The 72,089-nt window shown below is 41.4% G+C and overlaps 1 protein-coding gene across 1 annotated transcript; it reads left to right on the top strand.

Moving 5' to 3' along the window:
- Positions 1-16,504: 16,504 nt before the first annotated feature.
- Positions 16,505-23,682, top strand: LOC148134815 (putative G protein-coupled receptor 139). The gene is made up of 2 exons (XM_087985371.1): positions 16,505-16,636; positions 22,207-23,682. Exons 1-2 carry the CDS (start codon positions 16,525-16,527, stop codon positions 23,106-23,108), a joined length of 1,014 nt encoding a protein of 337 aa, XP_087841497.1. The 5' UTR covers positions 16,505-16,524; the 3' UTR covers positions 23,109-23,682.
- The last annotated feature ends 48,407 nt before the right edge of the window (positions 23,683-72,089 follow it).

Here is a 72,089-nt window from a genome sequence, read left to right as displayed (position 1 = left end):
GATAGGTCAGACTGGGGTGGGGGCGGAGAGGTCGGGAAGAAGATTGCAGGTTAGGAAGGCGGTGCTGAATTTGATGGATTTGACTGAGACAGGCTGGGGGGAGGGGAAATGAGGAAACTGGTGAAATCAGAGTTCATCCCTTGTGGTTGGAGGGTTCCTAGCCGGAGGATGAGGCGTTCTTCCTCCAACCGTCGTTTCGCTGTGGTCTGACGATGGAGGAGTCCAAAGACCTGCATATCCTTGGTGGAGTGGGAGGGGGAATTGAAATGTTGAGCTACAGGGTGGTTGGGTTGGTTGGTCCAGGTGTCCCAGAGGTGTTCTCTGAAATGCTCCGCAAGTAGGCGGCCTGTCTCCGCAATATAGAGGAGGCCACATCGTGTGCAAAGGATGCAATAGATGATATGTGTGGAGCTTCAGGTGAATCTGTGGCGGATATGGAAGTTTCTTTTGGGGCCTTGGAGGGAGGTGAGGGGGGAGGTGTGTGCGCAAGTCTTGCACCTCCTGCGGTTGCAGGGGAAGGTGCCGGGAGTGGAGGTTGGGTTGGTGGGGGGTGTGGATCTGACTAGGGAGTCACGGAGGGAGTGGTCTTTGCGGAATGCTGATAGGGGAGGGGAGGGAAATATATCCTTGGTGGTGGGGTCCGTTTGGAGGTGGCGGAAATGACTGCGGATGATGCGCTGTACTTGGAGGTTCGTGGGGTGGTAGGTGAGGACCAGTGGGGTTCTGTCCTGGTGGCGGTTGGAGGGGCGGGGTTCAAGGGCGGAGGATCGGGAAGTGGAAGAGATGCGGTGATTCACCAGTTTCCTCATTTCCCCTCCCCCCAGCTTGTCTCAGTCAAATCCATCAAATTCAGCACCGCCTTCCTAACCTGCAATCTTCTTCCAGACCTCTCCGCCCCCACCCCAGTCTGACCTGTCACCCTCACCTTGACCTCTTTCCACCTATCACATTTCCGACGCCTCTCCCCCAAGTCCCTCCTCCCTATCTTTTATCTTAGCCAGCTGGACCAACTTTCCTCATTCCTGAAGAAGGGCTAATGCCCGAAACGTCGATTCTCCTGTTCCCGAGATGCTGCCTGACCTGCTGCACTTTTCCAGCAACACATTTCCATCTCTGATCTCCAGCATCTTCAGACCTCACTTTCTCCTGTTTAAAAAATATCCCCCACTACTTTTCAGGTGAACCTGGAGTTTTCATAAACAATGTACCAACAGTCTGCGTTGTGAAAAAGAGCGACTAGACAGAGATTGGATGGGTCATCTTCGTTTGGTTTGTGACAGCCTCAACTCCATTAATTCCATTTGCGTTAATTCTTATTCTCAACATTCTGACTGTCAGACATATTTTTGTAGCCAGCCATGTCCGTAAGCAGCTAAGGGGCAGAACAAGGCAGAGAATCGCAGTGACCCAGAAATTAGATTAGATTAGATTAGATTACTTACAGTGTGGAAACAGGCCCTTCGGCCCGCCGAAGCGCAACCCACCCATACATCTACCCCTTACCTAACTCTACGGGCAATTTAGCATGGCCAATTCACCTGACCTGCACATCTTTGGTATGTGGGAGGAAACCGGAGCACCCGGAGGAAACCCACGCAGAGCAGAATGAAGTCCGCAATCTTACTTTTCACTATATCTGGCAACTTATTACTTCTGTGGTTGACGTATCTTATTGAATTTGTGTTTTATAATGTAACAGGAACAGACCACAGAGATTACAGAGATACTGAATATATCCTTCAGCAAGCCGGATATATCCTGGTGAATTTAAGTTGCTGCACGAACACATTTATTTACGTTGTTACACAATCGAAGTTCAGAGGTCAATTCCAGAGCATGGTCAAATATCCGATTACCTCATTTGTTCAACTAATTAGCAAAGTAAAAAAGAAGAGGATTTGTGCGATAGGAGTAACAATGTCTTGAATATTTACCTTACAGAACCGTGCGTGAGACCATTTGGATTTTTAAATCTCGCAATACCTTTGTTTGACTTAAGTTTAATAGAAGTTCGCCAGACTGTCTATGAGTTAATGGGGCTGTCATATGAGGAGACGGAGTCTGGTATCTACAAAGAATGAGCAGCGATCTCAATTGAACCTGTGCAATTCTTACACAGCCTTAAAGTGTTCGTTTCGATTTTGTAATTTACACATACTTCTTCTGTTGTTCCTACTCCCCCTTCGCAGATGTCTATTGAATTTGCACATGGGGGAACTATTGATCTGATGGAATAAATGTTAATTTCTTTAATAGGCAGCTTAAACCTCTTTTTATTTCCTTTAATGACTCCATGGTACTTCGAGGTAGCTTCATGTCAGTGAGAAGCTCATCCATTGGCAGGAGCGTGGTTCACCATTCATTAACACAAGGGGAACACATCCTTGTTGAATATCCCTGTTCTCAGAGAGAAAGCTTAGTGTTGACACAGGAAACCGCCAAACTCTTCCAAGACAACACAATATTTATTTACAACGTTACCTGCCTCAGATCATTTTTTGTTTTAGCATCTCTCATGCTACTAATATTCTCCCGATTTCCAGACCCATATTTTTTGCTATTTAGAAGATGATAATTTTGTTCATTTATATTTGGTTTGTCGTATCATCGCATGTAAAAAGGTGTTTGTGGGGTTGGGATAGGGATTGTCCTGGCCCTATTGTTCATCTACTCCTTCGTGTCTGAATAAAACTGGCTAACTTGTTCCCTGACTCCTGGCTGTGCCTCAAATGTATGTTGGTTTCGCACTCATAATATTGACAGATGGGGAGCGAAAGTCAGGACATGTTATAGCCACAGTAATGCTTTTATCCTCCAACATAAGCAACTCTAAAGAATGATAGTTCGCAGTGCATGCCTGCCTGTCAGTAACATTTGTGCCTGTGCCGTTTCCCATTGGCATTGCTGAACCTGCGGTCCTGATAGAAATGTAACATTCAGACTTAAGGGAATTGTCAGGGGATTTTTAAATATTGATCCTTTGATATCTGCTGGCATCAACGTAAACATATCCACAAAATACTAAAATAAAGCAAAGTACTGCAAAATAAGAAGACCCGAAACAAATACAAATATACCAGCATATCTTCGTATCGTTGTACTAACAAGGGCGGCATGGTGGCTCAGTGGTTAACACTGCTACCTCACAGCTCCAGGATTCTAGGTTCCGTTCCAGCCTTGGGTGACTCTCTATGTGGAATTTTCAGATTCTCCCTGTGTCTGTGTTTGTTTCCTCCAACAGTCCGAAGATGTGCAGGTAGGCGATTTGCCCATAGTGTCAGGTGTATTAGTCAGAGGGAAAATCACTCTGGGTGGGTTTCTCTTCGGAGGGTCGGTGTGGACTTCTTGGATGCAAGACCTATTTCAATACTGTAGGTAATCTAATCTAATCTGGAGAGAAACATATGCCTATTGTTCTTCTGATATTCTTCTTTATCAGACTAGAAAGTTTCACAATGTTTCCTCTGCATAGATGCGAAAAGGCCTCCTGAGCTTCTCCAGCAATTGCTAATTGAGTTAGTTGTATCTAACACGAAGGTGCTGCAGTTGCCCTCTTGCCAACCTGGTCCCGCTAATGTGTTGACCATCAGGTTGAAGAAGCACATTGTTTGAAGAAGCACACAATATACAACATTTGAGTTTTGTGAATGCCTGGATCCAGAGTGGCCTGATCTCACCACCTTTTACGCCCCACTGAAATGCGTCAGGATCGACTTAAGTACTGTTTCAGGCCGTTAAAGAAACAGAAACAAAGAAACAACCGCATTTCAATAATTCGGGAGGAACTTATTCCCCACAGATTGTGAGGAGGAAATTGGAAATAATAGTTCTGCAAGTCGACTATTTTCTACACTGAGGTAACACATTGCCCAATATTGGCAGGATGTTAATTGTGGGTGATTCAGAACAGATGTAGCAATTTAAACGTGACCCTCAGTGTGGGCCTGTGGAGCAGCAGCAGCAGGCCTGTATTCTTCGCGAGAGCTGTCCACTGTTCTTTTGGCACTTTTGCTTCACATATACCGTTCTTCCATTGATAACCGAGAAGATAAAGGGAAGCAATACAAGTTGCTCACATGTTACCGCGTATGTCTCGTTTGTATGTTACTGTTTTCTGTGGGAGAGAATACCACACATTCATCGTCTCTGGTTATAAATTGTTCTCCTGATCTCAGCTCTAAAGAGCGTGATCTGTGAGCTTAAACTGTGATCGCAGGATCTTGACTCATTCATCATCACGTGTTTATCTTGTGCAGTCTCTCACTGTTACTGTAGGTTTCTTTGACATCCTGCAAACCTTCAAATCTCCAATCAATGTAGTCCTAAATAATTCAGTATCTCTTCTTTGATCAGTCCTCCAGACAGAGAATTGTGTCTGACCTCAATTTGTCTGGTACAGACAATTCAGTTCAATTGAACGTTTAAGATTACTAATTCCATGCTGCACTATTCGTTTCACATGTCCATAGCGAATACACATCCTCATGCTCTGGAAAGAATATTGAATAAATGAAACCAAAATAATCAATTACAAACTGGACAGCAGGGGTTTTCCAGCTGCGGTGGTAAACCGGGTTTGAACCGCTCTGTCGGCATTCACCGGAAACAGTTCCCCAATGAATTGTTACTGCTATCAACTGAAATCTGAGAGGGACCAGACACATCAATGTGGTGGTTGCAATAACATGATAGGTCCTGGCAATAATTTGGCATTTAGTTAAACTTTAACTTCCAAAGAAGTTATCCATAATGCCCAAGCAGTCGGAATGATGGAATTCCATCCTTTTGTCTCGATGAGTGAAACTCAAGGAATATTTCAAAAACTCACCAAGCGTTCATTGACGCCAATTTGGACACATGGAAACTCTACCCATGGAAGTACAAAGCTCTCCGATTAATAGGGACAGCACCACCTCCCAGTTTCCTGGCAAAACACAACTAATCTGGTTGCCGAATAATACATCTTCTTTGACTGCCACTGAGTTTCAATACCATGTAAATCCCTTTTTAAAAGTCATTCTTTGTGGAATCACAGAACACCAATGGATGAGTTCAGCAAGTTGCAAGATCGTCTCCTCAATAACGTCTTCGATTCAGTCGTAACTGGCATTCTATCAAGTGAATGAGGAACAGGACAAAAAGCGGATTATAGGGATGTCCAAAAAAATTACCAAAGAATTTGCATAGATTAAAAGTTTCAAATTTGATGCTGGGAAAGAAAAGACTCTAAACGGTGTGGAGTGCACAAAGGTTTGGAGAATTTACTGACAATCAATTTAGGTTAGCAAAACAATATGAAGAAATTCGTAACAATTTTCACAATGCGTTGGTGCTCATGGAGCAATAGATTAGTCGGAACAGGCATGGAAATGCACTGAATACCAAGAGACACAAATCGCCAAAGGAGGCCAGGAAATCACCAAAATGTGACAATCTACTCACCTCATCTTGAAATACCATTTCAGATTCCTTCTGCGAAATGGTAAAGGTTGTCAGACAATTGTTACTGAATTAACTCAGCGCCAAAGGCACTGCGGCTCTCACGACACTCCAGAACTGTAGACCTCGACTATCAGAAACTCGCCCGTTGTTTCCCAAGGCGTCAACCTCATCTGCGATGAGCAATACAGGAGTCTAATGCTACTATTTCAAGTACATCTGTACCTCCAAAATAGATGCAGAACCTCGATAAATAGACGCAAATAATCAACATGATTTTCTCCTCGTTCTGAAAATGTGTCATCGGATGTAAGAACATTGGAACATAAGAATTAGGAGTGGGAATAGGTAATGCAACGCTTCGCCATTTACCATAACCATGACCGTATTTATACTAGTGTCACCTCAACTTTTCTAATGTTCCTCCCTCACCTTTTATCCCGCTTTTCATCATAAACATACGTATTTTTTTCTTGATCGTGTTGATTGATTTTGCCTACACTGCACTCAGAGGCAGTGAATTCCAAAAGATTTTCAAATCTGTGAGAAAATAAGTTTATCCTCATCTTACTGTTGAACCAACCTCCACTCTATATTTACGACGTTTTCTTTGAGACTGTAACACAAGAGAAAACATCTTTTTAACGTCTGCTTTATCAATCCTCTTTAGCATTTTATGGAGCACAATCAGATCCTCTCTCACTCTTCTAAACTTCAGCGATTAAAAGCCCAAGATATTCCATCACTCCTCTTACTTCATCCTTTTCATCCATGAGATCAACCTGATTAAACTCCCGTGAACTGCTTTCGATGCTATCACAAGTAAGGAGAACAAAATTGGACACAATGTTCCTCGTGTTGTCTCACAGAAATATAACAACGCTGCTTGTCGTTTATTATCCAGTTCTTTTGCAATAAGTATCAAGATTCCATCTTGCTTTTTTTTATTAAATATTACACGTCCATATCTAATTTCTCATATTCACTTACTAGGACAACAATAGTCCTCTGCATTGACACACTTATCTGTTTGACATTTGAACATTCATTTTCCGTTTTAAGAATTTATTTCTGCCAAATGGACACTCCTTGCACTTATCGACATGAAATTTCAACTTTCAGATACTGGCAGATTCTCCTACCTGTATACATCTCCACTAATTTTAGCTACTCATCACTGTCGGCTTTCCCACCTACTTTATTATGATCCGCAAAAGTTGCGTTTTGACACTTGTTACTGCTTACAGATCACTTATATAAACTGCAAATAGTTAATGGCGGTACTCCACTCATTACAGTCTACCATGCATAGAAATAAACAAATTATTACGAACTATTTAGAAACATTGGAGAAATATATTTGATTTAGCCCAACCAAAAAATAAAGTTGAGGCATAACAGTGGTGAATTAAACATTGGCGAGCTATTTATGATGAAAGAAATCACGTTATTTTGAATTACCTTCCGTTTGTCCTCAGCATTTTGAAAGTAATTCACTGTATAAATTCCTCACGTGTTGGTTTGCCTTCTTGCAGGGAAAGAAAGACGCAGAGTATTGGACGACAGAAAACGAATTCAGATAAATGGTGCAAAAAAAAGTTCATCCTTGGAGATGTCGCTTGTTTTAAGATCTAACGTGCCCACTGGTCTCCTTCTACCCGGTAATAATCCCATGGCTCTGTGATATTTCTCTCTCTCTCTCTCTCTCTTTCTGTTTCTATTTCTTTCTCTATCTGTTTCCCTTCTTACTTTCTCTTCCTCTCTGTCGTCCTCTCATTAGTTGTCTATCTGTGCATTTATCTAACTGACTACCTTTCGTTCTGTAGGCTATACAGCTACTATTAAAGAAATAAACCTGAAACCTACATTCAAGAACATGCAAAAATTAACAAGTATTTATTGTATAAGGCAGAGATTGGAAATGTTAAAGTCATGAAAACGCACATTTAAACGGAAATTATTTGATCCCACACATACAAGTTCAAATTCTTCATTCATTCATAACGTATCCATTTCTGCTTCCTTTCATAAAATTCATTAAAATATCGTCAGCACTGTCATAGAGAACAGAAATAAACTGCCGTGTCTGTGTCACTCGAAAAACACTGAACTTTATAAATCAAATTTCACTGCCTTTTTTCGATGCAATTTTTGCTCATGTTACTTATTTGGAATCGTGTTGATTGTGTGTGTCAGTAATAAACTTCATCTCGGATATGTGATATTACAAAAGTCCGTTTCAAACCTTTTGAGCATCTTTGAATGTTTCATATTTTATTGCATTCTGAATTCAGGAATTAAAAAGGCTGGTTTGATTTCATTTGTTGTCCGCGTATATTAATATCATCTCTGACATTCCTTCACCACGTAGCAATCCCACATTTCAAGTGAAAATCGCCAGTTTACACCTCAGCAGCTTTGACTCCCACACTGCTCTAATGTATTTTTCTGCACAATGTTAATGTTTAGTAATTTTATGCTTTCTCCCTATCTCTGACCACATTTATTAAATTCATTGTCCTTGCATTAATATGCTTTAATGTCCCCTGTACGTTCTCCTAGCTCACTCCTTCGTCACTTAAATTCATACGTTGTTATGAGGATGTGGAATTGCACGATACCATTAAAGAGTGAAGGACTTAGCAAGCACACAGAGTGATGGAGAATTACAATGTAACATTTGCTGCAGCAATAGGCACTGGCTGAGTTGCTATGATGGCAAAAACAAATACGAATTCGGCCCATTTGTTTAAATCGTGCCCCAAATGTCAACCTCGAATCAAGTTTGACTTTAGTATATTGACAATATTAAAACCAATGAAACAATCTGATGCTTTGCGGTTTAAGACTGGGAAAAATAGATTTTATTGATCTGCTAGTTGTCTACTTTTCGAAAAAGCTCAACATCCAACAGAGGAATAATTTATGATAGAAAAAGAACTGTTGAGATTGGTACTCACCTTACAACTTTATAATGTGAATGTCACGAACAATGCGTTGGAGATGAATGTATACTTGGATCACAATCATCTTACATTCTTAGAAAGCTTTAACGATCAGAATATGGGCCTATGTCGTTGGAGTCTTATGATACAGACGTTTCGTTTTTTACATGTAGCAGGTCACAGGAATGTAATCGCAGATGCAGTATTGCAGATGTAATTGATAAAGTTTAGATGCCAGTTGCATTTGTTTAGTGTTTAAACACACACACACACACGCACACACACACACACACACAGAGTTATCTGAGAATAAACTTAAGGAGAAGTTAAAGTTATCCGTATGTTAGCGTAATGTGTTTAAAAAATATGAAAAAAGAGGCCATCTTTTCATTATGGTGGTTCCATTTTTGTTAAAGGGGAGGGCCGTTACGAAGGTGTAGAAGTACACTGTACCTTTAAGAGAGTGGAGGAATTAACAAGCATACAGAGTGCTGTTAAATTTACAGTGTATCATTTGGTCCAGCAGGTAGCACTTGCTGAGTTTTGACGATACAAAATCAAATCAGATTCGGCCAATCCGTTTACATTGTATCCGAAAATAACAAACTACAATCAAGTTTGAATGTAGTCTATTGACAATTAAAAAAAACAATTAAACGATCCAATGCTTTGGGATATAAGACTGGTTAAAATTGAACAGTTGAGGGGAGAAGTGTCAAGCTACCAGCATGGACAGCCTGCCCGAAACAAACCTCTTTTCAAAGTATATATATCTATCAATGAGCTGTGAAACAGAAGTCCCTGAGAAGACGAGCATCGACAGAGGAAGATACAAAGGGAAAATTCGAGAACTGCCTGGTTTTGAAATTTGATTTTTTGGGAAATCTTGCTCGGGGGTTTGATCAGATAAGTATTGTAGAAGGGAAAGTAAAAGATACCCGGAAGGAAGTAGTTGTAAGTAGTTGTTATTTAATTAGTCTCTGTCATACTATAAGAAATAAAGTTGTTAATTTTTACTTTAAATAGTTCTTGGCCTCTCGAATTTTTATAGATTACTGCACGGGATAAACCTTTTCTGTGTTGCCTGTATAAATTAAGCCTGGGTAGCGGGGTGTGTGTATTCTGTCGTTGTCGTTACATATGGCACAGTAGACGATGCATAAACACCAGAAGAAATATGGACTGTCTCTCTGCAGTTGGGAGACCTCCAACGCACACAGATCCCATCTCTCCCGCAGATCCAGTTTCCAAAACTAAAAACGTGAAAGTTACGAACATTATTCGAACCATGCAGTCATTGACTCTCAGGCTTCAGTTTAACATTCATATCCAAGTAAGACAGTGGAAATTACTCTATTTCATTTCCTGATGGCAATAAATACACTTTCCATCGCTCCTCAAATGCTGACAATAGAAGATTCCTTTTCCTCTCTATGTTGTTTATAGTAAGTATTACTACGACTATGAACTCTCAATCGTTTCTTTCAGTGCTCTGAGGCAACATCTGTGACGTATTTAATCACAGATCAAAGGACGAAAGACTCCAACTTGATTTGGGCCTCCTGCCAGGTTAACATCTCCAACAATCGAGTGACAGTTCTCTCTAACTCTTTCAGCATTCTTTGTGCACCTCAGTATCACTGATGCAGTTGCCATTACTGAGATTATTTCTGACTGCAGCTGACCGGAAGGCACAACCAAATAGAGATTAGATTAGATTACTTACAGAGTGGAAACAGGGCCTTCGGCTCAACATGTCCACACCGACCTGCCGAAGAGCAACCCACCCATACCCATTCCCCTACATTTACCCCTTCACCTAACACTTACGGACAATTTAGCATGGTCAATTCATTTAATCTGCACATTTGTGGACTGTGGGAGGAAACAGGACACTTGGAGAAAACCCACGCAGACACGAGGAGAATGTCAGGTGCCTGAGGCGGGAATTGAACCCGGATCTCTGGCACTGTGAGGCAGCAGTGCTTCCGTGCCGCCCACTTTTTAACTTAACATGCACGAATCTGCCTGGATCGGCTCGAACCATTGATCTTTCTGTCAACAGTCGAACACGCTAACAGATTGCAGCACAGAAACTCCAGAGGTTGAGATCTGGAAACATTCCCAGGAAGCAGTGAAACCAATCAGATGAATTTACATTTGTATCACGAGGACAGACATCAAATTCGAAGCTGTGTGATCACTGATGGTTAAACATTAGCATTGGCAGCACTATGTGAGGTAGTGATTAACTCTGTCACTTGCAACCTATCAGGAGTTTTTGAATGATGATAGAACTTCTTATAATTGCACCTTGCTTGTGGAAGCTGTGTTCCTTTAAAATGTAATTCAAACCTTAAGAGCACATGCGAACCGTCATGACCAATCATGCGAGTAGCACTTACTTTTCTCACAATCATCATCTACTTTCCTTCAGCTTGCATCTCTGAATTGTTTTCTAGTGCTGAATTGAAGTATTGATACTTGCTAATTCGACTGTCGTGAAAGAAGCATTGCAATTCAACTGGTCATTGTGAGGAAGCATCTCGATCTATATTCAAGTGGTCTCCATCTTACCATGTGGATAAGATGAGTGCTCTCTTAAATGTCTGGCTTTGTGTAAAAATAAAAGTCCGCCGAGAGGTTTGTTTCTGACGCTTGCTCGAGAAATGCGGGATTGGTGTATTATACCATTGACATTGGATTGGGAGACGTTGACTGTTTACGAGCAGCAATATATTGCTGTAATTATAGAGGGGCTTTGGTGAGAACACGCACAGAACATTGAGTACAATTTGAAACGACTTATCTTAGAAAGGATGCTTTGGCTATGAAGAGATTGCAGCAAAGATTGATTCTTGGGACGATAGGTCAGATGTGTGAAAATGTATTGTATTCGTTTGGACTATATTCACTATATGGGAGTTAAGAAAATGAGAGCGGAGGAGGGATGACATAAAAACACACAAAAATTGAACAGGTTCACACAAGGTATGTACATAAAGGATTGCTTGCTCTGACCTTTCGGGGGATGGTGATGAAAGGTAGTGGTATGTGGAAGGCATAACCTGCAATCAGAGGGCCACAGTCCAAAGAAACAGTGTCTGTCTGCAATGAGTGGAAATGTCTTCACACAGTCAGTGGGGAGTGAAGGTATCACATTTTCTGCCACAGAGAACGGACAATGATAAAACATTTAATATTTCCAAGCAGGAGTTAGATAAATTTCTTGGGATCAATGTGACCGAATGATATGTGGGTGCAACCAGAGATCTTGAGTTTGAGTTGAATAATCGACCATGATCCCATTGTATAGTGGAGCAGGAACGAATCGTTGAATTAACTCTCCAACTCCCATTGTCTCTGCTTCCATTTTGTCCATGTTGGGTCGAGAAGCAATGTTGGCACCAGGGATTGAATTGAGTTTATCTGGGGAGTAGTGTTCTGCTGTTTGTTGGTTTCAAGGTGAGCGATCACGCCAAATCGGATGACATCTTAGCCCTAGAGTTTTGTCATGGAGTGGGGAGCATCTAATCCAGTTGATGGGGTGGGAAGGGAGGGCAGCTTTTAATGTTGTTCGGTATGCAGCAATCGTTTTGTTGAGTGTCTGAGAGAGGGTGCTTCGGCTTCGTGTCAGTGGGTGACAGGTCGGTTCAGTGTGCAAATGTCCAATTGGCTTGTTGTTGTGTCCTGTTCATGAATACATAACAGGACTGTGTATTCACATCTGGGATGGCAGGCCTCAGTTGTTTATTAAGATTTGTTTAATTGGGGGCGTCTCCATTAAGGCACTTAAGTCGGGTTTATTCCTCTAATTACCTCACACAATTTTGAAGATTAATTGAGCTAGGAATCTCATAAAAGCCAACATTCTCCCTCACCAAGCACCCAACCAATGAAACTCTTTCTTTCTGGCCACTGCCCCCTCTGATACCTTCCATCACTGATTCTGGAACTGAACAAGTGTGTCAGCGAGTGAATATAAAAGTAGCTGTGTTTCTTGTTGTTGTTTTTTAAGTGGGGTAGGTGAACAGAGAGTTTTACTCTGCTTCTGACACTGTGATTGTTTGAAGGGGTAATGTCGCTGGAATGTTATTCTGTATTTCAACCCGTGTTGTCCATTTCCTGGGAGTGTTCTATGAGGGAGAATGTACAGAGATCTTTTGTCTGTATCGAAACACACGCTGTAACTTTCTCGGGATTGCTATGTAGAGTACATTGTCGATGGAGCATTATTTTGAATCAAAACCGTTGCTATCTCTGTCCGAAGGTGCGTTTGCGAGAGTAGTGCTGAGTGATGTTTGCGCGAAATTAATTGGACATCATCCCTTTGACTAACTTTTTAAATCCCTCGATATATAGATCCACTCCTGAATCTCACTACGAAGGCTCTGTTAGTGCAGATCTATTCTCTAAGTCTCCGTGTGAACACCCTGTTAGTACAGATCCACTGTCTAAATGTCATTGTAAACTCTCTGTTCGTACAAACCCATTCGCTGACTCTCCCTGTGAACTTCCTGTCAGGCCAGATTCATTCTCTGCCTTGTGAACTTTTTGTTAGTATAACACGTTCGCTGACTCTCCTAGTGAACACTCTGACAGTACAGACCCACAGTCTGACTCTCCCTTTGAACTCTCTGACAGTACAGAACCACACTCTGACTGTCCACGCAAACGCTCTGTCCTTACAGGGTCACACTGACGATTGTGATACTGGCCTGTGGAAAGTGAGGTCTACCTCATGGCCATGGCATCGGCAGATGGCATTTGTGGTGGTCCCCGACCTGATATTGCGACATATTCCCATTATTTAAACGAGAAGAATTTAATTTCCTGTTGCATCTGGATTTGTACAACATGAACTCTGTCCATGTTTTTGAAAAACAAGAAGTTCACTTGCAATGACAAAGTATCAAAGGTTACGAGACATCTACTGGAATACAAGATGAGCACAGATGAGTGCTTGTTTTTGACTTTCGGGCGTTTTTAGTGTCAAAGATTTTATTGTTATAGACTTCTATTTCCTGATGACACACAAACAGGCATATAAACTGGACTTTTGTGGCGGAGTGGAAGGGAAAATAGGAACCCTGTTCATTGTCTACCGTTCGCACGGCTTTCATTCTTCTACTTGTGAGGGCTTCCTTTTCTTCAATTTCACTTATTAAGGATGCTCTCACTTCAGTGTAGAAGTCACAGTGCAACTGCTTCATAACCTGCAATATATCTGATTCACTGGTTAAAGACGACAGTAAAAGCTATTGATGTGGGAACATAAATCAGCTTTCTGGAAGGAGTTATGGAGGGTAGGAGAGAGAATGACATAACATCTGCTACTTCCTGATGTACAAAGACACCTGCCACTACCATACACACCCACAAGATGTTCAGCTAACTGAGAGCCCCGATAGGTAACATTTGCAGCTCGTCACAAATCATACATCTTTTTGTATGCAGTCCCGGTTGCTGGTTCATCTGCAAACAGTCTTTCATGTGGACATATGACAACCTACTGCCCTCAGTATCTACGTAACTAATTTCAGACAATGAATATTCCCTTCCTTTTGCCTTTCCACCTCCAGATACCAGATCATTCATGAAATGATTTTCCTTCCGCAAAGGCAACTCATTTTCACTGACATAGTGTTTCCCATGAACAAACGTCTCGATTGTATTCTTCCCAGGCTTACCATGAACATTGGTTTCTTTCTGTCTGTCCTTTCATTTCGCTCTCTCACTCTCTGTCTGTGGCTCTGTCTCCGTCGTGTTCAGTCCCCTCTCCACTGATCAGTTCCTCCTCCCCATTCGCTCTCCATAGTCATCTTTAGTTGAATTCCCGCGCCTAATCAACATCATAAATGCCACTCTTCTAAAGTTTTTAAGCATCTGACAAGGCTCACTGTTATGAAAGATGAACTCTGTATCTTCACAGATATTGCCGGCCAAACACTGTCTCTCTGAGAGCTTCAGCCACCGTTTTGATGTGAAATGCTCATCTGTCAAAATTACTTTGCAAGCTCATTCAGATTTGATCTTGGTTTGCGCTGCTTGCCCTATTTGCATATCTCCCTCACGAAGTTCCTCGCATTCTGTTAGATTTTGCACCTATCACGGCCGCAGACCTTTGACAGTTTGTTAGGTACACATGTCAACCTCTTCTGTTTTCGATAACTGAAACATTTTTTTCACAGAATTTCTCTCTGGAATGACATGGAGGAAAAACTCCACATTTTTCTCTTTAATTTTCAGTGTGTGACTACTCAGTTCCCACCATTAGAACATAGAAGGTAGAACACAGAACATTGCAGCACAGTATAGGCCCTTTGGCCTTGGATGTTGCGTCGACTTGAGAATCCAATCTCACCCCCATCTAACCTACACTATTACATTATCAGCCATATGTTTATCCAATGATCTTTAAACTTAGTGAGTTCACTACTGTTACAGGCAGGGGCATTCCACGATTTTATTATTCTCCGAGTAAACAACTAACTTCTGACATCTGTTCTGTATCTATCATCACTAAATTTAAAGCCTCGTGACAGCCATCACTATCCGAGGAATAAGGCTTTCACTGTCTGCCCTATCTAATCATCTTATCATCTTGTATGTCTCTATTAAGTCTCCTCTCATCCTTCTCTCTCACGAAAACAGCCTCAGGTCCCTTAGCCATTGCACATAAGACCTTCTCGCCATACCAGGCAATACCCTGGTAAATCTCCTCTGCATCCGTTCCAATGCTTCCACATCGTTCCTATAATATGGTGAAAGAGCTTACGCAGTAACCCAAGTGCAGGTGCACCAGATTTGTGTACAGCAGGATACCAGCCATAGCATTGCTATATTAGTAAGTTCATAGAGAGTATAAAATGGAAGGTTGCTAAATATTAGTCGGGATACAGAATTCATTAGCAAGGGCGTGAAGGTGAAATTGTATCATAGGCTGCTGAGGGCACAACTGGCATACGACGTGCATATCTGTAATCCGAATTACAGACTGGACGTGTTTGCACGAAGGAAGACCATAAGGAGATTTACCAGGATGCCGCTGGGCAGATTTACATAGAGGCTGTCTCAACTGGAGAGATTTAGTCATGAACAGAGACTGCAAAGCATGACATTCTATGTCTTAGTGCAGAGGAGATTGAAAGCTGAGGTGATTGAGATTAATATATATAGACAAAATAGATTGTTCCCCAATGTGGAGGCATCAGAGACCACGGGGACATGAAATTAAGGTGAGAGCTACAAGGTTCAAAGGAGATGTGAGGCAAAAACGTTACATCCAATGACTGCTGGCGGCCTGGAGGTCACTACCTGTAAGATTGTTAGAGGCCGAAACGCTCAATATATTTTAGAAAGTTTGAGAAGTGTAACTAAAATGTTAAGGTATGGTAGGCAAAGGGAAAGTTGATGGAAAATGGAATTGAACCAGTTCGTTGGCTGTTTTAGTCCTTGTAGAACTTATGGGCAGAAGGGCCCTTTTCCTGTGGTGTCGATCTGAATGACTCTCATTCCATAACTAAGCATGCTGACGGAAAAAGCTCCAATTATTTGTCTAATGCTGCCACAGCCTTTGGCTTCAACACATCTGTACCTCGATCTCCCCCATTGCTTGAGCCAGCAGTTGTGGAAACAACACTAACAATTAACATCATGTAACTTATTTATAGGACTTGTAGGAATCCTTTTAACAATCCTTGATGTTTAAACATGTATTCTTTCACCAATTTTAGTACACAGTGCAAAACACAGAATTGCACACACACACAAACACACACACACACACACAAAGCACAGACAGACTTGCCCTCCCAGTCTCAAGTTGGTTGAAAAAGTGACTCAAGCACGCTACAACACCCAAACGTTACTTTCATCACTAGATTTGAGTTTCCATGAAAAGCATTTGACCTGAAAGGGCGTTAACTGAAATCATTTGCCCAGAGACTAAAAGCAATACCCAACTCCATTAACAGAGCTCAAGTTTTCACGATGACTTAATACCAGCTCAGAAAAAAAAGAACATTGTCTCTCAGGGATTGTCCTCTCTGCTCTATATAAGGATTTCGCTTCACTGGCATCAGCTTGTGCTGACTGAACTCCTTAGAATTACTCTTCACCCACTGACAGAAGAGGCATCATGAGTTTGGCTGAGGCACTTTCATTCTATCGGGAGGCAATCAACATACGGAATATATTTCAGGAGATCGAGAGGATCTACTTCCCGCTACTTGCTGCTGTTAGTGTCCCCCGTAAGTGTTAGCGTCGGTTATCAATTCTATAAACAGAGTTGCACTCTTTCTTTTTGTCCAGAATTCTACGCTGTCTTCTTTCTTTCAAAATAGTCTGTCCTATCCTCTGTATGTGTTATTGGTTCCTCCTCACTCCTTTCGTGCGCATGGTGAATTGTAACCCGGTGTTAGACCAGTCAACACTGTAACGACTGGAGGCAATTTGGCTGGATTCACAGCTGCTAATCGTTGTTGGTTTAGGCTTAGGTTCTCGATACCAAGTGAGGAAGGACCATATGAAGTCTTCTGCAAATGTTTGCTTTCTATTTTTCATTATAGACCATAGATGCTGAATACATCATGATCATTACCTATTGACGTTATATTTCAGGCATGAGAATAATGAGATGTCAAATACATACAAAGTCACAGATATTTATACCCACAGACAATTACACAGTTACCTTAACAATCTCTCCCACACACTCTGTCGTTTTTTTCACATTCTCTCAACAATGCAACATCTCCTTCACACACTCTTGCACACATGTATTCACACAAACATTCAAACACCCTGCCCGTAGTTTGTATATATTTGAATGGAAAACTTTGCACAAATCCTCAAGCATACATTCACACGAATATACGCACAAACTCACACATGCACACAACGTTCACGCACAGTCACTCGAACATATATGCTTATTCATTCGTTCTGTGAGACACATATACATGGGCATCCGTCTACAGTCGTTATACAGTATTTGTCATCTCTCAATATAGGACATAGAAAAGTACAGCACAGAACAGCCCCTTCGGCTCACGATGTTGTGCCAAAATGTAATCCTAATGTAAAATATAGTAACTTAACCGACGCAACCCAAAACTCATTGCTATCCATGTGCATTTTCAGCAGTCGCTTCAATGTCCCCAATGACGCTGCCTCCACCACCACAGCTGGCAACGCATTCCATTCATTCACAACTCTCTACGTAAAGAACCGACCTCTGACGTCTCCTTTATACCTTCCTCCTAATATCTTCAAATTATGACTTCTCATAACAGTCAATCCTGCCCTGGGGAAAAGTCTCGGACTATTGACTCTATCTGTTCCTCCCATTATCTTGTACACCTCGATTAGTTCTCCTTTTTTCCTGCTTCTCTCCAGAGAGAAACGTTAAAGCTTATTGAACCTTTCTGCATAAGGCAGGACCACCAGTCCAGACAGCATCCTGGTAAACATTCTTTAAACCCTTTGCAAAGTCTCTGTTCCTTTCCTATAGTAGGGCTACCAGAACCGGACACAATATTCCAAGTCTGATCTCACCAGGGGCTTGTAGAGCTGCAGCAAAACCTCGTGGATATTAAACCCGATCCCCTTGTTAATGAAAACCAAAACACCATATGCTTTCTTGACAACACATGGGTAGCAACTTTGAGGGATCTATGTAATTGCATATCCAGATCCGTCTGTTCCTCCACACTGCCAAGAATCCTGTCTTTAATCCTATATTCAGCATTCGAGTTTGTCCATCAAAATGCATCACTTCACATTTATCCAGTTTGAACTCCATCTGCCATTTCTCAGCCCAGCACTGTATTCTGTCTATGTCGGGCTGCAGCCTACAGTAGCCCTCGATGCTATCGACGACTCCTCCAATCTTTGTGTCATCTGCAAATTCACTAACCCACCCCCCAGCCTCTTCATACAAGTCATTTATAAAAACTACAAAGAGCAGAGGCCATGAACAGAGCCCTGTGGGACATCACTCAACACTGTTCTCTAGGCAGAATCCATTTTATCTACAACCACTGTCAGCCAGCCAATTCTGAATCCAGATAGCCACATCTCCTTGAATCCCATACTTCCTGACTTTATGAATGAGCATTCCATGGGTACTCTATCAAATACTTTGCTGGAGTCCATATTCACCGCATCCACTGCTCGACCGTCGTCGATCTGTCTTTACATCTTCTCAAAAAACTCAATAAGCGAGGTGAGGCATGACGTGCCACCCACAAAGCCATGCTGACTGTCTTTTATCACATTATGCTTTGCCATATAGTCATAAATCCTATCCCTCAGAATTATTTCCAAAACTTTGCTGACCACAGACCTAAGACTGACTGGTATGTAATTGCCAGATATCTCCCTATTACCCTTATTGAAAAGAGGGACATTTGCCTCCTTCCAGTCCTCCGGTACGACTCCCGTGGAGGGTTAGGAGGCAAATATCCTCACCAGCAGCTTAGCAACCTCCTTTCTCGCTTCCCGGAGCAGCCGTTATATAGAACACAAAGCGTGAAACTTAGAACATTGAACAGAACAGCGCAGTACAGGCCCTTCATCCTTCGAATTTGTGCCAACATTCCATTGTACACTGAGGTCAAAATAACCTACATATCGAAATTTTACTATTACCCATGTGCCTGTCCAAGAGTCGCTTAAATGTCCCTAATGGACCTGACTCCATTACTACGACTGGCAATACATTCCGCGCACCCACCACTCTCTGTGTAAAGCACCTACCTTGAAATCTACTCCAAACATTCCACCAATCACCATATCATTATGCACCCTCTCGATGGCCATTTCCATCCTGGGAAAAAAAATATCCTACTATCCACTCTAAGTATGTCTCTCTTTATCATGTACACCTCTATCCATGCACCTCTTATCCCTCGTTGCTACAAAGAGAAAATACCTAATTCCTCAACCTTTCTTTACAACACATGCCCCTGTTCCAGGCAGCATCCGAGTAAGCCACCTCTGCACCCTCTCTAAAACTCCCACATGCTTCCTATAAGTGTGGTCTAACCAGAGCTTTGTGGAACTGGAGCATAACCTTGCAGCTGTTCGACTCAATCCTCCGCTAATGAAAACCAATACACTATACGCCTTCTTAACAACTTTGTTAACTTGCTCAGAAGACTTGAAGGATCTATGGACGTGGACCCCAGAATACGTCTGTTGCTCCACACTGCCAAGAATTCTGCCTTTAACGCTGCATACAAATTAGAACCTTCCAAAATATATAATCTCACATTTTTCCAGGTTGAACTCCATCCTACACATATCATCCCAGCTCTCCATTCTGTGAATATCTACAAAAGCCCTCCACACTATCCAATAATCCAGTATCCTTCGTCTCATCAGCAAACATACTAACCCAACCTTCCACTTACTCATTTAAGTCATTTATAAAAATTACAAAGGGTAGAAGTCCCAAAACCAATTCTGTGGCATACCCACTGGTCACCAAATTCCAAGGCTGAATAGTTTCCATCTACTACCACTCTCCAGCTTCTGTGGACCAGCAGTTCTGTATCCAGACAGACAGATTTCCCTGCATTCGACATCTGCTTACCTTCTGAATGAGCCTACCACGGGGACACTTATCAAACTCCTTGTTAAACCCCATGTACATCACAGCCTCTGTTTTACATTCATTTATGTGTTTTATCACATCCCCAAATAATTTAATTAGGTTTTGAGGCATTACCTGCCCCTCACGAAGACATGCTGACTTTCTCTAATCAAGCTATGGTTTCCAAATAATAATAAATCCTGTCTCTCAAAATACACTCGAATAATGTGCTTACTTTGGACGTAAGACTGATTGGTCTGTAGTTCCCAGGACTATCGCTGTTTCCTCTCTTGAAAACCCTCAAATTAATTGGTATTACGCCGGTAGACAACGAGGATGCAAAGTTCATCGCCAAAGGCGCAGCAATCCCTTCCCTCTCTTCCTGTAGAAAATTTGAGTATATCCCATCTGGTCCTATCTATCCTCAGGTATTTCAATTTTTTCAGCACATCCTATTTCTTAACATCAACCTGCTTGAACATATCAGTCAGTTTCAAGTTGTTTTCAGAAACATGAAAGTCGCTCTCAGGAGTGAAATCTGAGGCAAAGTATTCATTAAGTACCTCCCTGTCTTCTCCGACTCTAGACACAAGTTCCCTCCACAATCGGGCCTACCCTCATCCTGGCCATCCTCTTGTTCCCTACATAAGGAAAAGCTTTACGGTTTTCCATAATCCTACTCACTAAAACGTTTTCATGCTCCATTCTTGCTTTCCTAAGTCCATTCTTCAGCTCACCCCTGGACCCCGTGGAACTCTCCTAGAGTCCTGCCTCATTCTTCCCTCCTCAACCTTATGTCAGCTTCCTTATTCTTCTTGGCTAGATTGTCCACACCATTTGTCAACGTTAACCGTACATTTCCATTTTCTGTCTCAGTGGCACAAGCTTCTCGAGCACTATCAGGACATGCTCCCGAAACACATTTCTATTTTGCATTTGCCTGAGAACATCTGTTCCCAATGTGGCCTCCCCAATTCCTGCTAATAGAATTATAATTACCCTTCCCTCATTTAAATACTTTCCCATGCTGTCTATTTCTATCCCTTTCCATGAGCCTCGTGAATGTCAGGGAACGTCACCAAAATGCTCTCTCATCAATAGGTTTTACATCTGGCATGGTTTGTTGCCAAACACCAAATCAAATGCATTCTCCCCTCCAGTTGGGATCGGAGTCCTTCCTGGACATACGTCACAAAAGCTGCTCCATCCGAACGATTTGAACTAAGGAGGTTCCAATCAAATTTAGAAAAGTTTAAGTCACCCGTGGCAATTACCCAGTTACTTCTGCACGTTTCCAGTATCTGCTTCCTGATCTGTTCCTCTTTGTCTCTGTTGTTTTTAGGGGTCTGCGACAAATGTCCTTTCTGCAGCTCAAATGTTACCCCTGATAAGTAATGCCACACCCCACACCTATTTACTTTCCGCCCTATTCCCTTTGAAGCATCTAAACCCTGGACTATCTAACAACCATTCCTGCCCCTTCCCTGTAACATAAAAGTCTCTGTAATGGTCACAATGCAGTTCCAAATACTGACTCATGCTTTAAGTTTGTCACCATTATTCCTGATAAATTTTGTGTTCAGGTAAACTCAGTTCAACCCATCACACTAACTGCACATTTGCCCTATCAACCGTCTATCCCTCTTCACAGACTCTCGGCACTCTGTATCTAGCTGTTCACTACCTTCTCCGGCCTCTGGTCTGGAGCTCCTCTTTCCATGCCCGTATCAATCTAGGTGAAACCATTCCGAACAGCTCCAGCAAACATCTGCCCAGGATATTGTTGGCTAACCAGTTCAGGTGCAAGCAGTCATTCTGTGCAGGTCTCAGGTGTACAATTGTCCAAGGAATACTGATGATGAGTTTCCTTCCTTGATTGTGGCATACCCTCTAGTGAAGGGGACCCACAGTTCGATTTGGAATGGGATTCCTGGATTTGGATCCAGCGACACTGAATGAATGATCACTTTAACTTTAATGTCAATGGCGTGTGCATAACTCAGTGGGGAACGTACAGAGTTCAAAATCTAATGTATCTACCACCCTTCTTGAGGCATGCAAGTGTAATCATGGGTTGGAAAGATGCTGTTGGAGGAGATAGCATTATGCCTGTACATAGTACACACTACTGCAATGGTGTGTCAATCGTTGAGTGAGTGAATGCTGAATTTTTCGTTCGCTGCCGTATATATCATTTTATAACGAACGTGTTTCATTTCGTAGTTAACGTAATAACGATTGCAATCCTTTCCCGGGGAAAGTGCGGATTGTGTGGATGTGTCACTCGCTACCTCGTGACCATGGCAATAGCAGATCTGCTGGTGGTGCTCCTCGACCTGATATTGAGACATATTCCCATTCTTTTACCAGAAAACTTTCTTTTCCTAAGATACATGGATATGTGCAGCATTCACGCGGTCCTGCTGTATGCAGTCACAGACTGCTCTGTCTGGTTCACTGTCGCATTCACCTTTGATCGGTGTGTGGCCATTTGCTACCAAAAACTGAAACCTAAATATTGTAGTGAGAAAATAGCAGCTGTGGTTCTGGGAACAGAGACTGTCTTGAGCTCATTAAAGAACATAATCTGGTATTTTTTGTACAACAATAGGCATCGTTTCCTGAATGATCCTGTGTTTTGTGGTCTGAATCTGCATGATACTAATTTGATGTTATGGGCTGCAATTGAAGTTGTTCACTACATTATCACACCCTGCCTTCCATTTGCCCTGATTCTGCTGCTCAACATTTTCACCGTCAGACACATTTTAGTGAGCAGCAATGCCCGCAAGAGACTCCGGGCTCACAGCAATAAGGAGAGACCCAGAGACACTGAGATGGAGAATCGAAGGAAATCCATTATTTTACTGTTTGCTATTTCTGGCAATTTCATCCTGTTGTGGGCAGTGTTTTCAGTGATATCTATACTTCAGCGATTTCATCAGCTGGGTGTCTATACCTTTGTACCTGCATATATAATAGATTTAGGCTTCATCCTCCAACTCCTGGGTTGCTGCACAAACACTGGCATCTACGCCATAACACAAGCTAAGTTCAGAAGACAATTAAAGAATGTGGTGACATATCCCTTCACTCTACTATCGAAATTAATTCATCTTTGCTAACACTGATAGATTCCAGATTGAAACTCAACAGTGGACCAAATAATGACCAACAAGCAATTCCCCACGTGTCCTATGATGCGCATCTACTCACACCCAGTGTGCTCTCTCACTGACAATCTGGCCCAGTAAGAACACTGGTGTGGATGCTGGTGGGTTAGAAAGAGATACATCATTGATACATCGACCAGGCGCTTGTAATCATGACGGTCTCAGTCAGAAGTTATCAGGGCTGTGTGTACCCAGCGATGAGGCATTGCTTAATATTGCGTGGTCAATGGAGGGGTTATAGAAGGGAGATAGGCTCAGTCAACCCCTGCAAATTCTGGCGAAGTACCTGAAAAGAATTCACTTTAACTACTGATCATTTAGGTTGTAGCGAGTAAATGGTTCTGAACGTGACACCAATTCAGCGGTCTGATGCTGCTTTATCCGAAAAGGTGAAGATAGTCTTGCGAGGAGTTGCTTCAACGTCATTTATCGCAGTGATAAATTGTGAACAACCCTTGAGGGAATTCAAAGGCGAATTGCTTGCTGCAGGATCTGCTCTCACTTCAAACCACAGTGCAATCTGTCTGACCTTTAATCTGTCTGTCTGTCTGTCTGTCTATCTATCTATCTATCTATCTATCTATCTATCTATCTATCTATCTATCTATCTATCTATCTATCTATCTATCTATCTATCTATCTATCTATCTATCTATCTATCTATCTATCTATCTATCTATCTATCTATCTATCTATCTATCTGTCTGTCTGTCTGTCTGTCTGTCTGTCTGTCTGTCTGTCTGTCTATCTATCTATCTATCTATCTATCTATCTATCTATCTGTCTGTCTGTCTATCTATCTATCTTTCTGTCTGTCTGTCTGTCTGTCTGTCTGTCTGTCTGTCTATCTATCTATCTATCTATCTATCTATCTATCTATCTATCTATCTATCTATCTATCTATCTATCTATCTATCTATCTGTCTGACTGTCTGTCTATCTATCTATCTATCTATCTATTTATCTATTCATCTCTTTGCCTATATATCGATTCATTTATCAATCAATCTACCCCCTGATTCTTTTATAAATACACTTGTCTATCTCCTGATATCTCTGCCCATCCATCCATCTATCTCTCTATCTGTGTACCCACCTAAATATCGCGCTATCTGTTTTCCTTTTCTTGAAATGTGTGATCCACTGGTATCATGGACGGTCATGCAGGACAAATCAGTAATGAGTCGCGATAATTTCCGTCTGAACAGTCCAAAGGAAAAAAGCTGGAAAGTGTCAATCAGGTAATGAGACAGGAAGGTTATTGCTCAGGGCATAGTATCAGTCACGCATAGAGTTGCCAAAGAGTTTGAAGGTTTATTTCATTGTTTATGTTCACATGTTTCAAACTTCCTTCTCCAGTTTCTTGCTTCCTTCTAAGTAATAAACGTATATTCAGCCTCTAAATAACATCAGCCGTCTTGTTTAAATTTCTTTTTGTAATTCACTGCCACATGGAATCACTGAAAATATTCAAGGGGCGATGTATTGAGGAACGCTTTAGGATCTGACTTAATTACATGGAATTGCTCGGCGTTCCTGAAGGTTACATAATGCACAGAATTGCAATATTTGAATGTTCAAATTTTATGCTGCTCTGGGTGGTTACTTGCAACTTCACCAAAAATGGTGAATGACCAGGGCGAATTTAAAAATAATAATGGATTGGTGTTTAGCAAGAAACAAGAATTAAAAGCACGGAATCCAAGTAATAATGTTTGTACAATTACCGAATCCCACTGTTCTATATCTAATCCCGTGCTGCTCCTGTCGTGAATGTTTTTGTGGAAGAACAATGTAAACTCAGATTTACACAGTTCTGAACCAAGTGGGAGCACGGACTGGGAGGGGTCGAAAACAACAGTGTATATTATCCCCTCCTCTGTCTGATACGGAAGTGATTGACTGGGACATTGTTGGGGAAGATATAATCTGTAATCACATACTGTGCCTGTCCTGGGGAAGTTTGCTGGTGGATAGCATAGAAAGACATTTACTCTGTATCTAACCCCGTACTGCCTCTATCCTATTCTATTTTTTTGTCTGGGGATAGAGTAGAGAGAGCTTTGTTCATTGTCTGATACTGTTGTAGTTGCCTTTGGAGGATTTGTTGGAGATGGTGCAGAGGGAGCCTATCGTCAGGGGCACAGTTGAAGTAAGTTGCAGTATATTTAAAGGGGATGTGAATGGTTTGCATCCAGCCGTTGGAGAGAGGAACCACAAGTCAAATGTATATCTAAATAATTGACTGAGAGGTAGGAAACAGGCAGTAATGTTCAGTTTTCGTTTTGGGAATGGAGAAGGCTTGCAGTGGAGCTCACCAGGCGTTTAGACAATAAGACCAAAAGATCATGAGAATAAGGAGCAGAAATTTGGCCATTCTGCCCATCAAGTTTGCTCTGCCACTCAATCATGACAAAGAACATTCTCAATCACAGTCTCTCACTTTCTCCCTGTAAACCTGATTCCTCTTGGTACACAAGAGCTAATCTACTTGAGTCATAAATATACTTAATGACCAGGCCTCCATAGCCCTCTGTGACAATGAATTCGATAGATTCACCATTGTCTCTAGCTGAAAAAGATTTTCCTTTTCTCAGTTCTAAAAGGTCTTCCTTCTACTCAAAGGCTGTGCCCTTGAGTTTTAGTATCTCTTACCAACGGCAACATCTTCCCAACATCTATTCTGTTCAGGCCATTCAGTATTCTAAATAGGTTATTCCTGGGATCCTTGTTTCTTTTCTTCATGGTACATATAATTCACGTAGATCTTGCTGTGCAGGAGACAAATGCAATTTTGAAAAAATTGTAAATTGTGAGGTGGAGAGTTTCGAATTGCAAATATACATTGACTATTTGTGGGAGTGGATGGAGAGGTAGCAGATGATGTTCAAAACGCAGACGTGTGAGAGCAAGAGAGCGACATCAAGCAATCACGAGAGGGAGAGAGAGAGATGGAGCACAATAGAAATATGCAGGAATTGGGACAGGGACGAGAAAAAACAGAGATGAGGACAGATAAAAGAGGTTGGGGACAGTCCTCACCAAGGGAAAAAGGTCGAGACAGGGAAATCGGACAAATGGCTGTACAGAGGAGGTAGGGAGTGCCTACTCGAAATGTTAAAGGAAGAAGGAAAGTAAAGGGAGGCAGATTTAAAGTGGTGCCCAAATGAATTAACGGCTAATGTGAAGGAAAGCTTTTGCATATTGTCAGTCGTCAGGATATGCAGTGTAGTATCTGGGATTGTGGTGGAGGCACGTACAATTGAGGAACAATGTATACTTATTTGCGTGAAAATGTTTGCTCGAAAATGGGAAATAAATTAAGAGATTGATACTGGGGAGATAAATCTGCTTCACACTTCATGAGTCTAAAAGTTTCCTTTTGCTCCCTAACACTGCTGTGGTTTGATGATTTAAGAGGAGTAAGAGATTTGGGAGAAGTACCCGTGTAATACCCTGGCATAGAGGTCGACGAGCGAACAACTGGGAAATGAGACTCGATAAGGTGGCATCATTAACACAATGGGTTGAAGAGTTACCATCGTGTAGAATCTCTACCACTGGTTTGGTTGGAGACAAGGGCCATTCAGCACCTCACCTCAAAACAGTGTTGTTTCAAACATGGACATAAGAACTGAACACCAAGGGTGAGGTGATAATGACTTCTCTTGACATTAAGGCAGTTTCTGTGCGAGTGTGATATCAAGGAGCCATAACAGTGCTGATGTCTATGGGTGTCCGGGGCAAACTCTCTTTTGTTTGGAAAACTATCTGGCACAAAGAAAGAGGTTTGTGATTGGTGGAGGGCAATATTTTCAGGTCAAGAACATCTCTGTAGGTTTTCCTCAGGGAGTGTCTAACGCCAAATCATCTTCAGCTGTGACATCAATGGCCTTGGTTCCATCAGAAGTTCAAATGTCAGGATGTTCGCCAATGATTGAACAATGTTCAGCTCCATTCCTCACATGTGGTATAGTCTAAATTGAAATGCAACCAGAATTTGTAAAATAAATCGAGCACTTGTCTGTCAAGGGACAAAGAACATTTGTGCGACACTCATTCCAGGCAAAGAACTTCTCAAACAAGAAAAGATCCCACAATCATCCTTTGACCCCAATGGTGTTCTCATAAAGGAATTTTCCTCAATACCAACATTTTGGGGGCTGTCATCTCGAAGAAGAAGGAATCTAACCCTCGCCTCTTGACACTCAATTTTGCTACTATTACTGAATACCCCAAATTTCAATATCCAGGGATGTACACTTGAACACACACTGAATTGGACCAGGACATATCTCAGCTGTGTTTGCACGAGCACTCAGAGGCTTGGAATCCTGTAATTAATAGCTCACCTCCTGTTTCCCCCTTCTCAAATCCTGTGCACTATGGGGAAGACACAAGTCAGAAGGGTGATGGGATAATTCCCACTTGACCGTATAAGGACAGCACCTAGACCACTCCAACGGCTATATACGGTCAAGGGCCAAAGCAGCTACACCCTCCCTCACACTCCTCCCTGCTCCACGCGATGCTGAACCTTCCATTCAACAATCTCTCCTCCACCACCGAGGCATATGCACGTCAGTGTGTACCATCTTGTGAACCTTCTGCAGCCTTGCCGAAGAGCATTTTGAAAACTCATCACCTTTATCCCCTGGGGGCACGAAAGACAGCAAAGGCAAATGTGGAAACATCACTTGCAAATTCTGAGTCAATTCCCATGCACACTCATCGTCCCGATTGGGAGCAATACCTTCAGTGCTGTTGGAACCAAAACCTGGAAATACTCCTCGTTAGCAGCTCTATTTGCATAGGGAGATCGTTACGTCTCACAGGACTGCCGGGGTTCACGATATCAACTTACCCCTACCTTGCCCAAGAATACATTCATGGTTGGATGATTAGCACTGACATTACTCATATGTGAATAAATAATAATCTTCAACTTGCTCATTGTGAGAAGGTAGAGAGAGTTACCTTGGGAACATGTCATGTTTTCTAATCTGCAATTATCTGCATCCTCGGAACCTCCCAGGTAGTGGGGCCCAAAATCTTGTAATATCACTTACAATTGCTGAAATGGGCAGCCAACAGCAATGAGGTCTTCCGCAGCTCAGGGGTGGGGGACAAGGCACCTTGAATAGTTATGAAGGGCATAGATAGAATAGATTGTTCCACATGATGGAAGGATCAGTGACGATAGCACCATTGATTTATGGTAAGGGTCAGAATGTGTAAGAATATATAAGGCAACACGTTTCGAGCCCGGGAGTGATGGAAATCTGCAAGTCATTGCCTGTATGATTGTTGAAGGCAGAAACTCTATATACACAGAAGAAGTACTTAGATGTTCCCCTACAATCTCAATGCAAGAAACACTACATGCCAACTGCTAGAAAGTGGGATTCAATTACTTTACTGACTGGTTTTAATCATCACAGATGTTATGGACTGAAGGACTTTGAGCTGTTTTGCAGATCCCTATGGCTCTAATTACATGGCCAAACATGCTGCTGGACGAAGTTCCAGTTCTTTCTTAACCATCCGACAAATCTTGGCCTCAGCTCCTCCGTAAGTCGGCTTCCTCCATTGCTTGAAGCTACAGCTATATCAACAGCAATTACAATGAGTGTGAGGTAACTTATTTATCAGGCGTGTGAGAATCCTTCAACAAGTCTTAGTGTTTAAAAATTATTCATTTTCCTCATTTCAGTGCACTATGTAAAACAAAGAACTTTTCTGTTATTTTAACATTGTTTTATGTACCTACGCATCTGCCCTGCATCTCTCGTTTTGATCAATTAGTGGCTCATGTACTCTGTAACTTTTAAAATTCATTTCCATCACTGGATTTCTGTTTCAATGCAAAACATTTGTACACAAAGGAGCTATCAGAAACCATTTGCCTCGTGACAGAAAGAGCAGTAAACAATCTAAGTGCTCAAGTAGCCTTAATGTCAGCTCAGCAAAAACAAAACAATATTTCTCAGTGAAGCCCGCTGCAATATATAACGATTCCCATTCACTCAATGAATTTGTGCTGGAAACCACAGAATTGTCCTCCACACCGACAGAATAATAAGTTAATTCCCTTTGGAGATGATCGACATACAGGACATGTTTCAGTAATTCAAGAGGATGTACTCACTGGTACTTGCTGCTGTTAGTGTCCGCGGTAAGTGCTAATGTCCGCTATCAATTTAACCAACAGTGTTACACAATTTCTCTTAATGTCATGGGTAGTTCCATCTCTTCTTCCTTTCTTGTGTATGAGCTCATTGAACCTTCTCACAGTTTTGGATGTAACCATATGATACATTATTCTACACAGCAGCAATTAAATGTTGTTATATAACCAGCTCAGCACAGTTACTGCACGGAGAATGGCAGCCACTATTTAATCTCAGCAACGTTTAATTTTCAGCTTGTCGCAAGAAATGCTAATAAATTGATTAAGGTTGATTGCGACTGTGAACCAGATGGAACAGTCAGAGATAGTTTGTTTTAAATATTAGATCATAAATGTTTCATTCATAAAAGTAGCTCTGTATCTTATAATGCAGACATGTGGCATTCCCTGTCAGATATGCACATACACTCACACATAAATTCACAGCACTCTCACTCTCCCTACACACAGTCTCATTAGCTCACTGTCTTCCTCACGCAGTATTCCTCTCAGATGTAGTTAACACGCACTATCTCCCTCTCTCACATACAGACACTTGCAGATTCACTTTCTCAGAAGCCCAGAATTTCACACACTCATTCTCACGCCCACACTGTCTCTCTCTACCCACATGGTGTTCAGTTGTTTGAACAATTACACATAACTTGTGCACATTCTGTCTCTTTCACACTCATCCATTCTCCTATATACTCCCTCTTTCACTCACTCTTGCACACGCAATCACAAACTCGCTGACACACAAAACCTCTTTCTCATACATGCATGCATTCCCACAGTCTCACATTTCGACTCAATCTCTCCCACACGCAATCTTTCTCTGATAACACCATGGGCTCACAGACATGCTCACATACTCCTCCTCCTGTACGTACACACTTGCATTGATATCTTCACACAGGTACTCATGCATACATTCTCATAAATAGAATCTCACATGTACATAACCATTCATACACAATCTCTTAGATACACCGATTTATTTACTCAATCTCTTGACCACGCTGTGTCAGACACATGCACATGCTGCTCAACCAATCTGATAATGCATCTGTCACAACTGCCTGAGAGAAAGTAGGAATGAACTTCCTTCTTTGACTGGTGAAATCCCTCTGATGTCGGGCCCACAAAAGTGCCATTTGGAATGTGATTCCTTGATTTTGATCAAGCAGCACGAAATGACCTATTAGTTTCATTTTAATGTAAATGGTGGTTGCATGGCTCAGCAGGAAACATGTAGTTGTTTGTATTCGTTCATCCGCTGCACATTTCCATGTATGTGATGGTAGAGGAGGGTTTGAAAATTGCTGTTGGAGGAGGCTGTGCTGTGTTTTCTAGATGATGCACGATGTTGCTCCTGTCTGTCTATTGTCGAGGGAGTGACGTGTATCCTGCTGTATAATAACCAACATGCATCCTGTTGTATGATAACCATGTTACCTTTATCAGATAACTTGGTGGCGATTGTGATTGTGTGCCATGGATAGTGCAGACTCTCCAGATGTGTCACTTGGTATTTCGTGGCCATGGCAACGGCAGATCTACTGGTATTGTTCCTCGACCTGTTACGCAGACATTTCCCAGTACTTTATTGAGAAGACTTTATATTCCTGTAGAATATAGTTGTGTGAGGACATTTACATTTTCCTGCTTTGTGCAGTGGAGGCAGATGTGAGTACAGAGGTGAGGCATACCCAGGCAGCCTTTCTGATTTTCCGCATTGCATCCCATACATGGAAAGCACAGATACCATTAAACGTCAATGGTTGAGGGAGCAACAAGTTGTAAATGTGATACCGATTTTGCTGCCAGTTACTGCTCTGTCCAGGATGGTGGGAAGTCTTATGTGAGGTCATTCCTATATGTTGTTTATCTATCCATCTGTTCATCTATCCATCTCTCCATCTATAGCTCTATCGATCTATCCACCTAATCGAGCTATCCCTCTATCCATCCATCCAACTATGCATCTACCTAACTATCTACCTACCTACCCTCCTATCTATCTACCTAACTACCTACCTGTCTGCCTCTCTATCTTCCTGTCTGTCTATCTATCTATCGATCTATCGATCTATCATCTATCTATCTATCTATCTATCTATCTATCTATCTATCTATCTATCTATCTATCTATCTATCTATCTATCTATCTATCTATCTATCTATCTATCTATCTATCTATCTATCTATCTATCTATCTATCTATCTATCTATCTATCTATCTATCTATCTATCTATCTATCTACCTATCTATCTATCTATCTATCTATCTATCTATCTATCTATCTATCTATCTATCTATCTATCTATCTATCTATCTATCTATCTATCTATCTATCTATCTACTATCTATCTATCTATCTATCTATCTATCTATCTATCTATCTATCTATCTATCTATCTATCTATCTATCTATCTATCTATCTATCTATCTATCTATCTTTCGATCTATCTATCGATCTATCTGTCTATCTGTCGATCGATCGATCTATCTTTCTATCTATCTATCGATCGGATTGTCTATCTACTTACTTATCTACCTGTCTATCCATCTATGTATGTATCTACTTACATTGTATGTATAACTTTACTTACAATCAGGACAGCGACAGTGAGGATTCCATGTTCGGCATATCTACTGCAGTTCTGTGAAGATCCAAATGTCAAAGTTTATAAGGGGGGTGCTAGTACATGTGGTTATTGTGGACTTTCAGAAGCTTTAGAGTCGGCCCAGAATAAGGGATTGCATTTTAAACCTAAAGTGAACATAATCATGGAAATGTTCTGGCAGGAATGAAGAAAAATTAGCAAAGAGAATATTCAGAGGATAAATCAACGGGTCGATTTCCCAATACGTCCACATGTCGAGTAGGAACTGCAGAGATCAGAACTTGAGCTCAACCATTCACAACACATCAGGGATTCAGACGTGGAAAATAAAAGTAACGTCTCTACGTTTGTGTGCATCATAAAACTGGGTGGGAGGGAGCTGTGTAGCATGCAGAGTTTCTTAATTGTGATTTGGCCAAGTTGTGTGAGTGAATATATCCATGGCAGATGCAGTTTATTGTGGATGGATAGGCGAGAGAATACCTTCTCTGGGAACTGAAACAAGAAGACCAACTGTTATCTGAATGATGATGGATTGGAAATGCAGCAGAGGCTCAACGAGACTGAGAGCCATCGTTCATCATTCACTGACAGAGTTTGGGGGAAAGCTAACCTCAAGCAATCTGGCGTAGTAATCTCGGAAATACTGTCTGGGTTACGATTCTCATCTTTTAGGCAAAGGGACGCCAGGATTGTAAGCTGGTTTCTCGTGGTATTGTATAAAAGGGACATTTTACACAAGAGACTATTCGGATTTTGAAATCACTTGTGGGAAAGAGAACTCTGTTCAGAAGAGTTGGGCTTCCCCTGACCAGAAACTGAACTAATCTGCTGACTGAGTGAGTAAATAGCGCCTGGTTTGAAATTTATAAATAGTGCATGAGTGCGCATGGCGGAAGCGTGTGTGTAGACTGAAGGGCTCATTTTTTACAAGTATTGGAGAAGGCAAGAGATATAAAATGCTGAAAATGGAAAATAAGCGATGGGAAATTTAAGAGTTGACAGTACACAACCCAATGGTGCTTTACAACATACAATAAAGATAAAAGGGCAGAATAAAGTTGTAAATATGGAAATATATTATTGTCAAACAAAACTGGGGACGCAGAAGCCGAAGTTGCTCAGGGGAAGGAGACAGAGTGCCATCGACAGAAATTTGGTTGAAGCCAGAGGAGCACAGTTCGTTAATGCTCGCGTCATATGTCTTTCAGTCGAATCATAGTGAGTAAAAATGAACAGAGTATATGGCATTTTTGTTAAGAGATCTGATTGGAGGTCAGAAACGGCAACCGATCTTGTTGGACAATTAGTAAGAACCACCCAGGTGAAAGTGAGGACTGCAGATGTTGGAGATTAAAGTCCAGAGTATAATGCCGGAAAAGCACCGCAAGCCAGACAGCATCCTGGTGAAAAGGTACACTAGTTTCCGAAGGGGTGATATTCTGTAATGTGCGTGGGAGAACTTTATAGACCGGGGCATTTCTAGTCTTACAAAAGAGAGGGCTGTGCTGTATATGATCCTACAAAATGAGATAGGCCAATTGCAGAGCATCAGAGTGGAGAAGCATTTAGGAAATAACGATAACAACTTAATCATTTTTGATCTTCAGTTCAAAATATGAAAACATCACTCAATGATTACGATTGCATCCGGAAAATGAACAATCTTGTGGGTCAAAAATATAAACAGGAGCACGTTGATTAGAAACGCACAAGGTAGATAAAACAATGCATGAAAATGGGAGAATTTCGAAAAATAGTTGGACAGAGTGCATGCTTACTACACGCCCATCAGAAATAAATTTTAGGCATCCAAAATTGTAGTAATCTGGATGATTCTGATGAGAAGATAAGAAAGCAAAATAAGTGGCGTGTGGTGCATGCCACGATAACAATAGCTATCAGAATCAGGAAGCGTATCTCAAACGCAGCAGAGAGGATATTACTCGAATTTGGAAGGCTAAGAGGATGCATCCGGAAAGGATAATATCCTGATCTAAAAGAAGTAGCAAAATGTTCTTCAAATATGTTAATTGCAAAATATTCGTGAAGGGCAGAGTGGGGTCAAAAGGAACAAGTAGGATAAGCTGCCCATTCAAGGAATGGTTATGGCAGAGGTTGAAAAGTAATATTGTGTAATTGCCTTGGTCTATTTAGAAGATGGTGCCAATGGCCTTATGGAAAATGTGCGTGTTGAGTAACTGACCATTCTCCTGACAGATAAAGAGGATGCAGTGTGATAAGGGCTCTTCGCACTCTCGTTCGAGAAGTCGCTAGGCCCGAATGAGGTGCTTCAAAATTACTGAGAGAGGTGATGGAGCAAATTGCTAAAATGTTGACAGAAAGTTTCCAGACTTTTCTGAACACAGGATTAACGGAGGAAGCTAGATGATTACAAATATCATGCAGTTGTTTCAAAAAGCAATGAAGAATAACACAGTAAACTACAGACCGAGCAGGATGATATCAAAAGGAGGAAAAATGATGGAGACCGTCATATGGGAGTCAGCTAAAAATCCACCGAGAAAAAAATGTTAAGTTAACACGAGACAGTAGAGATGGCTTTGTTAAGTGCAGGTCGTGTCTGACAAACTTAATTGAGTTTTCAGATGAAGTAATGAGGCAGTGGATGGGATCGTGCCATGGATGCTGTACATGTGGATTTTCAGAAAGCTTTTGATGGAGTGCCACATGGCACGCTGGTTAATAACTTAAATTGTTTGAGATTGATGAGCTTTTAGCAGCATGGATTAGAAATTGGCTGAAGAATAGGAAATGGTTGGGAAGTTGTCAGATTGAAGGCAAGTTGAGTGTTCTGTTCCAAATGAGTCAGTGTTAAGAGGTTTTCACTTTTCCTGAGTTTATATGCAATTTTCAGATTTTTGTGGAGGGTAAACTCTCCAGATTTGAAAATGATAAAACGATAGGGAGAATAGTGAGTAATGAGGATTACGCTGAACATCTTCGAATGAATACTCATAAATTGGCAGAATGGGTGGACACCTGGCAGATACATTTGCATTGCCAAGGTATGGGAGACGATGCATTTTGATGGACAGAACACAGACTAAATGATAGAACTTCGTTGGATGTTTAGGAGCAGGGAGACTTCGGGTTTAATGTGCGTGCAATTCAGCCGGTAGTCAGGAAAGTTGAAACATCTTAGAATATCATAGAAAACCTCCAGTTTGGAAACGCACTGTACAGCAGGGTAGATGCGAAAGCAAACCACACAACCTTTTAAAAAGTATTTCAGATGAATACTTGAAAAGTCACAATATTCACAATTATGGGCTTAGTGCAGGAAAGTGAGGCAAGTATCGATTTACATACAGTTTCTTTTTTTGAGAATGCTGTTTTGTGTACACCAAGGGCCTTCGCTCTCGAATTACAGTCAGTATTTCTTGGCAGTTTAGTATTTTTGGGCTAAGGGACCTCATCTGATCTGCTTACTTTTGTAATTCCATAACAGTGCCTGTGAGGGCGAAACGTTTTAAACATTGAAGATGCTATTCGATGTGACCTGAGATACCAAGGTAAACAAGTCTTTTTAATAAAATTGCTGGAATATGGGATGAGAATACTTCGGTATTTGCTCTTGACCAGTGCAATCTCATTGTTTCAAGAGCTTTTCTTTTGGTATTACGTTCAATGATTCGATGGCAAACAGACAAACAAATAATTCAGCATATTGGATGGTGTGGTAAAAAGGGGGATTCATTTCAACAGCCGGAGTACACGTGCCTTACTGAAATGATTCTTTCGCTTATCAGGGAGTTCTTCTCTTTCATCTCACTTCTTCAGTTTAATCTAACTTCCTTGCATGAAGCACAGGCTGGTTGGCATAGAACGTGCATTGTCTCTGAGTTCGGCAGGTTACTGGAGGACTGAAGCGTTCTGTCAATATCGTGCACACCCACAAGATATCAACCAACCAGGAAGCAATCAGAGAGACCCTGTTTAAAGTCTGTTTTCTATCAAAGCTAATTTTCTCTATAGTCCATTGTACTGGGACATCCGCAAACAGCTGTCCACTTGGAGAACCTGAAGTCTTCAAGATTCAAAATCGAGTTCAATAATCTCAGAGCGTTAATACTCCATTCCTTTGTATGGACACTACGTGCGCTATCATGAAATGGGTAACATTCAGCACAGCCAACTCATTGTCACAAACTCAGAGGCCCCATTATAGCCTGTACAGTGTCTTTTCTTGCCCGACTTACCAACATCATTGCCTTTGCCGACCTATCATTTTATTTCCCTGTCTCTCTAAGTTCCTGCACTACTTATCTGATCGCTCATTCCCACCCCCCACCCCCCACCACAGCAGCACCCAACGACCCATCAGCAGCATACATGCCTAATTTTCCAAGCTGCTTCGAGTTCTGAAGAAGGGTGACTGCACTCGAAACATTAACTCTGTTTTCTCTCCAGAGGTGTTGTCATACCTAATGTGTTTCTGCAACATTTTGACCTCACTCCATATACCAAAGAAAAGTATATTTGGCTGACATCCCTTTAAACTTTGCATAACACTTCAATCATTCTCTCAGATTTAAAATAAACAAATGATCCAACATTCTATAGTCCATAGTGCTGGTGTACCTGCACAGCTTTCCCTTTGGAGACCCTGAAGTCTTCAGGATTCAAAGTTGAGTGCAATAATCTCAGAGCATGAAAACTCCATTCCATTTCCACTCCATGGAGTTCAATGCGGATAAAGGTGAGGGCGATTCACTTTGGGAAGAATGGAAAGATTCTTGGTTCTGTGGATGTGCAGAGGGGCCTTGGTGTACAAGTACATAGATCCCTGAAAGTTGCCATTCTGGTTGATAGTGCTGTTAAGAAGGCAGACGGTATGTTAGGTTTTATTGGTCGACAGATTGCGTTCTGGAGCAGTGATGGTTATGCTGCAACTGTCCGAAACGCTAGTGCGGTCTCACTTGGAATATTATACACAGTTCTGGTCGCCCCATTACAGGAAGGACGTGTAGGCGTTGGAAAATGTGCAGAGGAGATTTACCAGGATGTTGCCTGGTCTGGAGGGAAGGTCTTATGAGGAAAGGCTGAGGGACTTGGGTCTTTTCTCTTTGGTGAGAAGAAGGCTAAGAGGGAATTTAATACAGACATACAAGAGTTAGATAGGATGGATGGTGAGAGTCCTTTCCCTAGAATGATGGTGTCGGCTTGTACGAGAGGGCATAGCTGCAAATTGATGGGTGATAGATTTAAGATAGATGTCACAGGTAGGTTATTTACTCAGAGAGTGCGAAGGGCATGGGATGCCCAGCCAACCAATGTAGTAAATTCAGCTACATTAGAGACATTTAAACAGACCTTGGATAACCATATGGATGATAATGGGGTCGTGTAGGAGGATCGACTTAGATTTGTTCACAGATCGGCACAACGTCGTGGGCCAAAGGGCCTGTTCTGCGCTGGATTGCTCTATGTTTTATTCACTTTCATTTGTGCAATTGAGTTGCAAGTATCTACCACGTTTTGTCTGTAGTTACACTTTCTAATATCTACCCAGAATGGTCTACTCCGATACCTCAGACCATGCCCCGTGGGTCTAGAGCCACCAACATGTGGAGATGTTCCATCACTGAATACCCTGTCTTTTCCTTGTGATACCTTGAAGATTTACAGCACATCTGTCGCAGCATAACGTTTCAATTTCGCAGGAAAACAGGGCAGAATTTCGATGTGCTTTCCTAAAAAGCCTGATCCATGAAGTTCAGAAAACATTGCCATTTATCTATGTTGTACACTTTCAATGTGTCTGAACGTCATAACATTGAGGAAGTATTGAGATGCCCACTTTCAAGGCTCTTGTCCAATGGATGGGCATATGGGATTTGAACAGTGAGATGGCTAGCTTTGATTAATGCATGTGTGTATATTTTTCTCCCTGAAAGTTCGATATACCCTGCCCAAGGTGAGCTGCCCACATCTGATCACAGTACTCCAAGTAAGAACTACCCAAGCTTTTGTTTATGAGCACCGATACAGATATTTGAGTGAAGTGACAAATCCCCTTGTTGGGATTACTGAAACGTGGTGACAGGAAGCTCACATTTGGGAGTTAAATATCCAAGAGAATGCAACATTCTGAAAGGATAGACAAGGAGGAACAGGAAGTGGAGTTGCTTTATTGATGAAGAATATCATCAAGGTAGTATTGAGAATTGATATTGACACGAAGGACAAAAGATAGTTGATGTGTCTGTGAGGAAATAAAAGCAAGGTACTCCTATCCCTTAACAGGAGGAATTTACAGGACGCTGATGAGTACTTACAAAGTAAGGCATAACAAACAAGGGGGAAATAAAGAGGGCTTGTAAGAAAGGCGCACTGGCAATTATGGACGATTTAAACAGATGTATTGTTAGGATTAATTAAATGGTTAGGATCGCCTCGAAGGAATGTTCAGAGTGGAAGGTGGATTCTATCTTAAAGCAACATGTCATGGAGCCAACAATAGAATTGGCAACTTTTAGATTTGATGTTATGCAACATTGAAACGTTGCCAAATGACCTTGTCGTTTACGATCCACTTGGAAGCAGTGACCTCAACATACTCGAGTGAAAACAGAGCCCTATACAAGTGATTTAGTGTTGGGCAAAGGCAATTATGCGGGTCTGAGACAGGAGTTGGACAGAGTATTTTGGGAAAAAAAATTGAAGTTCTGGAAAAGCTAAAGAACAGAGGCAAATGCAAACAGAGGGAGGTGCAAAATATATTTCAATTGAAGTATATGAATTGTATAAAGATGCAAAATCATCCAGGAAGTCACAGAGAGAATAAAGACTAAACATTTCATGCCGTGAAGGTTAGTGAATCTCGGGAGCTTTGGGAGTATTCTAAAAGTCAGAAAAGGTTAACTAAGGACAGAATCAAAACAGCTACGATGAACCGAAAAGGGAAATTAGTAGAAAACATAAGCACGGATACCGAAAGCTTCTATAAGCATATAAACAGGAAGTGGAGAGTGGAAGTAAATATTGGACCTTAGTAGGTCGAAAATGACAAACAATAATGACAAATTCAGTAATGACAGAGGTCGAAAACCAATACTTTGTCTAAACTTTCACAGTAGAACAACATAATTTCTTCACAAAAACTGAAGGTCCTGCAGTGAAACTTGACGAAAATACCACAACTAGGGATAATCTTTGGAGTCAATTGATAGGAATAAAGGCAAATAGGTCCTGATGACCTTCTACCTCGGATGTTAAAGGAGTTGGCAGCAAAGATATTGGAGGCATAATTTATGATTTCCCAAGATTCGCTGGATTCAGGACAGATTTATATGGATTGGAGACTTATAAATGTTACATTCTTCTTTAATAGAAGAGATAGCTGAACTGAAGAGCAGTTACTTTGACCTCTGAAACAGGGAAGTGGATGGAGTCAATCACAAAGGAGGAGTTAAAAGGACACTTAGAAAAGCAAAACTCAATTTACCAGTGAAGCATGCTTTCATGAAGGGCATGTCATCGTTTACAGGGTTGCTGGTGTTGTTTGAGGATGTCAGTAGCAAGATGGATAATGGGGATATGGTGGATGTAATATTCCTGGATTTTCACAAGGTGTTTGACAAACTGCTGTACAGAAGACTGATGCAGAATGTTCGATCCCAGGAGGCTAAGCTTGAGTATTATCTGGGAAAGAGGATTGATTGCCTGACAGAAAGCCGAGTGTCTGGATAAATGGGCCTTTTTTCTTGTTGGTGAATTGTATACTATTGCTATGCCGTACGATTCAGGTTCCAGACCTCAATTATTTTCAATCTGTACAAATGGATTTCTGGCATTTGTTGCAAAAGGACAGCAGAACAAAACTGAACAAATGTTTTTTTTTATAAGGCTTTAGTGAGACCACTCCTCAGTTATGAAGCTGCCTCTTCTCAGTCTAGCCCGTCCTGAAGAAGGGCTAATGCCCGAAACGTCGATTCTCCTGTTCCCTAGATGCTGCCTGACCTGCTGCGCTTTTCCAGCAACACATTTCCATCTCTTCTCAGTCTATCTCTATGACCACATCTGGAATATTGTGTCTACATTTAGTCTCCTCACTTGAAGATGAATGTGGTGGTACTGGAAGCTGTTAAGGGGAGGACCATCAGGTTATTTTCCACGGAAGAAAGGGCTGTGATATGATGAAGGTTGAAATAGCTTAGGCTTGTACTCGCTGTACTTCAGAAGAATTAGAATCCATTTGATTGAGGTATTTAAAATTTGATTGAGGTATTTAAAATTTAAAGTGGGTGCGTTAGCTGTGAGATATGCAGGGTTACAGGGATTGGCAGGGAGATGGACTGGTTGATTTACTCTTTGAGGATTGGTGTTGACTCGTTGGGCCGATTGGCCTGTTTCCTCAATGAAACGCTTCAATTCAATCCAATCACCTGTCCAGCTGATGTTGGCACTCAGAGGTAACAGACTGGATTAGATCTATCCAAGGATTTTGCGTGGAAAGGAGAAAGTATGGGGTCACAAGATATAAGATTATGGTCTTCCCCAGATTCTGATGAAGTGCCAGGAGACTGGAGGGTTTCCAACATGGCAACCTTTTTCTAAAATGTGTTGTAAAGCTAATCCTGTCATTTACAATCTTGTCGGTTTAACTCCAGGGAAGGTTCTGGCAACAATTATTTGGGATAAAGCTAGTAGTCATTTTGAAAAAAGTGGGGATGTTAGGAAAAGTCATGGTGAAATTGTGCATAACTAACTTGCTAATGCTTTTTAATGAATTAACAAAGTATTGATGAGAGTAATGGTACTGATGGGGTTTACATGGATTTTCTGAAGGTACCACGCATCAGACTTGAGGAAGGTTGTCGTTCATAGTACAACAGGCAGGGATAACATGGATATAACATTAACTGCGTGGTGGGAAAGACAGAAAGTGATGATTAATGGATATTTTTGGAGCTAGAGTAAGGTTTGGAACAGAGTTCGCAACGTGTGAATATTGGGATCAGCATGTTCCGGGAAGGAGGAAGGACAAGGCTTTGGAAGTGATGTTTGGAAAGCAAGGGAAAGTATGAATTTTGTCCAAAGGATAAAAGAAGCATATTTCAGGTTTTTGGGCGCTAAAATCTGGCACGGCCCATAATGAACATTAAAAAAAAGCAGAAATAACTCAACCAGGGAATTAGGAGAGCAAGAAGGTGCTATTAAATGACTTCAGCAATTAATGTTAAAGAGTAACACAAGACATTTTATACATACATTCAAAATAAGAGGATAATAGGGAGAAGGCAGGACCACTCGAGGATAATAGAGGGAACATTCATTGGTCGTCACCCAGAAGAAAGACATGGAGGATAGTGAAATTAATGTGGAGCATGCGAACATTCCAGGGCATTTTGAGATAAGAAAGAAGTGCTGGGTCTCTTGAAGAGCATTTACTTGAATATGTCTCCAGGGCCTGATGGTATCTACCTCAGAGGAAAGAGAGAAGATGGCCTTGGCCTTGATGATCTTTGCATCCTCGTTCGCCAGTGGACAGATCCTGGAGGACTGGTAAGTATCTAATGTTGTTTTTCTGTTCAAGAAACTGTAGACCAGTCTCGCATCAGTGGTTGGGAAGCTGTTCCTCGGATGCTGCCTGAACTGCTGTGCTTTTCCAGCACCACTCTACCCTAAACGTTGGGAAGCTGTTGGGGAGAATACTTACTACGTATGTGCATTTGTAAAAGCGTGGCCTAATTAAGGACAATCACATGGTTTTGTGTGGAGAAGATCGTGTCTTACACACTTTGATTGAAATTTTGAGTAGGTGTCAAAGGTGATCAATGGGGATAGAGCGGTGAATGTTGTCTACTTGCTTTTTAATAAAGCTTTTAACAAGGTCCCCCACAGTAGATTAAGATGCATGGGATCCCCTGTGACTTGTCCATGACCGGTGGTGCTGTGTACAAATTAACACTGGGAACTCTTGTGTTTGTGATAAATATAAATGACTTGTATGAAAATGTAGTTGGGTGGGTTAGTAAGTTTGCAGATAACAAACAGATTGGTGGAGTTGTGCATAGTGTAGAAGATGGTGAAACATTACAGAGGAACGTAGATAAGTATAAAATGTCAGCGGAGAAAAGGTAGAAAGAGTTTAATTTAGGCAATTATGTGGTACTGCACTTGGGAGATCAAATGTTAACGAACACTATACAGTTTTTTAAAAAGTTAATGCCAGGGCACTGAGTACACTGATGTACAGAGTAATCTTGGAGTTCAAGTCCATAGCTCCGTGAAACTGGCCATGACGATTGGTAGTGTGGTAAGAAGACATGTGGCGTGCTTGCTTTTATTGGTTAAGGAATTGATACAAGACTCAGGATGTATGTTGCAGCTTCATAAGATCTTTGTTAGGCCACAGTTCGTGTTGCAATCAATTCTGTTCACCACATTACAGAAAGGATAGGGTGGCTTTAGAGTGGGTGCAGTAGAGGTTTACCAGGATGCTGCCTGGCTTAGAGGGTATGAGCTCTCGGGGGAGGCTTGAAACACTTGGATTGTTTTCTCTGGAGTGCTGGAGGCTCAGGGGAGACTTGACAGAAGTCTGTTTCCTGATCTGCTGTGCGTTTCCAGCAGGAAATTCTCGACGACAAAAATTCGTTGCAAAGATCGGCTTGACAGTGAGAATCGTTTTTCCAGAATTGAAGTGTCTATTACAAAGAGGCATGCATGTAACGTCAGAGGGGAACGTTCGAAGGAGATGTGAGGAGCAAGTTTTCAGAAAGTGGTAGGAGTTTAGAACGTGTTGCCAGGGATGGTTTTGGAGACAGCTAAAATGGGAGCAGTTGAGATTAGAAGATAAGCATATGAATTTGCCAGGACAGGACTGATGTGGACCAATCTCAGGCAGAAGGGATTAGTTTAATTCGGCATCATGTTTGATGCAACACAGTTGGCCAAAGGACCCATTGCTGTGTTGTATTGTGGTCTGGAAGTGCGAAACTCTGAGGTAATTTCCATCAAATGTCTCATGCAGTTTAATATCGCTCACTTCATTGCAGCTACTAAAGTAGTACTATTGTAGCACTGTGGTTCTGCCTCTCGCTCAAAACAGAAAAGAACACAGATAATTGTAGGGCCTTGGGGATTGCAGTTGAATCGGGAGACGTTGGGGTGCAGGTCCATAGTTCCTTGAAAGTGATAGACTGGCTAGTTAGGAAAGCATTGTCACATTTTTCTTCATTGTTCAGAACATTGAGTACAGAAATTTAACATCAAGTTACAGCTGTACAAGACAACGGGAAGGCCACGTGGAGTACTAGGTGCAATTGTGGTTGTGCTGCTTTTGGACGGATGTCATTGAATTGGAAGGGTGCAAAAAGATTTACTAAGATGTCACAGAGAATAGAAGGTTTACGTCATAAGGTGAATGTCGATAGGCTGGGTTTTCTTTTAACCTGTAATGTTGCAGGCCCAGGGGTGACCTTACGGAAATTTACGACATCATGAGGGGCATAGATAAGGTGATATCCAAAGTTTTTTTCCCCAGCTTCGGGGATCCTAAGACATTAGTTCAAGTTGAGAGTGAAATGATTTAAAAGCGACTTGATGGGGGATTTGGAATGAGCGTATTTGGAATGAGCTGCCAGTCGAAGTGGATACAGTTACAAGAGTTAAATGACATATGAACAGGGACATGGATAGGAACGATTAGGAGGGTATGGGCCAAATGTGGGTAAATGGGACTAGTCCAGGGACGCGTAGGTCAGGGGAATTAGCCATAGGCAATAGGTTAGGTATTGAGCAGGATTATAGGGACACACTAGTTGGGTGAGTCTGGGTCGGATGCTCTTTGGAGAGTTGTTGTGGATTTGTGGACAGAATCACTTGTTAACACACTCTTGTGATTCTATTCTATGATCCCCAGTTCAGGAAATCTGGTTGGAATGGATAAGTTGGATCCGTTTCTGTGCAGTATGACTCTGCAATCAGACATTGTGTGACCTGAGCGGGGGAACACAACTCAGTGTATTTCAACATCTTTGTCACATCTGATAGAGTCATAGAGATGTATACATGAAAACTGACTGCTCGGTTCAAATTGTCCTTCTTCATTATCCTATCGAACTGTGACTCCACTTTCAAGGAACTATGAAACTGCACTCCGAGGCCTCTGTGTTCAGCAACACCCCCCACGACCTCACCATTAGGTGTAATTAAGTCCCATCCCTATTTGCCTTTCCAAAATGCAGCACCTCACATTTATCTAAATTAAACTCCATCTGCTACCCTTTGCCCCAGTGGCCCATCTGATCAATTTCTTGTATTCTGAGGTAACCACATTCGCTTTCCACTACACCTCCAATGTTTGGTGGCATTTGTAAACTTAAGACCAATATCTCCGATGTTCACATCCAAATCATTGATATAAATGACGAAAAAAAGTGAATCCAGTACTGATCCTTGTGGTTTGCCATGGTCATAGGCCTCCATTCTGAAAATCAATTCTCCTTTGTCTTCTACATTCAAGCTAGTTTTGTATCCAAATAATTATCCTACTATTTCGTGTGATCTATCCTTGCTAACCAGTCCACCATTAGGAACTTTGTTGAACACCTTATCCCGAAGTGAATAGATCATGTACACCACTCTGCCCTCATCAATGCTCTTTGCTTCTCCAAGAAATTCAATCAAGTTAGCCAGATTCTATTTCGCACGCACAAAGCCATGTTAACTATCCCGAATCAGTACTTGCTTTCCCAAATACACACTTTTCCAAATACAATACATCCAAAGTCTGTCACTCAGGATTCCCTCCAACAACTTGTCCACAACTCATGTCAGGCTCACCAGTTTATAGTTCCCATTCAATTATAGAACTAACAGTAATTGCAATGACATGGAGGAAAGTTGAATAGGGAATTTAATAATTTCAAAAACAAAACTTCCAATTCTTTTTCTGTCAGGGCATCAACATTTGGGAAGGTGTAAGGCTGCCATGGCTGAATATTTGAAAAGGAGAGAATATTTGATATATTCAACAATGACTGGAATAGACACATGTATTTTCTTAGAATAAAGAAAAAAATTCTCACCGGAAAAAGACTCCTGAACTCATGCCAAAAGTTCACATCGGAGGAGGCAATAGGTTAGGTATTGAGCAGGATGCGGGAAGCAAGTCACCATTTGGAATACTTGTCCATCAACTGGCCCAATGGCTGGAATGAATATGGACTTCTCTCCCAGATGGAAACACACTTCCATCTGAAGCACTAGACGCAAAGATGACATTACTTATTTATCATCCTGTCCAATTCCAAGGTGTTCTAAACAGTCTCCTAATAGTCATTCTAAATACGGATGAATGATTCTGCAAGGGGTTGCTCTTTTACTCAAGGAAATCTCTCTCCCATGAGATCAACAGCAGCAACAACAGCAACTGTGGGAGAGAAAAGGCCTCAGAATTGATGCTTTTTCTGTCTATATGAACCTCCCTACATTCGTTCAGCCTGAGACTTGGACAGTAGGTGCAGCAGTGCTTGAGGCTGCAGGGCATGAGATGAGTGTGGTCCAAATTTATAAGGGCCACGATGCCGCCTGGGTAGGTGAAGGCAAGAAGCTGGGATTTGGCGAGCAGGAGAAGGCTGCGAGATAGAGAGTCGTGCTCAACCACTCATGATGTACAGGCGCCAGCCATCTGAAGGACAGCTCTCGATGTGGTGCTGTGGTTTTCCTGTGTCACTGGAGAGAAGGAGGGCACCTTTATAGGGTTAGAGATTCGATGCACGTGGGAGCATAGGAATAGGCGTGAGTGTGGTGGGTGAGAAGCAAGAAAAGGAGCCAGAGTAAGCGATTATGAACTGGTCAGTCATTTTAGGTTAATGTTCCTGACAAAGGTACAGTTTATTTATGATAAATAGAGAGGAAAAATGGATGATCTGTGTCAGCTAAGAGAGTGGTTTACTGATCTGAGAACAAACAGGCCTATGGTGTAGGGCGCATTGTTCTGTGACAACAATCTTCTGTTCACGTGTTGGGTACCTCTTTCTCTTCGTGTTTCTCCATTTACTTGACATCTAAAGAAGCAGCTGCTTGATAAGGACTGCTCCTGGTCGTCAAGCAATTACAGTGAAGTGGCAGCAAATTCCTTCCACGTCTTCGTGATCTATGACTTGGAGGGGATTTTGCAGATGGTTCCATGTATTTGATGCACTTGTCCTTCACGATGATAGAGATTTGCACAGTACTGTCTATGGAGGAAAATTTGGCGATAGAACTTTAGTTCGACCACATTTCGAATATTGAGTACAGTTCTTGACGTCACACAATGACAGGGACGTGGAGGTTTTGGTGAGGCTGCATGGCTGACTCATCAGCATGTTGCCCAGTTAGCAATATATTACCTATGGGGTTAGACTTGGAAAAAATAAATTGATTGTATTGAATTGAAATTTGGATGATGACGGGCAATCCATGAAGAACTTAGAACATTACGAGAGCACTGGTTTAATTAATAATTTGATTTTTTTCATCCCAAGTTTGAAATATCAATTACTTGTGAACACAGGCTTAAGACGAGAATGTTTAAGATGAAAGGAGATGAGAGACACGGGTTTTGCTCCGTACCCAGAGGGTGCTAAGTGTCCGGAACGCACATCCAGAGCAGTGATGAAGGCGGAAACAATGGCCAAGTTTCGGAGGCATCTTGCCAGATAAATGAACAGGCGAGGAATGGAGTGATACGGAGCACGTAGTGGCAAAATAAGTTTTATCTCGAAAGGCATTTTGTGTCAGGAAAGTCATGGGAATTCCTGTTCCTGTGCTGAACAGTTCTTGCTCTTTAACCCTGAAATTACAATGTTAGAAAGCTATAGGCATGCTGAGGGTAAATATGTTGCTTTCTCTTTAAGGCACCTCTTTTCATCTTGCACTCAATTTTCAGCTGAGTAACGTCACAGTACAACTTCTGTTGATGTCAAGCCCACATAGCCATGTCTGGGCGTTTCTGCTTTGTATTGCTACTAGTAGAACAGATAGATTTTCACATTTTCACATATCGTATTTAGGCGTAATTTACATTTCCAAATCTTTTTTTCTGACCATTTTCAGCGCTTTTCTATCTTATGATTTGGGCACAAAGTCATACGTTCTCCTGTTGTAATCCACCCCTTAGGCCTTTTTCCCATACAGATACATACATCTGCAACTATGCTTTTTTAAAAAAAATCTTAATGCTTCGATTCCTATCAGTAATTAAGACGACCCATATTCGTCTCCAAATATTACTGTTTTCTCATTACGTAGCTATTGCCAGACACGCTAAGTTTCTCCATTATTTTATTTTCTAATACTTAATAATTAAAGTGTTACGACACGGGTTAAACCTTGTGCTAATTTAAACCGGACACGCTGGAAATCTCACCTCCTGCCATAATCTGCTAAATTTCGAGGAGTGGGAGGGAAGAGCTATCCCAAATAAAACTATTTAAAGAAAATAATAATAATAATATTGTTTAAGTCCAAAAGGGAACTTTAGACAACGATCTGATACAACTCCTTTCTCTTAAACCTGTTTTTTATATTTGCCATTATACAATACTGGTATGAAAGTTCACTCTTAAATTTATGAAAAATCTATTTACAAAGCCAGTTGTCGTCTTCCGTGTCGACCCTCCTGTGTATGCTGCTGTAGGTCATCTTCGGTCTGCTGCACAATTTTCTGACAGCCAAGTACCTTTCAGAGAATGATCCTGCTGGCAGTCTGTTGGTGTTTGGCTGCGCTTTTCTGTTCTAAAAGTATGACATTTTTCTTTCCTTCAAAAATTCATGGCAAATTTGAGAATCATCTTCAAATTCCAAAACCTCTTTCGAAATTTGAAGAGCCGCTTCTCTCACCTTTAATTAAACCAACCACAAATCACAGAAAGTAAAGAAAATATCTCACCTACTTTCCTTTTAAATATCTGGGGCATTAATCTGCATGGCAAATATACACAAATCTGTCCAAATGACAGACTGAATCTTCTAAACGTATTCAAATCACAAGTCCAAGACCCAAACTGTTCAAGTCCTGGTGGTGAACCCACAAAACATCGGACCGACTCAGTGGTACGATGTAACACAAAAGAGTAACATTCAAATTCGGTTGGATTTTGGATTCTGGGCTATAATTTAAACTGATTGTGCGAATTTGAATTTGTTGTGTACCATGACACTGCTGCTCCAGGTGTTTGTTTCACAACCAAATGGTTACATTGTTAAATCTTTCACAACACTCTTTTCAAGTCAGAAGTTTCAGCTCCATTAACGTTACAGGACATGTTTGTAACTTCATACCAATCCCCACTAAAGACAAAATGAACATCATGTTGAAAAGGTGACTTCTTTTTTTGTATTCCTCAACCAGATTCCCATGACAGACATATAACTACATGTGTATACTTTATCAGTGCAATTTGCGAAAGCGCATCTGCCCTTATATTCTTACGACTCACCGCATTCAGGATGTGTAAATTAAATATCTGCTACATGAGACGCCAATGAAGCATTCTCATATTCTTGTTTGAAAAGCGTTCCAAGAATGGCAGGAGATTGTGATTCATGAACAGGACCATCTCTGACAAATTGTTCATAACGTGCACATTAAAATGTTGCAAAGCCAATGCCAAGCACAGTTGTTATTTTTCGATCGTGGAGTATTTCCTCTGGAAAAGTAACCAGCTGGCTGTTCAATTCCATCATTACCTTCCTGTAGAAATACAGCTCTAACTCCTGTGTCATTAGCATCGATGGCAACGTTGAGGGGTTCGAAAGGTTTGGTGCAGCTAAAACTGGTGTCCTGGTTATAATTGCTTCTAAAGGTGCAAATGCATCCAGGCATTATTCTGTCCACGGTAATGTTCTGTTCATCTTCATCAAATCTGTTATTTGTGTCACAGCACAAGACCTTTGAACAATCTTCTGACAGGATCTGCTTATTTGCAAAAATCGAAGCACTTCTCTCTTCGAAATTGCTTGAACAAATTCCTCGATGGCCTTGGTCCTTGCATTCCGTGGGGTTAACCTTCCATGACCGATGTTATGTAGCAAGAACGTCATCTCTTCTTTCACGAATTCAGTTTTGTTTAAGTTTATTACCGGTTTTGCCATTTGTAGTCATTCAACAGTTCTGCCATCTATACGGCGTGGTATGTCCTGCACTTACAACACGTAAATAGACTGCATAGTGTATTAACGCAGCCACAACTCTGTTCATGAGGATGTGGAACGTGGCGGGTGTATCATTGCGGTTTGATATAACCCATTCGAGTTTCCAAACACAGAAATTTATTTCGCCATTTCTGGTAAAGTTACCTGCTAATAACCACGCAGGATGTATAATTTAGTGATTTGACTAACTTGTCCAACTTTCTCAACACAATTCTCCAATCTCTGTATTGCACATATGTCCAATTCTGTTACAGTATTGACCTTCTGATAATCAAAGCAAAATCGCTGAGTCACGTCCGGATTTGGTAACTCAGGCGATTTGTGAACTCCACTCTCGCTGGCATTGTTCAATGGCATCATCATTGAGCATGCCTCATTCAACACCTGTCTGAGTTTGAAACGATGAACTCAATAGGAATGTTCTTTTGTCGGAACATCATTCTCTGAGCAATAGCATTAGTCCTCCTCTTTGATTCCTACATATGTCCTCATACTGCCGTAACAAACCTTTCAATTGGGTTCTTTGATCCTGCAACAGATAGTTTACTAACCTATCCCACTCCTCCAAGCTTTATTCATTTTTTAAACATGAGTTTGAGGCACATCAAAATCAACAATATCTGAATTTGATTCCTCTCTCTGCGGGGCAGTAACTAAAACCTGTTTCTCCGGTTCATTCTCTCCTGTATATTATGGTTTCAACATGCTCTCGTCACACTCAATACACATTTTTGTTTTCTGTCTGGCATCTTTACTAGATAGTTCAGCTGACTCAGCTTTCTTCAATTTGATAAGAGCCAACAAAACTGGCTTTGAAGAGAGCTGCTATCACTGGTAACAACAGTAATACACCACCACCCGGGAAAACCTCCGAGGCACACTGTTTTCATCTGCAACCTGCTTCATTGTTGGTTGTACCCTCTTTCGGTGTTTAACTAACTCCCCTACATGATTTAATGTATCTCTCTCTCCTCTGATACGTCATCTAAGTGAGAGATCCATTACTTTGGTCCTGTCAATTTCTCTTCAATTAATTCCAAAGGGCCTTTCACCTCATGTCAGAACATTAACTCGAATTTTGCAAAATGGGTAGAGTCGTTTGGGGCATCTCGAATGGCAAATGATAGGAACGAGATACGTTTATCTCAATTTTTCAGGTAATCCTGACAGTATGCCCTCAACATGGTCTTCAATGTCTGAGGCTACCTCTCTCAAGCTCCCTGGGATTCAGGTTAATACAAACTTGATTTCAACTGCTGTATATCAAAGCTATCCATGACCTCTTTTTAACAGCCTCGCAGGAAAGTAGACCCTTGGTACAATTGAATCTATCTGGGTTGCCCATGGCGTGTGAACTAATTTCCCTTACACCTCTGCCAATCTTTTTGCCTTGATACTCCGTAATGGAACTACATCCAAAATGGTTAGAAAATATTGGTTCCCACTGTCAGTTCTCAGCAGGGGATCTACGCAATCAATAAAACCCGAGTGAAATCTTCTTCAAATGTGGGATATTGAACAGAGGCGCTGGTCTTTGTATCGCCTCTGGCTTAACTGCCATTTGGCATGTCTGACACGTATGGGAAAAATTAACTATATCCTTGTGCATTCTAGCCCAATGAAAATGATTTTACACAAGGGCTTGAGTCTTTAGTACCTCGAGGTGACCTTCTACAGCTAGGTTATGTGGTGCCAGTAACACCTTCGCTCCAAATCCTACCGGTTACACAACCTGGTTCACTTCTGCGTATTCCTCCTCTGCATCTAAACTGCCCTGATCTCCATTTCCGTTTAAGGATTTTAGCTCTTAGATAATTACCCTCAGGAATATCCTCTGCCTCCTTTTCGGAATATGAATGGAAGATATCTGACCCTCTGCCTGCTTAGGTTTGTCCATCGCTATTACATCAAACAGGGTGTACACGATCTGAACCACAATTCATTCAACTGTCTCTTTAGTTTTTGCTCGTGCGGTGACTTCTGATATTGGATCTGGTTAATGCACAATTTGGGAAAGTACCAGTTTACTTCCGTTTTATCTCTTCGGTTTCTTGATCTTCCTTGGCCTTCTCCACAAAAAGGGGACTCACTCCCATCTTGAACCTTCCTAACTCATTACCAAGAACAAACTGAATTCCTGGAACTCACACTCTGTCAAACACTATCACTGTAAACTCCCCAGTCTTCAGCTGACAGTCTAATCTGATCTTACATAGGGAACGCTAAAGTCCTGTCCACCTATCCCATAAATTCGCACACTCTCGAGGAACAAATCAGTAAGAGTGCAAATTCGCTGATCCCTTACTTCCAGGCACTGGTTCGATGCAGTATCTCTCAAAATGATAACTTCTCGTCCAAGTCCCCCTGTTCGTTCTCGCTAGACTTTACCCCCACAGGCGAATCCTTAATAAAGATCAGGTATTAACTCCATACGCACCCACTGCTGAGGCTGTGCACTTTCCTGACTCTCCTCGGCTCTTTTTTTGGAGTTTTCTTTACTGATTCAGCAATTACACCGTTTAGCTTCTTATGTCACATTTTTCCCCCACAGCTATTGGTGCTGATCCTCAATGAAAGTTCGAAGAAAGCATATTATCGCTTTTTGTTTGGTTCACTGCCATTGTGATACATTGCAGCAGTAATGTATTTTTTTCGTTTGCAGCATGCTGCCTGATCCAGCCATACACCTCAGAAAACAAGCTTTCTGGAAGAGGAAGGCAGGGTCAAAATGCAGACAGTTGTGAAAAATGCAGAACTGATTTGTGAGCCACAAATCTTCGTAAAACGCTGCGGTGAAAACACTGCAAATTTTGCAAAATGGTGCGAGGACGTGTCATGATTTCCGAGTAATACACACTTTAAACGATGCAATGGAAAGGTCACATCAGCCGTGACTTGAAACGCGTCACCCCATCACCTACATCTGTGGTATCAACGTCATCCGACTGTTTCCAACATTTGTTAACCATTTGAGCGATGTTTCAACCAACGTCTAATTCTTGTGATGAATATCACGGAATCAGCGTGACTATTTTGAGATAATCTGTAGATTCTCAGAGAGCGACTGTGGAAGTCAATGCACTGGTATGGGAAGGGGTTTGAAGGTGGGATCGCCTTAGAGGCAGACAATTTGTTACACTGATCCGGGCTCGGATTTGAAGAAAAGGAAACGGAATGGCGATCTTCTTGGGTCCGGGATGATGGACAACTTAGCAGGATGGGACAATAAGAAAGAGAAACGGTGAAAGAGGTCCCTATTCATGGCTCCTATTGCTGAAAGGTCAAGTTTAATGAATAGAACCTCGTTCACAGGTGCAAGAAGAATACAGCACAGGAACTGGCTCTTCAGCCATTTCGTCCATGGTTTACCAAATGGAAAAAAATCCATTTCCCTGTACTTAGTCCATAGCACATTATTTTAAAGCCAGATGCTGCATTGATTAAGAAAGGGGTTAAAATTTGGTGACAGGCAACGGCTCGTAAATATTCCATATTCTACACAAGGATTGGGAGTGTATTAGTGCAGCATTACTTCACACTGCATCTGACGTCTATGAACGAAACTCAGGACGAAAGTCACCATGTTCATTGAAACGGCGAAATATACCTGCGTATTCAATCTAAGCACAGAACTGCGGCAGCTGTGAACAAATCCACAAAGGTACAATAATGTAAGCTCAACTCCCTGGTCAACCGCACAGAGCAAACACCACACTGGTTTCCAAAGATGGAGGCAGCCGTGGGCTGGAGTCGCTGTTCTCGACATTTAAACATTCCGTGAGCATGCTTGCAGTCTCTTTTTGAAGCTGTGTCCATTTTGGAAGTTTCGGTCTGTAAGGTGATTGCTTCAATGGAACAACAGTTCTGGTTTTGACATGATGCATGATTAGTACCCTGTTTATTCCATATATCTCTCCAAGCGATTGTTGCAACTCCATGAGCTCATCCTTTTTTTTTCCATCTGGAAGGTAACTTAATAATTTATTTCAATTTTCATGAACTTTCTCATGTGAGTAATGTCAAGTTCAGAACTATCTCGATTGGGCCCTGTCGTCTCAGTTGTAACAATTGCCACATTATCCTTTTGCTCTCGTTCCGGAATGAGAAACGGTGTGAACATATTCACGTGACACATTGTGAGACCTGGAATTATTTGAGGGCATTATGGCCGCGGTGGCCAATGGACAATCAGCGCATGTGGTGCATCTGAATAACCACGTGACATTGATCAAGAAGATGCACAAAAGGCTGCTGCAACAGGAAAAATTGGACGGCATCGTTGGGAATGTAGTAACATGTATAGATGATTGGCTCATGAAAAGAAAGCAGTAGGTGTAAAGAAATGGTTATTTTTGGGGTTGGCAAACAATGGCTACTGGTTTTCCTCAGGGACCAGTGTTTTAATCGCAATTGTCCCGTTTGACATGGAGCAGAGATTAGTGGTGCATCAGGCTCAGGAAAAGGACACAGTGCAGTATTGAGCAAAGTGCATGTTTCTTGGGGGAAAGTACCAGTTTCTGCAGCAATTTGCACCATTTATTTCATTTGTTCATTCAGAGCTAGCCAGAGCATTGTGTGCAGTTCTGCAATTCATATTATTGCAGGTTGTAACTGCACTGGAAACGGTGCAGAAGAAGTTTAGCATGGATATTGTCTGGTTGAAGGCTTTCAGTTATGAAGAGAGATTGGACAGACTGGGTTTGTTTTGTTTTCTGAGACGAGAGGAATTGTGAGGAGACATGGCTATATTTAGAAAATAATGAGAGATAAAATGTTTCGAGTGAAAGAGTGATTGATCCCCAGGCAGCATAGGTTTAAAGTAAGAGGCAGGAAGGATTGAGTCAATGTGTAGTAAAACTTGATCAGCCAGCGGGTGTGTAAATCTCAATTCACTGTCTGTCAAGGTCAGACACGTGGAAACCCACATAACATTCAGAGTTATTCAGATGTGAATTTGTGAAGATAAGGCATACAAAAGAAACTGATAGAAAATGGGATGAGGCTCGTCAAGCGTTTGTTCCTGACAAGAGCACGTACAAGGAGCTTGAAGGCTGGTACTCGACCCGCGGAAGACGATGTAGTGCTGATTTGTGATGGTTTAGTGATGAGGATTCGGCCCTTTCACCGCTGTAGCTTGGTCTGGATTCCTGCTCAGGGAGTGTTGTGCTTTTGTTCCTGGCAGTGACAACAGAAAAAGCAGAGCATTTCGGACGGGAGTCCTTTCAATGTCCCGGTCAATAATATTTCCGATAGCCTCTAAGCCAAAGTCGCATTCTCTTGAAGAAGACAAGGTGTCCCGATAGTCTCTGCTTCATCCAACAGTTCACTATTTACTCTCCTCTGATTCCGGTTCCAAAAAGATTTCGAAAGATTTTCAATGCTGAAGCTAGGCTATTATTTTGTTTCCTTGCCATTCCCCGGAGCCACATTGATTGCGTGGGTGGGATTGGGAAATGGAAATGGGCACTTGAGCAGCGTGTCGGACTATTTCTTCTACGCCTCCTTTGATGAAGCTGGGACGTTGACCCTGATGTTCTCGTGGACTTTTCCTGAAGGTTTCTGCAGATCTGACATTCAAAGCTCAAATCGGCTTCTCAACAATGAGGAAGATCAATTTGTGAGTGTAATAAATGCCAACATTAAATGAAAGCTGTGTAGGAATAGAACCTACAAATGCCTGTTCTATCGTGGGTCGCGACATTCATTGCGCCCTGGACCCAAGCGTCCTTCAGTCTTGCATGCTGCAGAGTTCTCATCTTAATTCGATCATGATCAACAGCAGTCATGTTCCCAAGTTGAACAAACAAAATGATAACCACCGTCACTGCTTCAGTCCAATGGTTTGCACATTGTGGAGCGGGGATAAAGACAATGCATTTGTCGTCATGAAGCTTCCATTCACCCTCTGCCTGCTCAGCAATTCAATGGGATCATCGCTGATCTGATGAATTTCAAATCCGCTCGTTTTTCCTTTATAAATGGGGGTAAACTCGTGCTTAATCACAATATCATATATACCTTTTTTTGGAAGTTTAGTTTAAATTGAATAATATGAAACGAGCTGAAAATCCCTTTTTGCATTTTAATCCAGCACAGAGTTAGCCAAACGAGAAATGTCAGAAAGTGAAAATATTCACCCGTTTCTCTCTGCACAAATGCTGATCCACGTGTTAATCTTTGCAGGAATTTTCTTTATAACTAATAAATTTCGCTGTGACATATGCTCCCTGAATCCACGAACATGTGTTCTGCTAAAAGCTATTTCACTTCAGATTAAAATAGCTGAGTAACCTTTCCCCAGCCTGATATCCCAATGCTCCCTGTCAACAGAGGCTGCTCCAGTTGAGTTTGGGGCTCCCATCCTAATGTCCCAATGCTCCTTGTTCTATGTCAATAGAACCTGATCCAGGTGAGGTTGTGGCTCGTAGCCATGGGCATTCATGCGCCCTTCCACCGTCAGAGAAGGACATTGTGCTCACCGATTGCATCGCTGTATCCACATCCGCGCACTCATTTCACATCTATTTTAAGTTGGATATCCGGAGCTGCGCCACTCTCTCTCTGATTCTGCTCCTGTAGGTGAATTATATGATCGTCTGCAGCAGTGGTTACTTCCTTGAGTGTACAAGTTGGTGAAGTAACCAATATTAATCTACACTGTTATTGAGAAATTCATTTCAGAACTACCCTGCGTTGTCCCTTCATCCTTGGAAATTTAGTAGAAATCTACCAATCTCAGTTTGCAGAAAAGTCAGAGTGGGCAGACCTTTTATACGTCGAAGTCTGCAGAGGCTGGTTAAATTCTGCTTTACCCCGTCTTACAAGCTGGTTGGCAAGAATTTCTTTTGTGCATGTGGTGCCTTTCTTGACATATGCTCTGCCACTATCCTTTTGGCATTTTGCATCCTGCTTTCCCACGTGGCGCTGGGGTCGTGGTGTTGTTATTATCTTACGTTTTCGCCACAGTGGTATCAGGTCGAATCTGAATTGTGACTTTATTCACGTTTTGCTAACATCGCATGTGCTTAGCGAACGCGGGAAGGAATCAGTGACTTTTAAAATGAAAACATTCTTCGAGGTGAACATTTTGCTCCTTCAAACACCCGCTACCTACATCTCTGCATTTTATATATCAGGATACAAAACCCACCCATTCTTGGAGATTTTATCTCCTTCAAACACTCAAACAATCCTCCCTTTCGTCCTTATTCACATTTCACCGAGGCGATGCACAATCAAACACTCACATTGACACCATTCAGTCCGTCCTGATGGGGTACTGTTGCTGGGTGAACGTCTCCGACTCCCACCATCTGGACCTCCAATCTCGTCAATTCCTTTATTTGCCTCGGTTCTGAGATCAATCCTCATACATCAGCTTTTACAAATATGGACCAGAATTAATAGAACATCAGGCTCAGGTAAAGAACATCGTGAAATACTGAGCAAAGGTACTTCATTAGAAAAGACCCGTTTCCGTGATTATCTGCATCATTTGTTTCGTTTGTTCATTTGGCTCGAGCTGGAGTATTGTGTGCAGTTCTGCATTTCTCGTTACAGCAGGTATCTGATAGGTCTGGCAACGGCGCAGAAGATCTTTACCAGGACATTGACTGGTTGAATAGTTTCACTTATCAAAGTCCTTATCAAAGGCCTTACTGAACGCTATACAGACTACATCTAACGCGTTTTCCTCGTCAACGTTCATGTTCCTTTCATCAAAGAACTCGAATATATTTGTAAAACACGATCTCCCACTCACAAAGCCATGCAGAATAATTCTAGTCAACCCCGGTCTTTCCAAATGCATGTATACCTTATCACTCAGAATCTTCTCAAGTAACGTATCGAGCACAGATTTTAGGATTAACTGTCTGTATTTCTCAGGCCGTTATTTCCAGCTCTTCGGGAATAGTTTTGCTCACCACCAGTCTTCTGGAGCCTCATGTCTGGCTAACGATGAATACAAAAATATCCGGCAGGGTCCTCACAATTTCTTCTCTAGCCTCTTACAGTGTGCTTCGATATACCTGGTCAGGACCAAGAGATGCTACAACTTCATATATTCTAACATTTCCAACACCTCCTCTACAGTGATATGGACTGTGCTTAAGATATTAACACGAAATTCCGCAAGTTCCAAGTCTTCATGGCTTTCTCCATGGGAAATACAGAGGAGAAATATTCACTGAGAACCACGCCCAACTCCTGCAATTCTGTACATGTTCACTTTGGTCCTATCTCGAATTCTTCTTTTTCCTTCAATATGCTGATATTTTCTTTATGGATTCACCTTAACCTCCTCATTCAATGCTATATCGTGCCTAGTTTTCGTACTCCTGAAGTCCTTTTTATTCAACCCATGTATTCCATGTACACCTCTAGGGATTTCCTTGATCTCAGCTGCCCGTAACTGAATTACACCTGATTCTGTATTTCTGGTCAGAACCTGAATATTTCTTGACATCCAGGATGCCATAGTCCTTCCAAACATGCCCTTTTACTCTCGGGAACATTTGGAACTAGAACTCCAGCTAGCTCATTTCAAAGGCCTCCCTTTTGCGAGAGATCCATTTCCCTGCAAATAGACTACTCCAATCAAACCTGTAAGCTCCTGGCGAATTTCATCGAAATTCGCCTTGACCCAATTTAGATCTTGCAACTGTGGACCTGTTTTGTTCCGCTCAAAAACCATTAAAAAAATTATAGAGCAATGCTCACTGGACCCTAAGTAGCCCCTCAATATCGCCTTGGTCACCGGCCCTGCAATATTTCCCAAGAGTAGTTCTAGTTTTCCCCTTCTCCAGTACGACCCTCTGCATGCTGCTTCAGGAATCGTTCCGGGACACTCTTAAGAACTTCCATTCTATCTCAGCCCTTAACACTCAGGCAGTCGCAGTCAATTTAAAAATATAAAAAACATTCCCTACTATATCAACTCTATTGTTCCTACCAGTCTCCTTAATCTCCTTGCACATTTCTTCCTTGCATTCCCGTTCAGTATTTGAGGGCCTATAGTACAACCTGAATAACGTCCCCATCACCTTCTTATTCCTTATCTCCACTCAAAAAACCTCACAGGTTGGTTCCTCGGTTATTTCAGATAGTCGGCTTAATCATAAATGCAACTCCACCTTCCCTCCTGACACATTAAGCTGGCGTCCCTGTTTTTCCATTCGCCATGTTTGTGAAGATATAATAATATCCCACTCCTACGTAACTCTCCACTCCCTGAATTCATGGGCCTTTGCCATCAGCCCTCTTGCACTGACATTAATGCAGTTTAACCCAACAAGCATTCCTTAATACCTGCCGTAATCCAGCCTGTCCTATCTCTTCGATTTACTTTTTCTGATTATTGTATCTACTTCCAACCTAGCACTAGTTTCTCTGCTGTTGAGAATCCCAACCTCCTGCCCATCGCATTTAAACACATTTTGCAGCACTAGGAAACTTGACGGCCAATGTCTTGGTTCCTCTCAACGTCTGGTGCAACACGTCCCTCTTTCGCAGTTCAACTCTGCCTCAGCAAACATCTCAATGAACTTGAAATCAGAATCCCTGTACCCTTCACCAATTCTTTAGTCATGCATTGGTCTGCTATGATACCAGAATTAATTCAAAGATTATCACCAGCGAGGTCCTGACTTTATAATAGTTGTCCTACCTCATTATAATCAATATGCTGGAACTCATCACTATTTCGACCTAATCCATCCGTGCCAACATGCACATTGATTTCTTACTGCTCACACTCCCCATTGGGAACCTTCTGCCACTGTTCTAAGACATGCTGGACCCTAGAAATCATCGGAAATACACCATTCTGGATTCCAGTTTGCGCCCATAGACTGTCCTATCTGTCCAATTCAAAGTGAGGTCTGCAGATGCTGGAGATCAGAGTCAAGACTGTGTGGTTGGAAAAGCACAGCAGGTCAGGCAGCATCCGAGGAGCAGGGGACTCGATGTTTCCGGCCAGAGCCCTAAATCAGGAAGGGCTCAGGCTCGAAACTATGCTATCTATCCACTTAACGACCAACTCTCCTATTACTAATGTCCTGTTTACTTTACCCTTTTCCGCTCTGTTCCAGAGCGAGTCGCAGTGCCACCCACCTGGTTACTGCTGTTTTACCATGAATGGTCATCCCATCTCCGAGCAGTATCCAAATCTGTATACTTGTTTCTGAGGGGAATGTCCACAGGGGATTCTTGACTTCTCTGTCAACTCCCTTTGCTTTTCCTAGTGGTCACCCAGGTACTCTCGTCCTATACCTCGTTTGTGACCACCTCATTAAAACTCGTATCTGTGAAGCAGTCAGCATCTCGGACGATCCTGAGTGCATCCAGCTTCAACTCCGTAACACGGTCTCTCAATAACTGCAGCTGGGTTCACTTCCACAGCTGCAGTGATCGTGGACAATGGAAGTCTGCCAGAGCTTCCATATCCTACACGTGGAGCACGTGACTAGTCCAACTGCCATCCTAACTGCTGTAAAACTAAAAATAAAGTTTAAATAACTTTACCTGCGCTTATGTGTAATATTTTGGGGGTAGGGGCCGTTGTGTTCCAAAACCCCTCAAGCTAGAACCTTACTTCTATCACTGCTATCAACCAATTATGTAATGGCACATCTATCGACCCCACCACTTCCTGTTTTATTTTGAGGAGAGGGGAAGGAAAGAAACATTACAGAGATGCACTGCTTGTATTCCTGGCCAGCAAGCCGAAGATAACGTACTCTTCAGTCCGGTACAACTCTTCACCCCGCCAGCCAATTCCCGTTATCACAATCCTCTACTGGCCCTCGTGGACATCAATCTATGTGATGTTTGCATGTTATTCTCATTCGCACTTTCGACACTGTTCAGTTTCATTCACTATGAAATTATTTTCCGATCAATTTATATCCATTTTGTTGCCAGCAGATGACAAAAAACGGAAGTTATGATCATGCCAACTGCATTTTGCTCTGCTTTCAAAACAACTTCGGGTAATTTACATATGAGCTTTGAGAGATAGTTCATAAATATCATTGTTTTGCGATCAAAAGTAAATGTTTTAGAAAGAAATGACATTTTACTGTCTTACCACGGCTTTGAAACGTTTGTCTCATTCGTGTGAACTCTGGTACTCAATGGTCTGATATATTTTGATGAGCAGTCGTGTTCGTAATGGCATGAGAATTCAGGGCATTAAAAAACATTGCCATGATGCAGAAATAGAAGGCTAAATGATATTGGTGATATAAAATTCACCATAACTTCCAGATTCATAGAATCCCTGCAGCCAGGAAACAGGCCATACAGCTCACAATTCCACCCGAGCCTGAGGAAGAGCATCTCACCGAGACCATTCCACGAACCTTTCTCTTTCATTCTACATTACCCATGGTTATTGCACCTAACCTACAACATCCCTGAACTGTATGTGCAATGCACCTCACCTGCGCCTGTTTGGGCTGTAGGAGGAACCCACAGCTGCCGGGGGAAACCCACAAAGAAATGGGGGCAGGTAAAACTTCAGGCAAACTGTTGCGCGACGGCGGAATGGATTTCGCATCACTTGTCCTGTGAGGGAGCAGTGCGACCCACTGCAGAACCGTGCTGCCCTTCATCCTCCTTTGATCAGTGTATTTTGTATTTTCAAAGTTTGTGAGAAGATTTGTAGCTCGGCTGCTCATTGTTGTGGTTTTTTTCACCGAGCTGGGAATTTGTGTTGCGGAGGTTTCATCCCCTGTCTCGGTGACATCCTCAGTGCTTGGGGGCCTCCTGTAAAGCGCTTCTGTGATGTTTCCGCATTTTGTATTTTTTTTTTGTATATAATAGCATAGAGTCATAGTCATAGAGATGTATAGCATGGGAACAATCGTAAGGATTACATTATTTCTGATCTTATATTTGAAAACCTCAGAATTATGTACGGGAATCTTAATTGCTGCACAAATGCGTTGTTTATGACGTGGTACAAACCAAGATGAGAGTGCAGCTCAAACAAGTAGTGAACGGCCCAGTCAGATCAAGCAGTCATTTTATGAGTACACGAAACAAGGTTCTACAGTCCAGATCGAGGTCAGACAATCAGGGGACTTTGCCCAGTGACTGAATTACACGTTCGATACTTATTCAATTTTTTAATTCCCCGTCACCATTGAGGCACGTCGAACTTTAGCGTGACAACACTACAAGTGATGGCTTAACAAACAGATTAAAATTGGTTTACACTTTGCTTATCAATCCAAATGAAGTACGGTGCCTGCGTTATATTGCCGAATGAAATCATAAAGCTCGAGCTGTCATGTGCTGGCCAAGAAAAAAAAAATAATTGAACCTTGTTTCCCATTCAGAGCAATGGTAGAAAGGTCATCCATGTCGGAGACTTCAACAAAGTAATAAACTTTGAGTTTGCTCCTTAAGATCTGTCTTAGTGATATGTTTTAATTTATGTTTTTCTGTCCCTCATCATCCATCGAGTTGAGCATTTGTTTGTTCTATTTTACGGTTTTCAGTAGATATACTTTGAGAGAATGTTCACCATCTCTGTTATAAAATGAGCAAAATGCCGAGTTAAAACTTTTCACATGGACGTCAGTAACATTCCAGCAGCAGAGTTCCATTTCTGATGCAAAAGAAATTGATTTTCTTGCACTTCATTCTTAGCACTTCACATTTTATATTTTTCTTTTACCCACCATCATCCTTAAGAGTATTTTCTCTAACTCATTTCCAAGACACTCTTCCAGAAGTGTACATTTCTAGGCGTTTTGTAGAAAATTTTCCTGAACAAATTGTTCGATCCTTTGCTCCGTTGTGCCTTTACAGTCACTGACAGCCCTTGTAAATTTGTCCCACTTCATTTTTTCGACTGTACAAAGCACTGCAAGTCATTTTTTATTGGTCGTGGCTCTTGAAATGCACGGTTTTAAAATGAATTTCAAGTATTCTGTAAATATGTAAAGGATAACTATCATTTGTGAATAAAAAAATAACTAATCCACGGCCAAGGAAAAGAAGCAAGCAACTAGAGAGTCAATATTCCTATCGTAATGACTGAATGATCATAATCTCATAAGGATGCTGCTGAAGCAGCATGAGACATAAGGATGCATGCATTGGGGCTGAATGAATTATACCCAGGTTGGGAAATTGCATTTCAAAGAAAACAAATGATTTAATTGTTATGATCAGAATTCTGCAACTGAAACTGGTTACTCAATATGTTGCACCAGAACAGGGAATTGATTGTCATGACATGCTTAGCATTCATGTTGTCACCTGCTGCAACATGTTATCGGGATCCAGCAGCATATAACTTGAATGATCTGAGATTCTACTGACTCAGCGGTTAATATAGTAAGTTTTGCCTCCATCGAAAAAGAGAAATTTTAGATAGAAATGCATTTTCGAATCAGCAGTCTGTTTAAAATTTATTATCATTATTATTATTGGCTTAACTGGCAAGTGCGCTATCAACAATCAACCTTCTGTAAAATTGTATGAGAAGTGATGCTTGTTTTGCATTCTGTTACGTAGTCGGAAGAATGAATAGTCGCTTTAAGACCATTTTATGAGTTTATGTTACAGCAAACACTGCCAGTGTACATGACAGTTAAGAAATAGGCTGTTCCAAACTTGGCTGATGAATGAGTACCTGAGTTTTGGTTGCTGCTTTCACCACAATTTAAATCTGAACAATTCATTTAAAACAAACTCTTAACCTTTTAAAGGCAATCGAATATAAAATATGATGACGTTGACAGCCTGCAACCAAACTTAATATACGAATTTCAGGTGTATTCTGGATAACGAAATGAGGACATTTTGAAAATTGGTCCGAAGAATTACCATCGAATATGAGAGCACATCTGGAAGGAGCTCTCGAATAAAATTCTCTCAGGATGCAGTATCTATCAAAGGACAATTTTCCAGAAAAAAAAAACAGTTTAAAATAAGTCAGAAGACGACACATGGTGAAGACTGCAGATTCGGAATGATATTAGGAAGCAACAGATTCAGAAGACTGACAGCAAGAGAGCATACGTGACTGCATAGACATAAAGAGATCAAGTAGAAACAATGGCTCATAATTGTGCTATTGGAGAGGCAGATCAATACAGTCGGGTTCAGATAGTAATTATTTTTTAAAAAGGTGTTTAGATTTGTTAATACGTTTTGTTTATTGTTCATTGTTAGAGTTATAAAACACGATCTTTTTTCTGCGAAAAGTGGAATTCGGGCATTTTCTTTCACTCACTCACACTTTTACCAGGTACAAAGCAAGGCAAACTTTTCTGGGATGTTATTATTCAATAGTATGAGGGGTACGTCTTTTACATCTTAACAAATCTGTGATGGGTATGATTGCATCCTGTGCTAATACTTACCAGTATGTAGCAATCTAAAGAATGGCTTTGCCTTGTGGAGAAAAATATCGTGAATTTTTTTGATGTTTGTTTGTGTGCCGTCAAAAAGAACATTTGTTTACAGCTTACTGGCTGCCTGAATTATTAAGCTACTACTTTTCCTAAAACTCCGTACACAGTTGAAGCAGCCCTCAGTGTAAACAACACTCTGATAGTAGATATTGCGACAGGATTACTGGCGGTTAAGTTATACGAACTGGATATCAATAACATGTGCAGGGCCAGCTAGTTAATGTTAATGGCGTACAGGAATGAGAAATTACTGTCTTCAACAATGCACTGAATAGATCACGAAGCAGTAATATACAGCTGGTACAAAAGAAACATTTTATGTGAAACATCTGTTACAGAATCATATTCTCGCAAGTAAACTGTTAACGGCAATTAAACAGTTCTATTTCCAAAGAAAAGTTTAGGTCATCACAGCCAATGCAAGTGCCTCGGCATGTTTCAGATGTGAGAGAAATTGCAGAGATGAAAATTTTGCACTGTTTAATTATACTGAGTGAAATACATTTTCTCTAAGTTTTCACCTCTGCTGCTGCAACAAAGAAGGCTGCTCATAATTTATTGATAGACAAATATCAATAGTGATGGTGGTGCTATCGTGTTGACATTCGCCTTTGGGTGAAAGGCTGAGATAAGATAGCATTACACCACTTCCACCTGTCCGATGAGCAGATGAAGAACACAGCGTGGGATATTGAGGTTTGTACATTGAGGTATGCAACTGGGTCGGGTCTGTGTCAGGCGGAAACAAAGGAAAGCGTTTCCATGTCTCGGAAATGTAAGTTACCTGACTTATGTATGCAGTGAATGTATGCAGTGAAGACATTGAGGAGTTATCCTGGAGTTAGATTATGTCCTAACAGTCTAAATTTACCTGAGCAGATATTTTACTTCTGCACTTTATGAAAATAATCTAAGTTAGTTGCAGACTGCAGAAAAATGCGGGCTTCGAGCTCCTGTAGAGTGGGGAATTCAACTTCCTGAGCAGGGTTTTCACAGATAGTTCAATATTTTCGGATCAGTCTGTTTAAAGATGTTATCACACATCGCATGAAAAACTAAGAAGTAAGTCCAGTCAGCCAAGACTTAGAATCCTACAACTGCATCGCAAGAATGCTGCTTTGCTTCGAAGTGTGCTATGATGTACGCTCCGCTCAAATCTTCTCAAGTTTTGCTCCCATCAATGCTTGCATAATGACTGTCCAGACAATGGCAAATCTGAGTCATGAATTCCAACGATTAAGAAAAAACCAAGTGATCCATAATTAACTAGACATGAAAAATAAAACAGGAAAATGAAGAAAAAATGCATGCAATTGTGCACAAATTGACTCAGGAATGAAGAGTGGACAAAACACACATACAAAAAGAAAACATCAAATATGACTGCAGAAGTGAAAATACTCAATGATGTAATAGTAGATAATGAAATATTCTATTTAAACATTTTGAAAGAAGTAAAGATTTTACAAAGTGAGCGTTGGCCCATCACGGCGTGAAAATCGAGAGGTAATAATAGAAAATATTGAAAAGGCAATGAATTGAATTGATACTTTGAATCAGTCTTCCACAGAAGGGATAGACATGTAATCGAAGAAACAACAATGAAACCACAAAGTAAGGCATTGAGGATTTGAGAAAAGTCTTAAATACCACTTCAAAGGAGAGAGACATTGTCTGTGAGATCGGTGTGTTTTATTTTGTATGTTCAAAAATACATTTGGGTATGGGTTGGTCCCATTTTATGGGAGAAAGCGAATGTTACTCATTGACTCAACAAGTGAGAGAGGACGTGAGACGTTGCAATGCCGTTGGTTCGACAGCACCAACAGGATTTTCTCACGTGGAAAGTATATTTCACAAATCTATATGAGTTTATTGTGATGGTGACAATTTCGTTGCTGATAATGACCAAGTGGCTGGAGTGGACTATGAGTTCCAGAAGACATTTCATAAAACATGTTTGGCTTTATAATTTATTTCTCAATTATATACTGACGTTGTAAGTGCTCAAACTTTGTTATGCGTGTTGATTAGTTGACCAAAAACAGCAAATGTCGAGTTCAATTTTGTATGTATTTCAATGTGGCAAGATGGACGTTGTTACAGTAAACGTGATCTGAACTGCACATACTTTATATTAATAAACTAATAAGTATTCCTGATGAATGCGTTTGCCCAAAACGTCGACTTTCCTGCTCCTCGGATGCTGCCTGACCTGCTGTGCTTTTCCATCACCACTCTCGTAAGTCTTCAGTCAGGGCATTCAGTATAGAAGTTGGGAAGGCATGTTGCAGTGATAGAGGACGTTGGTTAGATGGCACTTGGAGTATTTCAACAGGTTTTGGTGAAATTGTTATCGCAAATATGATATTAAACTAGAAAGATTGCATATACTGCAAAGGAAGTTCCCTGGACTTAATGGCCTGAGTTACATGGAGAGGTTGGACAAGGAAGTCCTCTTTTTTTCTTTTGAGCATTAGAGGCTGAGGGGGAAGCTTCCAAACGTGTACAAGATCATGAGACACAAGAATATGGTGAATGCAGTCAGTCATTTTTCCCATGGTTGGGGAATCGAGGACAAGACGGCCTCAGTTTAAGATTAGCTAGGAAAGAATAACACGGAACTTGAGGGGAAATTTTTTTTATTAACAGAGTGGTCCTCATTTGGAATGGGCTGCCAACGAAAATGGTTGAAGCGAATACGTTAACAGCACTTAAATTGCATTTGGACAATAAATTATAAGGAAAGCAGCAAAAGAATATGGGCGAAATGCATGATAATGGGTTCAGCATGGATGGACATTTTGATCAGCATGGACCAACTTGGGCCAAAGTGCCTGTCTCTAATTGTGACGCTTTATTAAAAGAAAAACAACAAAGAACAAGGAAAATTTGCAGCCCAGGAACAGGCCATTCTGCCGTCCAAGCCTGAGACGATCCAAACTAACAGTCTAAATATATCACCCAATTCCTCAGCATCTGTATCCCTCTGCATCTCACCTACCCATGCATCTGACCAAATTCACCTTGCATGAATCTTCCGTGCCTGCCTCTAATACCTCTGATGGCAACGCGTTCCAGGCACCTAACACCCTCCGTGTCAAGTATTTACCGCGTGTATCGCCTGAAACCTTTCACCTTTCACCTTGAACGCGTGACCTCATGTCATTGAATCCTTCACCTTGGGAAAAAGCTTATATCCATCCATCCTGCCGACACCCTTCATGATTTGTATACTTCAATCAGATCCCCCCTCAATCTCCTTTTCTCGATTGAAAACAGTCCTAACCTACTCAACCTCTCTTCGTAGCTAGAACCTCCCATAACAGGCAACATCCTCGTAAACCTTCTCAGCACCCTTTGCAAAGCGTCCACAGTTCGTAGTAATATGGGAAACAGAACTGTACCCAGTATTCTAACTGCGGTCAAACCAATTTCTTGCACAATTTTAAGATGACCTAACAGCTCTTATACTCAATATCCTGTCTGAAGAGGGCAAACATACCATATGTATCTTGAACACTCTTTTTACATTTTTCTGTATTGCTCTACAGATTGCTATGCTTTCTGCTACTCTACCAATCTTCATATCATCTGGAAACGTACTTATCAGGCCAACAATGCACTCTTCCAGATCATTTATATGTATCACACACAGCAGTGGCTCCAGCACTGAACCCTGTGGAACACCAATGGTCACGTTTCTCCATTTCTCAAAACTCCCTACAACTACTACTCTTTGTCACCTGTTGCTCTACCAGTGTTTTAGCCACCTCGCTAGAACAGTCTGCAGACTATGTAACTTCACTTTCTCCATTGGTTTACTGTTGGTAACCTGATCAAACGACTTTCTAAATCCATGTATATGACATCAACAAACCTTCCTCATCTATCAACTTGGTCACATCCTCAAAGAACTCTATTAAGTTGGTTTGGCACGATCTCCTCCGCAAAAAAACAACATGTTGCCTATCATTGGTAAAACCTTTTCTTTCCAAATATTGGAAAGAAAATATTTTGTCCCTCATGTCCTTCTCCGGCAGGTTCCACACCACTGACGTCAGGCTCACTGGTCTGTAGTTGTCCTTACTCCCCTTCTTGTACAGTGGGACAGCATTAGCAACCATCCAGTCCTCTGGCACTTCACCTGTGTCGAGGAATGCTACAAAGGTATCTGTCAAGGCTCCAGCCATTTACTCTCCCAACTCCCTCAGCGATCTGAGATAGATCGCATCTGCCCGTGGGGATTTTTTCGGCTTAGTATCGTTTAACCTGCACAACACATCGCCCCTCCTTATGAAAACGTGATCCAAAGTAAACAAAATTCCATCTCTAATCTCAACATTCATCATGTCCCACTCCTCAGTGAACACTGATGCAAATTAATCATTGAGAATTTCACCCATTTTGTCAGGTTCGACAGACAACCTTCCTTCATTAACCTTTACTGGACTAAAACTTCCTGAAGAAGGGCTCATGCCCGAAACGTCTATTCTCCTGCTCCTTGGATGCTGCCTGACCTGCTGCGCTTTTCCAGCAACACATTTTCAGCTCGTTTCTGGACTAAACCTTGTCCTAGTCCCTCTTGCTTCTTACATACGAATAAAAGACCTTGGGAATGTCCTTACTTCTGCTCATTAAAGGTGTTTCAGGACCCCTCTTAGGCCGCTTGATTTATCGTTTAAGATTAGTCCTATTCTCCCAATATTCCTCCAAGTTCCGTTCCATTCTTAGCTGCCTGGAGCATATGTATGCTTCCCTTTACCTCTTGGCTATTTTCACGATTTCCCCTGCCATCCACCTTTGGATGTTGCCTTTGCAATCTCTTGTTTTCAAAGGTGTACGCCTATTCTGCACTATTTTCAAACTATCTTTGAAAGCCTCCCACATATCAAATGTGGACTTCTATTCAAATACCTGCTCCCAATTCAAATTTCCCAGCTCCAGAACAATTCTGATACAATTGGCCTTGGTCCAGTTCAAAATTCGTCCCTTAGGACCACTCTTATCTTTGTCTACGAGTATTGTAAAATTTACACAATCGTGTTCATTTTACCCAAAGAAATCCCACACTGCAACTTCTACCACCTGAATTGGCTCTCTCTCTAACTCCAGGTCCAAGATGGCCCTTTCCTCGTCGGACTATTGACATCCTGCTCTAGAAAACTTTCCTGGATGCTCCTCACAAATTCTCCCTCATCCAGACCTCTGACACTAAATGTACTCCTGTCAATTTTCGGAAAGTAAAATCTCCAATCACCACCATACTGTTAAATCTACAACTTTCCATTTTTTGTTCACCTATTTGTTCTTCTACCTCACGCCTACTTTTGGGAGGCCTGTCGTACAGCCCACAACATTGGAACTGAATGCTTATTATTTCTCAGTTGACTTATAATGCTTCTCTGCTCAAGCCTCCATGGTGTCCTCCTTTAGCACAGCTGTGCTATCATCACTGACCAGCAATGCAACTCCTCAAACTTCCCCTTTTATTCCGCTCGTGTACTATCTGAAGCATCTATATCCTGGCACATTTAGTTGTGAAAGATGCCCTTCCTTCAACCAAGTCTCTGTGATCGCAATAACGTCATACACCCAGGCACTAATCCCCACCCGAAGTTCATATTCCTTATTCACTCTCCTACTTGCATTAAGTATGTGCACTTCAGGCCGCCGGTGCCCTTGCGTTCATCTGCTCTCTGCCTATTCTTCGCCTTGGGAATGCTAACTTTATGATGGTTACACTCTCCGTTTTCAATCTCACTGTCTACTCATCTTCTCTTCTCGTTCCCACCTCCCTTCCACATTAATATAATTGGTTAAAATTTAATTCCGAAAGGTTAACGTGCAGGTAAAGCATGTAATTCTGGAATGGTGTTTTATTATAACCAACATAGATCGTGTCTGTTTTTATGTTTTGCATATTTGTAAACTGTGATTGTAAGAGATAAAGGGCTGTCTTAAATCACAGTGCTTGAAATGGTATACTTTGAAAGTACCAACAGTGATAGCCCCACCGAAAATGAATCGACAATAGTTTGAGAAAGCAGTAAACGAAGTTTGAGTTGCAGAAGATTTAGCTAAAAGAATGTACATATACTGTTTTCAACGGCAGCAAAAATTTCATTAGTTTCTGGACTAGTGACAAGTTATAATATATCGATACCTTTTTTGATTTCCAACAACTCTGAACTTGTTTCTCCCGGGATTGAGTTGGATAGAAGTCACGATTCGATGGAAGTATGCCGTTCTTCTTCATTTGGAAAAAACTTTTACATTTTCTATTTGCAAAAATCACCAGAAATCGGAAGAAAACAAGTTCGCAAATTGTTGCAAAATGTATCTTTTCACGGAGGAGGTTTGGACACTATATGAGTGATCCAACAACCGCGTTTCTCTGAGAAAGCAGTGCAAACATTTTGGAAAAGACGACTGAATCAACACCCTTTTCCAGCAGAAGAGCCATATGAATCACCACAAAAGCACGATAGGAGAACGTATTTGTCCCCGATACGTTTGGCTGCTGTGGAAACGGGAGCTTATAAACGGCTATAGTGCTAATTCATTACTTTAAATGCAGGCTACTGATATTTATTTACCTGTAACTGATATCCAATTCATAGCATCACGACAGTACAGATCGTCTATCCTTTCAGACTGAATCTCTGAAGGGTATCCCGCCCATCCCAATGGCTAAATACATTTGCACATCCATGAACTCTGATGGACAATTTAACTTTACCAATCCACCGACTCTACCCATCTTTTGAATGTGGGAGGAGACCAGAAACCAACGGGCGCCCATGCAAGTACTTGTAATCCCCACTCAGAGTTGCCAAAGGCTCAATTTGAACAAGTGTCCGCGGGGTGCTGACGGGCAGCAGGCATTAATCTGCCCAGAGCACCAACCAAAAGAAAACTGACTCGTTTTCACAAGGGAAAGATTATTGGTAGTTTAGACCAACCTGAGTCTGAAAATCAATCCACTTGTGGAGCTTTTTATATGGTATAAAATCTGTAAATCGTAATATGACGCTAAAGGTAAGAGAGCTCGAATTCCAACGTTATACCAGTGAGTTGTGACTCATCATGTATTGAAGTAATATCTAAATCTACAGTAACAAAGAGCATTGTGGAAAATGCATCGGGAGTACTCTACTCAGACTGTTCACTTCATTCAAGCAACGAGTGAATATACTGAAGACAGCTCAATATGATGTAGGAGGAGAAAGTGAGGGCAGCAACACATTTTCAGCTCAATATGATGTAACAGACTAACACCTGAAATGAGGAGACTGCCTACTTTGGAAACTTCTTTCATACTGTTGTAAGATGCGACCTGATTGAAAGATATATGCCATTAAAGTGTCTTAATTGAAACATATAATATCCTGAGGGAATTTTGAATCAATAAGAGCGAAGAGGACGTCATAATCACAATTGCATAAAGTAATGAATGACACAGTTTTGGAAGTTAGGGCGAAATAAGTGAAATTATTACCATCGGGAAAGATGAATCATTGGATCTGTCTTTCTACAAATATACTTAAAGTGTTTTACTAATATAGTTAAAGGGAACTGGAGATGAATTCGAGTTAAGCACGTGGATGATTATTTTTCTTGGAAATTGGGTATGTGGTTTCCATTACAATGTAACAATGGATGTTATATGCAACCTAAATGTTATGTTACTTATTTTTATTCACATGTATGTAAATCCCAAAACGTTGTCTTTTGACCATTGTAAAACTTAACTGATTAATTTGAATTCAAATTTAGCCCCTTTTCCAAACGCTTCTTCTGAAATTTCGACATATATGCAGACACAGTGTTCAATTTTCCATTTGAATTAGGCATAATTTATTTTCATATATCTCCATATCTTGCCAAGAAATGCTTCTGCTTTTTAACTTCACTGTTTAAGCTAATTGTGAAGGAAAATATACACGTCGCCATTGCTTGCAGAACAGAATTCCCCAGCTCCTGGCAAGGTACTTGCATGCAATTCATTCACATTTCACTAAGCTATGTTATGTATCAACTATCAGCCCGTTCTTCATAAAACTCGCATTATTTTGATGCAACTCATCATGCTTAAGTAAGTCATAATTAACTATAACTATTGTATTGCTTATATCCACTCATTTTAAAGATCAATCAAATCGCATACGCAATTTTTTTCCATTGTACTAGATCGTAAGATCTCGGCGCTGTCTCAATTATTCAAGAATGTTCTAAAATACGAGTGACTTAATTTCTCATGAACTTGTAGTTGCTCTGTAATTGTCCATTTAAAATTCATTTCATGTCAGTGCACCATCTCTGCCTAGTTTGACCAAGCTATCCTCAGGGCATTGTTGGCCAACCATGCCATCGATGAAAGATCAGTGAGCTTTCACCATCTTGGACGTGCACATAACAAAATCACCATTTGAAATTAATTTATTTTGTTAATTCTTGATTTCTGCTGATTCCTCTCCTTCATCAGAGATTTATGAATGCTTCAATTCTAATTAACCGAAGTCAAG

This window comes from Chiloscyllium plagiosum, unplaced genomic scaffold, assembly GCF_037043375.1.
Source record: "Chiloscyllium plagiosum isolate Xiang-an unplaced genomic scaffold, Cpla_swu_hap1 HiC_scaffold_52, whole genome shotgun sequence".
Classification (NCBI taxonomy): domain Eukaryota; kingdom Metazoa; phylum Chordata; class Chondrichthyes; order Orectolobiformes; family Hemiscylliidae; genus Chiloscyllium; species Chiloscyllium plagiosum.
This window is presented reverse-complemented; position numbering and strand designations above follow the sequence as displayed.

Coding starts and splice junctions, on each gene's coding strand:
- LOC148134815 (XM_087985371.1), top strand. CDS start 16,525: ATGAGTTTGGCTGAGGCACTTTCATTCTATCGGGAGGCAATCAACATA. Junction 16,637..22,206: donor TGCTGCTGTTAGTGTCCCCC/GTAAGTGTTAGC, acceptor TTCATTTCGTAG/TTAACGTAATAACGATTGCA.